Genomic DNA, 72,089 nt, shown 5'->3' on the forward strand with positions numbered 1-72,089 from the left:
TATGGATATTTTTGAGTGCAAAATTAACAATATTTGCAGATGAATGGGATGTGAGGTATAAAAGCAAGAGAGAAGTCAAGAATGTCTCAAAGGTGTTTGGCCTGAGTGATTGGAAGGCTGGAGACGTTATGTGCCACAGTCTGGCTGGGCACAAAATAACCGAGCCACCACAAAAGCCTTGTAGATTCAAACAGCAACTCTTTATTCCTGAACTCTCACCGGCACTCTACATGCATGTTCTGGGGAAAATCCACTACCTCCACCAGGCTCTGCGTACCAAAATACCCTCTGAATCCCGAGAGAGAACTCAAGGGAAACTCAAGGAGTGGGCGCCTGAGGCAGCAGGATATGCCCTATTCCCAGCAGGATCCACCTTAAACCTGGAACCACCCTAAACCCAGATCCGCCCTAAACCTGGATCCGCCCTAATCCCTGAGCAAGGTCACCTTTCATGCAATGTCACTGCGAATGACCTGGGTCCAAGGCAAGCCCATTTCCACAATGGAGAGTCCTCCCTCTAAGCAACATTGGGTAGGCTGACAAGGAAATTGCCATGCGTCATTCCTACTTGGCTAAGGCTCTCAGCAGCTATGTGCTGAAACACGAAACACACTGGGAAGAACAGGGAAGGAAGGGTAGAACTCATGCATTCAGTATTAGCTACATGGCATTCAGGATATTTATTAAACATCTAAATTGTGACACTGAATAAGCAGTTTGCTTTAAGATTCATCTGTGTCCTGAATGTATTCCTTTCAGCTGAGTGCTACTGTAGCACTGAGACACATGTGAATCACTGCTTGATCCAAACCATGCTTATGAAATTCTACATGAAGTTGAGGACCTTAACTACTTTCAGAAAAAAGAAAAGAAAATTAATAACTGTAAGAATATCACTTATGTGCTTAAATGTATAAAGAGTCCCAAATTAGAGCTAACTATCTACAGTAACTTTGTATTAGGTCACCAAAGGGCAGAACAGTGCATATATCACTGTATTAGCTTTTGTATAGGCAGTGGTCTTAGTGTCTGAACATTTTGGTTCTAAGTAGAAACTGATTTGATTTTCAAGTACAAGAGGAAAACAATGTTTCTTGTGCCAGATATGTATCTATGCACAAAACTAGTTGGAAAGGTCTCGGCATGAATACCCAAATCACAATTGACTTCTGTTCATTGTGACAGTAGTATCAAGAAATGGAATATAAGTGATAAAAAGGAAGAAGAGCAAGAATAAATTTAAAACCATAGAGTAGGTGACAAGGGCATTTCAGGAAATACAAAATTCATTGTAGGTTTTTACTAAAGTGCCTGGTGGAGAAAGGCAGGTACTGTTGATAGGTAAAGTTAGCCTAAGACACACACAATAACAGGAAGTGGTAAGGACTGCGGTGATCTGTAGGGCGCAAGGTTGAGGTGGGGGTTGAGGGGTGCAAGAAGGTGGAAGGGAGGGGAGGGTCCTTCACTGCCTTGCAAGACTGAAAGGGAGGACAGCACAGCTAGATTTTTGCCTTATTTCCAGAAAAGCCAAAATTGATATTTATATTAAGTCTCACTTTCAAAATATTGGCATTGAGTTCACATTTTCAAAAGCCTTTTATAAGGCAAAGAAAACTTATTTATAAGCTTGCTTTGGGTCTATAACTTCTAACTTTGCCATTTGCACACAATTTTAATTATTAACTAACTGAACCATTAAGTTCCTACATAATTATGACAATTACTTCTCCTACACAGGGGAAGCCATTCTTTTTGGTATATGATCTGAAATTTCTGTTTCAATATATAGAAGTCTTACTATTCAAAGACAAAAGTGCAAAAGCAAAATAATAATAGGAAAAAACAAGTCCTTTTTTCAGAATTTAAAAAAGACAGTTATCAATGGTTATTATTTTTTTGCATAAATCTTCTCAAATTTAAGTTGTCAGCATTAAATTGAATATGATGTGGAATAAAATAGAGTCATGTTCTGCTGCTTCCAAATAGGTTGATATTTTGTAAGACTCTCCTAGAATCTTTTTGGAAAAGACGTTTGACCTTGGAAATTACACAGACTAATGGAAAAAGACTGGCTCTGTCTGAAATAAACACATGGAAAAATTTTCAACATGACTCTATTTTTCATAGTTTTTCCTAGTAACTAATTTTCTCTATCACTCTATCTGGAAATTTTCATTGATAAGCAAGAGTTTGGGAAGTATTGGATCAATTTAGCAGAACAATGATACTCAACTCATGTTGATATGCTAAGCAGGCTGCTGGACCCTGGTTCAGGCACTGTGATGGGAGAAGGATCTAGGAAGAGACATATCTTCCAGAGAACTTTCTGAGAGTTTCTTGCTCTGTGTGATTTCATTTCCACATATACCCATAGATTTAAAGGAGGTGGGTCTCCATTTCCCTCTTCTAAAATAATTGAGAGTAAAGAAGAAACACAAATGGCCAAGAAATACATGGGAAAAAAAAGTTCAACATCATTAGCAATTAGGGAAATGCAAATCAGAACTAACACTGAAATTTCATCTCACACCACTCAGAATGGCAGTCATCAAGAATAATACTAAAAGCTGGAGAGGATGTAGGAAAAAAAGGAACACTTTTACTCTGTTGGTGGGGCTGTAAATCAGTCCAACCACTATGGAAATCATTATGGAGTTTCCTCAAAAGACTAGGCATGGAACCACCATATGACCCAGCTATTCTACTCCTCAGTATTCATCCTGAAGACTTAATCTTATTACAGTTATACATGGATACCCATGTCTATGGGACCACAATTCACAATAGCCAAACTATGGAACCAACCTAGGTATCCATAAACAGATGAATGAATAAAGAAAATATGGTATATATACACAATGAAATTTTATTCAGCCATAAAGAAAAATGAAATTTTGGCATTTATAGGAAAATGGATGAAAGTAGAGACCGCCATATTAAGTGAAATTAATCAAACTCAGAAGGTCAGGGGTTGTATGTTTTCTCTCATGTGTAGTTGCTAGAGAGGAAAAGGAAAAGAATGGTGGGGGTGAATCACCTAAAAATTGCTGGCTGTGATGCTCTATGGCTTGAAGCTGCTATGCCTTTTGGATTCTTGCATACTTTTGGAAACTTCTCAGTCTCTTTATGAAGTGCGAATTATCAAGGGACCTTTTACTAGTACCCTCCCACCTCTCCCGATTTATTAAAGCTAATAGACAATTGCCTGGGAATCCAGACTTCCAGGTTTACTAGAAAAGTATATAAAATAGTATTTACTTGTGTGTAGTATATACTTTCTATGTGCTAGGTTCTGTTCTGTGCATTTAAAGTACATCATCTTATTTAATTTTATAGGAACCCTAATGGAGATAGTACTTTATGGATTAGAAAACTGATACAGAGAGGTTGAGACATTTACCAGTGGTCACACAATGAGTACACAGCAGAGCTTCGATTGGTACTAGGCCATCTGACCCTTGTACCATGTTGTGGATTGTTTTTGAACAAAAGTTTTGAATAATTCTTCTATCAATTAAATGTCTGGATTATATGCTGCATGTGTTTTGCTACACCAGTTGTGTATATGTAGAATAAGACATTCCTTTCTTCTGCTGTGTTCTAGATTGTTGACATTACCACTTGAAAGTCATCATCATAATATTTTAAATGTAGGAAAACATTTCCATGTCATTTTCTCAAGATCAGTTTATATATGGTCCCTTAAGGCACAAACCAAAATTTCATCAGTTTCTTTAGGGAATTCTAAAAGTCTTCTATTGCTTGAGATGGAAATAAAAATCAACTTGGGGTTTAGAGAGATGAAGGACAATTTTAGTTCCCAGTTCCCCACTCCTGCTTCATAGATAATGCCAAATCTTATCAGGAAAATTTTTAATGATGGAAATGATCACTGGAATACTACGGAAGAGAAAGAGAGATAAGAAAAACTTGACTCAAAGGCAAGCTGATGAACAGGTACAGTTGTCAACCCTTCAATTCAGTAGGCATTACGTCAACTTTGAGGAGATTTATTGACATAGGGTAGGAAGTCATAAGCTGCTCTTGAAAATTTGATCTTGAGCTGTGGTGGGCCCTGCTGCAGAGCTGGCTAGCCATATATGCTTTCAGTGATTTCTTGGGCACTTTGTAAGACCTTGCAGGATTTCAGAAAATCAGTGTTTCATAACAATCCCTTTAGACACCCTTCAGTGCCAGTTACTCCATGGAAAAGTCCTTTTATGAATTAAAAAATGGAGTCCTTCTCTTTTCCATTTCTTTTTTGAGGACCATTGTATTATTTTCTTCTTGTGAAATAACTGGATTCTACCACGCGGCCTGTGCAGTGGTTTCATTAATGAGGTTCTAGGCATAAAGTTAGTTAGTAGAGATTGAAATAAAACACACAAACCAGTTACCTTATTTCTATTGCTAGGTCCGAGACGGCTCACCTCCCTGGTTCCCGCCTCCAGCCGCCCAGCAGGGCAGCGAGGATTACTCTGGGCTAGCAGGAGAGAGAGAGAGCGAACACGCCTGGGAGTAGCCTTTTATTTGGGGAACAAGAGATTCAGGGGAGAATTCCATCCAATGAAGGTTGAGGGGGGGCTGCACTCCAAGGTCAGGGTCAGTGATTGGGTCCCTGGGGTCAGTGGTCAGGCACACCCCCACACGGATGGGCTCTCTCATCAGGAAAGGGTCGGGAAAGCTCCGACACAGCCAGAGCGCCTCAGGCCCTTAACAGGAGTCACCCAATCACGTGTCAGAATGGCCCCCCACACTGGATTATAGCTGTTCAGTCATCTAATGGGATCTGTGTTCTCAACTTACAACAACTTTACATAAAGGCTGCTTTCATAAAAAAAAAAAAGTGTTGATTTTTCATTTCTCAAGGAAGAAAAACTCAAGCAAGACCATGGCATAAAGATTTTTTTGTTTGTTTCAAATATCTGAAATATGCAATAATGTCTTGGCCTTGGATCATCTTTCTCTACCAGGTTAGCTCATTCGTCCACGTGCCCATTTGCAAATATGATGGTGCTTGAGTGAGTCTCAGCAGGAATATGCAATTCTAGTCTAGCTCACATGCCTGACATAGTATTTCTTTGCATAAATTCTTTGAGTTTTCACGTTTTCCCAGCTGCTGTCTTGATAGCTGCATCATTAGAAGAAGCAATTCTGTTCAAGAGATAGGCACATAAGGAAAAGCAAAATAAGTACCAAGTTGGGAAACAGCACCACAGAAACAGGCCTTCACTAAAAGAGGAAGAGCCCCTGGTTTCTGCTTGGATCAGCCATGCTGATGCAGCTCTGTATTGAAGGGACTCCTTCTCTTTTCCACTTCTCAGCCTTGGGGGAAGTGCAAAAGTATCACCAGAGAAACTGTAAGTGCCCCTGCAAGGTCAGATGAAAATGTGTGGCCAGAGAGTAGAAGACAGTGACCTGACCAACCTCCATGCCCTATAGCATAATGCAATCTGTTCTGGCTAAGGAGCCCCTAGATAATGTAAGCGTCAGGTATAAAGATGTGCATTATAAGAAAATAGCTTGTCTGCAGCATTTCAGTGATATTTCTTTCTAAGTTTTGTTTTCACCTTTATCTCATGCATGGCCTTACCTCACATTTTACCATGTTCCTCTTATAAAAATTTTTAAAGATTCTCTCATTTTATTCTCTCTTATTCTTGTTCTCTCTCCACACCAATTTTCTTGCTCTTCATTCTGTCTAGCACACCATGATTTATTTATCCATTCCTATTCTATTAGAACATTATTCTCTCCAGTCCGCCAGTTACTTTATTTTTTGTTCCTTCCAGGTTATAATAAAATTGCTTTTTTCCCTTTTCTCTAAAAAGGAATGATCACTTAACAAATTCCCTCTTACTCTCTTCTTCATATCCGTTATTATCTGCCCATCAGTAGTTCATTATGTCCTGGCTAATTTTTATTATCTGTGCCAGTTGAAGAGGCTGATCAAGGGCCATTCATCTGCACACGTGCTAAGCACAAGTGTTTGCTCTAGAGTTTTTGTATTTCAGAACCTTTGTTGGAGAATACTGCTGTGTGAACAATGAATCGATCCAGTACCATCTTATGAGAGATACAAAAAGCACAAGGTATTGTCTATAATAATATTTAAAGAGGCTTTTCATCAAAGATATTTTCTAAAAATAGTCCAGGACTATTTAACAACAATTACCCAACCTAAATGAACCAATATATGGTCAATCTGGTCTTTAACTTGAATAAGAGTATAGATATGGCTAAACGTCTGATTTAAGTAAAAGCAATTCTCTCAGGTCCTAGGGAAATATGAATTACCCTAGGGGGTAGTCATGTTTAGAAGAACCCCCACTTCAACTGCCATGGACACTTCTTTTTGTTGTTGTTGTTCTTTTTCCATTCCCCTGAGGCAAAGGGGGCAGATTAGCTATAATAAAACAAAGAGAAAACAATAAAATTGTATTTAATTTTTTTTGTGAATCTGGCCAAGTTTATTCTTAAAGACCAGACTATAATCATTCCTGTGGCCACAAGAATTTTCTCCCCAAATCCCACAATATCAAAACTTGATCATCCTATGGTATATGTTTTTATAAGTACCTAAAGGAAATTTTGTAATAATCTAATTTGGGAGAGGAAAAAAAAAAAGAAAATTTTGTTGGTAGTCAACAAATATGAATTCTAAATCCACTCCTATCTATTGCAGGTCACTTAATTCTTCATCTCACAGTTCTTATTTACAAAGTAAGCTTGCCCTGGGTCATAGACTGCTGAGGTTGACTGCAGGAACATGAGGGGCTTTACCAAAGAGTTCATTTTGCGATGTGAAAAGTTATTGGTGGTGATAATGACATTGAGAGGATTATGGTACTGCTCTGCCTGGTCAAATCTCTACTTAGTGCCCCAAACAGCAACTGCACAGATTCTAAAGCTAGACCATTTGCATTGACATTTATTTGTGTTATGACTTTGGGTAAGTTGGTTAACCTGTCTGTGCTTCAATTTCCTTGTCTCTAAGATAGGACTAATAGTACCTACTGTACAAGATAGAGAATTATATGTGTTTACATGAGTAGAGTCTCTAGAACTTTACCTGACGCAATAAGCACCACACATAAATGTCAGTTATTACTTTGAGAGGTCTCAGGCAGGTAAAGGTGTTAGTGAAGACACTATTACTCTTTGGGAGGATTCCTTAGCCTTGATTCCTGCTATACCTGTTCCATCTAGCCCAAGTCTAGAAATCCCTCAGACCAGGCATAGTTTAGCAGAGCTACACTGATCTGGACTTTTCTGAACTTTCCTCGTAAAAGATCTATATCTTAACATAGAATAAAATTTATGTCCTGTTTTTGTCCCACAGAAGCCTAGAGCTGGAGGGCCTAAATATGTAAGGATGGCTCACAACCCCAAACTGTATGGAGTTAGGGTTAGACACCTAGCCAGCATAAAAAGCAGGGGGTGGGATACACAGCCAGGGAGATAAACAGCCCCCAATCATTGCCAAAGACTCCTTTGATCTCTTGCTGGTACCTTCCATTGGCCAAATCCAGAAAAGGCAGGTGGGTAAGAAAACCCCCTGCTTCTGTCTGTAAAGCCTCCTGTGGCACAGAGTGGGATGAAAGAGTAGAGAGTAGATCTGGGGGGCAAAAAGAAAGCACGCTGCACATGACCTTCACTGGGCTGTGGACATGTTCCCTGTACTATTGGGTTAGTATGTTTTCCCTCGCTGCGACGGAATACCCAAGACAAATAACTTAGGAGGAGAAAAGTTTTATTTAGGTTCATGGCTTCAGAGGTTTCAGACCATGGTTGGTTGGCCCATTGCTTTTGGGTCTGTGCTGAGGCAGCAGATCATGGTGGGGAGCAGCTGGTAGGGCAAAGCTGCTCATTTCGTGGCTGCCTGAAGGCAAACAGCAAAGGGCTGGAAGCCCAATATCTGCTCTAAGGACATACCCCAAATCATATAACTTCCTTTCACTAAGCCCCACCTCCTAAAATTTCTGCCACATTCCCCAGTGCTACAGGCTAGCAACCAAGTCCTTCGTGGGCCTCTGGGGGGCATTCAAGACCAAAATACAGCACCTACTTTCTAGTTTTCAACACTAATCCTGTCTTTGGAATGCAGCTGGAAAAAAACAAAACAAAACAAACAAACAAACAAACAAAAAACCAAAAGCAGATGAACTGGTCTCAAGAAATGATGGAATAATTCACTGACATTTCCAAATATTTAACTTACTATAGGAAACAAATGCACCCTCTTGCATTTCCAGATAAAACTTAAGTTAATTCCTAATCTGACTTTTGCACTTAGTTTGAAGGAAACTGGCTCTGTAAGTGTGCTGACCAAAATACAGCCAATCTGCCTGGACACTTTAGATCACCAACTTTATAGTACAGAAATCTTTTAGACTTACACATCAGGAGTGGCCATGGATCTACCCTCCAGAGGCAAGATGCCATTGGCCACTGGGTTCTGACATCTCTGCCTTCTACATCTGAGGGGTTTACATTAAGGGACCCTAGGCCACGAAATCTTCATGTTCTCTAAGGGGTGTGGAAGGTACCATTAATTAATAGTGTTCTCCTAAAAAGCATTAGACTCACATTACCCAGAGTCTGTGTTCCCCTAACACAGCCAGTTCCTTAGCAATTTACTTAGTTGCTATAAAAGTCCTTGTACTTTGTTTCTACATTTCCAGATAAAATTTAAGTTAATTCCTAATATGACTCTATTCAGACCTATGTAGACTCCTTATCATCACCTTGGCAGGTAGGATGTCAATATAGACCCTTCAGATAACTAACCTTCTAGCAGGACAGAAATCTCTTCTGGACTTCCATGCCAGCTGTGGCCATGAGGCAAGGGTAGATACCACTGGCCATTGGTTTTGAACTCTATGCCTCCTCTCTCTGAGGGGTTTCCATTAATAGACACTAGGCTATAAAGCTTGGGAGGGACACAAAACATTCAGACCATAGGACCCCACTATTAATAGTTAGATGCTTATATTTTTTATTGCTTAAATTAATAAAAGAAAAAGTTGTATTAGATTGCCAGACTGAAGCCTAGCCCACTACATCTGATGATTCATTATATCTCCTAGGCCTAGACATACTAAATTCTTTGTAAATGTTTTGGGGATAAGGGAATTAAATGAGTGAGTGTAGTTTGAAGCCAGTAATTTTCTTGTTCGTTTCCAATTTTCTCTGTGATCAGTACTTTCCTTAGTGAAAAATCAATGTCCTTTCACAAGTCTCAATTCTGAGTTTCCCTAAGTTTCTTTCTCTCTACTTCTGCTAATTCCTGCCTACCTACTTACTATTTGAATCTGGATTTCATAAACATTACAGAACAGATACAGGATTTACAACAGGCAAGAACCAAAGAGCAGACTTACTAACTGAATGGAGCTCTCAAGGGGGTTTCTATTTAAAGACAAATCATTTCTGGTTATTTAGCAATTATGAAGATTAAACATGGTAATATTTTTGAGAGCACTTTATAAAGAGATAGTGTACTATGCAATTATATTATACAGTATACTATGCAATCATAAGTGTAGATTATAATAATACAGTTTGAGGAAAATAACTCCCAGAATTTACCCAGTTCACTCTTCCCTAAATGCCCAAGAACATTTGTATATCTTTCTACTAGATATTAATTCAGGCTGAGGTCAAGAAATCCAAGCAATGGTTAATACTAGTTTAGAAGTCAGCAATAATTAATATAATTTTTAAAGGTATGCTATTATAATAAAAATACTTAAGAACTAGGAGGCTGAGGCAGGAGGATTGCAAGTTGAAGGCCAGCTTCAGAAACTTAGCAAGGTCCTGTATCAAAATAAAAAAATAAAAGGACTGAGGATGAAGTTCACTGATAAAGGGTCTGTGGGTTTCATCTTAAGTACTAAAAAAAAAAAAAGGTTAACAATTGGGTTAACTGCCAATTTTCATTATGTTCGGTAAGTAAATAAATAAAATTGAAATTATTCTTGTAATTTAATGAAACAACATACCAAGAAAAGTTTCCTAAACAACATGTCTCATGTCTCTTTTAACTTAGTGATTCTTCTTCTTTTTTTTTTTTTTTTTTTTTTTTTTTTTTTTTTAATACCAGGGATTGGACACAGGGGCACTTTACCACTAAGCCACATCTCCAGTCCTTTTGATTTTATTTTTTGAATTTTGAGACAGGGTCTTGCTAAGTTGCTGATGCTGGTCTTGAAGAGTGTACCACCATGCCAGACTTAATTAGTGATTCTTTATGTTTGCAAAAAATAAAACTTCATGTTTTTTTCTACACGTTTAATATACAAATTAATATTATTAATTTAAAAATCAAAGTAATCAAACACTACTAGTAATTAGTGTTTTTCTTATTCATGAAAAAGCAGTATACTCAGCTTCCATTGAGGTATTGTACAGATAACCTGCATACAAATGTCAGTTCATATTAAAATTTATTTATTTAATTTTTAAAATTTGAACATCAGTAATATGGAATACTCATTTTTAAAAAGAGGAAAACAGGGGCTCGGGCTATATGTAGATCAGGGGTAGAGCACCTGCCTCACATGTGTGAGGCATTGGGTTTGATCCTCAGTACCACATATAAATAAATAAAAAATATTGTGTCCATCTACAACTAAAAAATATTTTTTTAAAAAAAGGAAAACAGTATAAATATAATTATTTTTGAAAGGAGGAAGAAAGAACTTTCTTGAAATTGTAAGGTGGTATGATAGCAAGCATAGTGGATAGCAGACCAGAGGTGAGGAAACCAGTCCTAGTTTCATTCTGCTACTTAGTAAACATTTTCTTTCAGTTAATTCTGAACACTAAATATGTTTTCCCAAGTGCATTTAAATGTAATAGCCTTCAGTGATAAGCATAGGGAGATATTCCTCACCAGGACCAATTTAGGTCAGCTTCTACAGCTTGTAGTTAGACTGATTGTTCTGCTGTGGTCTTACTCTCTTAGCAGGAAGCCCCAAGAGAATTTTTTGGAAAGACGTATTAGGCAAAATTCTACTCTTTGCAACTGATTCCCTCTGCCAAGCCCCCTACTCTTAATTCTATTAGAGGAGCCCAGAGACACTGGGAGGATCACATTACCTTGAAATACTCAACTTTTGGCTTTGTATGAAGCTGAAGGTGATCTCTGTGGGAGGTTGCTATGACAATTTGCAAACAGTAGAGGCGATGGAACTCCGCAGGAGGTGGCTCCCTTCTCTTTGGAGTCTGCACTAGTTTGGGCCTGCAAGCTGGGTCCTGCAAGGGGCTTGAAGACGCACGCTGCTGGGTGGAGTGGAACGGACCCGTATCCCCAGGAGAACTTCAAAAAACTAGATACCTCTCAGAAAAGAAATCCACAGCATAACTTTCTGCCCTGTCATCTGAGATTTGCCCAGCTTTCCTCTCTCGTTCGTAACTGTTGAAATGGCAAAACCGGTGACCTTTGGACAAAGGCATACAATGTGCCACGCAGCACAAGGCGCAGGTGTGAGATGGGCAAGCAATTTTTTTGGTACTCATGGGAAAGAGAAGTAGTACATGGCCAATTAAAAGGGCAGAGAAATTTTTCACGTGTCTTGGAAGGGAAAGAATCATACCAGAGGACGAGAGAATTTAGAGGTGTCGCTCCCTCGCAGCAGAGAGCAGAGAGGAAGGTGTGTCTCTCCCAGTGGCCGCGTGGGGAAAAGGCTTCCAGTTGTAAGGAAATGGGAGGTGTCTCTGATGTTTATTTTTGCCTAGCAACCCACAGCCAACTGCTTCCCCAGATGCCATCCACAAGCCTCTCTCTGCCTCCTCTTGTCCTAGCGACTGGAGAGCGGTCATTTGGTGTCAGTAAAATCGGGGAGGGTGTGTGTGGCTGAGGTTGAGGTGGGAGGGCAGCCCATCGCCATCGCCCACGCTCAGGGTCACCAGGCTCAGCAACGGCTTCTCCTCGGGCTTGACTCTCCAGGGTGACCCTAGCACAACTAAGTTATATACATGACAAACTGGAGAGGAGGGTGGTTAAGTCTCTGGGACCGTGGAGTAGGGGACAGTATTGTTTGTGAGCAGCCATTAGAAACTGAAAATGCATTTGTGTTTAGGGGAGCGCTTGGATGGGGAGGGGTCTCTGCGGAGATTTCGGTAGGAGAGAAGCAATGGTAGGTGGAGTAGTAAGGCAAAAGAGGGGCGTTGCGGGGGGGTTAGAGAGGCCAAGGAGGGGAAAAGATCCTTGGTGGGGAAGCCTGCGGGAACAGGGCAGATGGCCGGAGGGGCAGGAGGAGGGCAGGCGGGGGCGGCAGAGTTTTGCAGGAGTAAAGGGGGTAGCTATGCAGAGGATCTGGTGTGCAACTGGGACTCCTGTGGGTGGCTGGGTGGGGGTGGGGTAAGTGAGTGTGTGTGGCTAGGGCCGGGGGGAGTCCGGGGAGGGGCCTACGGCGGGGGCGGGGCTGCCCTCCCGGGCCGCGGCGCGCGCGGGCGCTGGTGTGTGAGTGTGCGCGGGGGCGCGCGCGCGAGCCCGGGAGGAGGCTCCCGAGCTAGTGGGTCCTCGCTGCACAGCCCGCTCCCCGCGCCCCTATGTGAGGGAAACGGGGAGCCAGCGGTGCGCAGGGGAGGGCGAGGCATGTGCACGGGCCGGGGGGTGCTGCAGCCGCCCGAGGAAGAGGAGGACGGCGGCGGCGAAGAGGAGAGCGGGGGGCTCGCGGTGGCGGGCCCGGGCCGAGGGGATGCAGCGGACTGTGTGTGTCTGGCTGTAGCTGACGCGAGGCGGCGAGGAGGCGTCGGAGACCCGCGTAAGGGGCGGCCAGGAGGCGGCGGCGGCCGCGAGAAGTAGCAGTGGGACCGGCGGCGGAGACGGCAGCCCTGAAATGCATTTTCCTCTCCAGCGGCCATGTTAACCAGGAAACCTTCGGCCGCTGCTCCCGCCGCCTACCCGACCGGTAAGGAGGGCCGTCCCGCCGCGCCGCCCCAGCCGGCCCCCACCCGGCTCCCGGATCAGCCCTGGCGGGGCGGGCAGCCGCTGCCCGCGGGACCTCGAACAAAGTCGGTGGTGAGGTGCAGGAGAGCTCCGGGCAGACCGTGCGCCCTGGCCTCTGCACCGCTGCGCTCATTGTTGCACGCGGGCCCAGGGCGGCCTCGAAGGGAGCCCTCCTCCCCGGCCTGGGTTCGACCTGCTAGGGCTCTGGCGGGGCCGTCCGGGCCTCCTCCCCTCTGGTCCCAAGCTTGGAGAGGCCGTTGCGCCCTCCTCGGCCAGCCAACCCCCCCTCCTGGCCGCTGGCCGCCTGCAACGTGGGCCGCGAAGCTCAGGCCCGGCCCGGCTTCCCCGCGGGTCGCGAACTCGCGCGCCAGGGCCCGACTTAACTTTGCAGCTGCCTGAGCCCCGCCCGTGGGTGCGCGCTGGGGAACCGGTCCCGACGCCCCCTCACTCCCCTGATGCACGTTTTTGCTGTCCCATTCTCTCCCTCCGTCTTCTGGGAAAGAGGATTCGCTGCCCATTGGGGTGGGGGATCTGGATGACTCTCTCCCCCCTGACCCTCTTTTGTCTCCTCCCGCGTGTGGCTCCCAGGCCGAGGAGGGGACAGCGCTGTTCGCCAGCTTCAGGCTTCCCCGGGGCTCGGTGCGGGGGCCCCTCGGAGCGGAGTGGGGACCGGCCCGCCCTCCCCCATCGCCCTGCCTCCTCTCCGGGCCAGCAACGCTGCCGCCGCAGCCCACACGGTGAGACCCAGCCCATGGGTGGCCAAGGGGGTGGGCGGCGGGAGGGCTCCCGGCAGAGGCACCGGGCTTGTGGGGTTCTGACTCTGGGACAAGTGAGGGCGAAGTGCGGGCAGCTCCACGCCCCTGGCCTGTGGCCTGTCCTCGACGCCGCCCTCTGTAACTTGGGTGAGCCAAAGCTGCAGCCACAAAGGAATACTTGTGGCGTGGGCCCCTCACTTCCCCTCCGGAGCCCGCCCACCCCTGAAATCCTCTTCCTTGGAACTTCCTCCTCGCCGCTTTCCTTCTGTCTTCCCTCTTTTTTTCATCCTTGCTTCCCAGAGCTCCCTTCCCTGACCCGGTAAACAGCCCCCCCCCCCTCCCGTGGGTAGTGGGTATTTATAGAAACAGATATGTTAGGGGACAGCCAGGCCGCCTTGCCCGGAAAATCGATCCCCCAAAGAGCCTCTGAGGCCTGGCTCCAGCCAGCAGGGAGCACCACCAATTGTCCCCCGCGTGTGTAAGCATGTTTTATGAGTGCTACAGGTTTGAGCACAGCAGAAATTGTAATTAACATTAACAAAAATAAGAGCCACAGCAGTAGTCAAAACAAAACAAGCCACCCCTGTAGGATTCTCTAGTTGGACATTATTCAAAAGGAAAGGGCTAGCTTTGTTTTGTAGGTAGCAAGGGAAGGGTGCCTGACAGGTGCTGTGGCCCCTCTGAGGGCTAAGAGGGAGTGGGGAGCTCAGCTTGGGACTGGTGACTGCAGAGATCAGCAAGCTGGATTGGACTTCAACATGTACCTCTTCTCAGCGCCCAGCGATTGCCCTTGGATGGTGACTGGCAGCTTAGAGGAGATGTGCACTTGAAGGAGGTGGTGGTTTCATAGATCTTTTTACCAGTTGGATCTTTCAGAGGAGCCCCCTAAGGTGATTAGGTGTGAGGGATGCATGGTAGGGATATGGTTTTGTTTGCCAAGTGAAAGTTGAGTTCCTGTAGAAAAGGCCATTTGTAGCCTGTAGGGGATCATCATGTGTTCTGGGGGAACCTGTTTATTCGAGGAAAAATTGTGAGTGAATGTCTGGGCTGGAGTTATGCCTGTTAGAGAGAGAGAGAGAGAGAGAGAGAGAGAGAGAGAGAGAGAGAGAGAGGGAGAGAGAGGGAGAGGGAGAGGGAGAGGGAGAGGGAGAGGGAGAGGGAGAGGGAGGGAGGCGCATTTCAGAGGAAACATTTTCTTGTTATTCATATTCTCTCTCTCTCTCTTTCTCTTCATGACATGTCTAGTCCCAGGGCCTAGGACTTCACTACACAGATATTAACTAATCTGTATTGGACTGTTGATGGGAGGGAGAGAATCTGCAGGTAGGATGGATGATTCTGTGTATTGCCCTTGAATGTTATTGTCACAGATACTTCAGTTAAGGAACTACCATTGGTTTTAGGGATTTGGATTTTTTTTTGTTTAGTCTAGAATCATCTGACAGTTTGGAAAATATAACATCCAGTTTTTTTCCATGTGTTGATGTAATCACATGACATGATGTGAACTGAGAAAGAATACTTGGTTTGTATCTGGATTCCAGTTTTTTAAGGATGGGCTTTGCTTGATCAGAGCCTCTTTGCCATTGAAATATGTGATGAAATTAGAGAAAACAAAATCACCACTGGAGGAATAACCTGTGGTGTACCAGAAACGTGAATATGTGAGTGTATTTCCCAGTGCTTCGAATGATAAATATCTGTGTTTTGCTGTCTAAGTATGCGTAGTTTACTTGTTTTTAACTTAAGTGTAAACTTCAGTATGCTGTTAATTATTAGATGCTTCGTTTTGAAAATGTGAATTTGGGTTTGAATGTTGTTTAGTTTTGATACTATATGTATAACATCACAGATTTCATAGAATAAGAAAGTTTAAAGGACCACTGAATTTATGGGATTCTATTCCTTCATTTTTAGTTGAGGATGCAGACTCTACAAAGTAACTGGTTTGGTCAAAATTCCCTAGCCAACTCATATCAATACATGTTGTACAGCCCCAAACCCTCATGAGACTGGTTTTAATATACTGCCTGGCACTATTAAGTCTAGGAAATTGTATTAGCTGTATTATAAATGCAAGAACCTTTGCAGATTCATATTCCCATATGTCTGTCAGGTTTTTATAAGTTTTTTGATTTTAATTCCAGAGCAGTTACACCTAGGAAGAATTATTTTAGAATGAGTGGGGAGAAAAGGGCATTAAGGAAAGAAAAATGGCCTTGTCATAGGAGCTTGCCCATATTTTCCCTTATAAATGATATAGTAGACAGGTAAATAAGTGATTATAAAGATTATGATTCTTAGAATTTCCCATTGCCCCTTGTTTTCTGTCTCCTTTTATCTTTTTATACTTATTTAGTCTATTTATCATTTAAAGTATGCCCAATATCTATCTTGATTCCCAGTAGCTCTTTTTTAAAAAAATAAATATATATAGTCAGGGAGATATTAATATATTTCATTTATAAAATTCCAAAATACTAAAATCTATCACTTTTATGACTTAAGGCTTAAAGCACTCTCCAGTTACCTTTATGAAATAATTTGGAGTAAAGAATTAAAGTTCATATTTTAAAAATAATAGTATTTGGAAGAGGAACAAGTTGATATTGTGTAGACTCAGGGCTACATGGGCTGTCTTGTGCTAGGGAGGAGCTAACATCCTTTTTAGACTCAGATTTATTCCTATAACAGCACACACAGTAGTTTTAGGATGATTTTGGAGAAGTTTGTAAAACCCTGGAAGATATTAAGACAGTAAAAAAAAATTTGTCAAACTTGTTAAAAGACTATTGTTCTTACATAATTTTTAATACTGAAATATTTCATGGTCAAAGGGAGCTGTTGTAGGTCCTCCTATTTTAAATCCTCACTTGTGGATATTTTAACCACTGCATTCAGCCTATGTTTTTAAATGTGACACACACTGTGCTAGACATTAGCAAATCAAATAGGAATAAGCCAGGTTCTCAGCCTTCAGAGGCTCGAGTGGGAGTGAGAGTTTTTTAATAACCTTAAGTTTATGATGTAGTCCTGGCATATGTATTCTGGAAATGTTCTGGCTTTTCTAATTTTTCATACCCCCCTCCATCCCACCTTTATAGATCAGTTAATTGCGCTTTTGAGTTTGGTTGTGATTTCAGAGTCCTTCAGTGTTTGAGGCTCAAATTCTTCTTTGACTTGAGCTCTCACATGAATCCCTTCAATGTCTAGAAAGTTTAAGGTTCTATGTGTGGTTTTTAGGTGTTTAGGTGTCTGCTACAGGTGTTTTTTAACCAACTGTCCTCAGCCTACAAGTCTCTGCTGATGTACTGATAGCGTAACATCTTGAGACTTAAGTCACCAAGGGACATGTCCTAATGCCCTGGGTATTGACTTCATGTTTTCTTTTGAAGGTACAAAATATATTTCTCAAGAAAACCCCCAAGAAAGGTGAGAATTAATAGCAATTTATTGACATGTATTCTTCTATTCAGCAAATAAGTGCTTATTGTGTATCTGAGTTTATGTTAATAGGGACTTACAAAGATAAGAGGTGGACCTTGCCTTGGAATTACTTAAAACCAATTCTAGGTGGGTACATCTGATATTAAAACAATTACAGTAGAATGAAATAAGTGTTATTAATTACATGTCAGCGCATTATAAGTATAGAAGGAGCTGTTTAGTAGGTCAAAGGAGAATTGAACTAGGCATTGAAGGGTGAGTAGCATTTTATCACCTAGACAGTGGAAGAAGAAGATTCCAAGCAGCATCTGAAATGAACAGTCATAATAGTCCCGATGAGGTAGCTTTGTTACCGTCTCTCTGCAGACAACAACAGTAAGGTTCAGAGAGATTAATTGCCCAAGTTCACATGGTTGATAAATGGTAGAGGTGGGTTTATTTCATGTTTGTCTTACTGGAAATCCCTGGGCTTCTATAAAATGGGACCTCATTGAAAGCAAAGGAATGTAAAAGTGCTTGGTGTTTACATGGGTCTTGGGAAATTCAGTTTTCTTCCTTTTAGTCTAGTGGCAGTGGTAATTGAGACTAGAAGGGCTTAGATTATTGAGGCTCTACATTTTAGGGCCTTGTGTTCTCACTAGTAAGTTGCATTAGCTGTGGTAAGGGGACATAGTTGTGGGCCTTGAGCAAAAGCAAGAACACTCAGATTGACATGTGTAAATGTAACTCTAAAGACATTATGAAGAAGAGACTTGGAGAATTCCAGACTGAGAAACAAGGGTGCATATTATAAAGCTGCTTTAATTGTCCCAGTGAAAGGCAGTGGGTATGTAAGATGCTTATGGAAAAGGTATGCAAAGATAAACATGACTGGACCTCATGGTGGTTTGCGAAGATGGAGGGGGATGCCAAGAGGGTATTCCAGGTGTGCCATTTCCAGGGCAGGAAATGAGTGACTGTGGAGGTTAAGACTTTTGTTTGTCAAAAATTGAGAATTATGAAAGGATGAAACCTTTTTGGTAGAAAAATCACAAGTTGGGTTTGATGTGCCTTTGGATGAGAGAGCTAGCAGTTTGATGTGGGTCTTTAGCTCTGGAGACATGTATTCTGCAGGTCTGAACTAGGGCAGATAGGGCAGACATCAGCCCAGGAGTGATGCTGAAGCCTGACTGAGGTCAGGATGAACCAGGGAATTGTGGGAGTGAGCAACCAAGAGAACTGAGCCTTGAGCCCTGAAGAACCCTGGAACCAACTTAAGGACAGGCAAACTGGCAGTTGATACTGCCAAAGGAGACCAAGAGAAAGCAGTTGGAGAGGTACAAGATGGTCTGGTTCATAGGGAAACTGTCTAGTTGACTAAAATGTTTGTGATCAATTTTTGAAATATTCCAAACATAAAAATTGCTATAGCAAAAATTAAAGTGAATTTCTGATGTTCAAAAAAAAATGATGGCTATTATTTTAGAAATCCTTAAACCTTCAAGGTTGATGTAGCTTTAAGTTTAATGAAGCATTTCTTATAGCATGTATATAAGTAAGGTGTACTTTTATCCTGCCCTAAAGAGAACAGTTGTGTAGGAGGGATATGTTTTGAATTCCAGGTGTTTTACTGCTAGTGATTGACAGACCATAGTGGGGAGGAAGGGATGCAGAGAAACAGGTTTGGGAACAAAAGCAGTGAAGACTGTATTAATTTTATATATGCCTAAGGCTTTCCTAATGCATTTTTATGGACTATCCTGCTTTTGGTGTAGAATGAAGATAAACTAACCTGTCCAGCCACCCTAATATAATATAAGGTCACCTAGCATGGAGTATCAGTATCATATCTGAGTTTAATAAAAAAGATCAACTATAAATCTTAGGAAAATCTCTCTGAGAAATAAGATCCCTGAATCTATGAAGTCATAGACAGGTCCAAGTACTGCCTTCTACTTTGCTTTAGAAGCAAGCTGAGAGAAGCCTCAGTTTGCAGATAATCGTAACACATGGTATGTCTGTCAGCTTAAGAAAAAGGGAAGGGCTTGATCTTATAGTAGGAAGGAAGGATTTAAAATTTCATTTTATAATTCTGGTGTCCCAGACCATTTCTTGAATTCTTATGTTACAGCTACAGAGCACTTTTTTTCCCTCCTAGTGGTATAAAAAGCCCCAAAGGTAGACTTTAGCAGGGGATAATAGAAAAAAATACTGATGACAAAGGCCTTCAGCTAGTTTATTGTAAGCTCTTAAAGGGCATCCCACCCTCCCAGTTTTGTGGCTAGACCTCTGGCAGTACCAGGTGAATGAATGAGGTGAATTGTGAGTGATAAGTTGGTCTTTGAGATTTCATATAAAAATCACTAGCAGGCTGCTTTTAAGGAAATCAGGCATGTTCTCAGAATGCCTAGCCTCTTGGTTTCCCAGACCAATTTTGTTTAGACAAGACAGTTCAGGGATGCACCTGTGCCTGAAATAGCAGTTGCTTTTTTGTATTCCCTGTTAGAAAGTCAAGTGTCCCAGCAGCCTATAGAAATAAATGTCTTCTGAGGGTAGAGCCATTGACCAAAGCAAGGCCCCAGACATTGTGGTGGTTGCTTGGTTTGTTGAGCTGAATGGCCTTAAATGGTCATTACAGTCAGTAAAGCCCAGAAACTTTTAAAAATAGATCAGAGGCTTACAAGATAACTGTGGTACATATCTTTGTGAGGATCTTTCAAGCAGAGTTTTGCTTTGTCACTGAATCATATATATGTTCCTAGATTTCCAAGGAGAAGGGAACACTGATGATTAAGCAGTTTGGGACTAGATCTAGATATTGGAGAAAGAATATGTAACTCTTGTCCTCATGTTATAAAGAAACTGCTATGTAAGGTATGGAAGATGCTGTGATCCCAGGGTTGGGAGCCAGTGTAAATTCTGATGTGCTAATGCTTTTCCAGCGTCCACTGTCATTTTTATGTTAAGTATGAATTTAGTGGAACACCTTTGATAGGCCAGACCTGGTATTAAATGTTAGGGGATAATGGAAAAAGATGAACAAGAAAGATTGGTCTCTGCCTCACAGAAGAACTTACTATAAGGACTCTAGCTTTGCAGAGCAACCTGCTTACCTGTTAGATTTCACAGTTGTGAGGTCCCTCTTTCCTGTGTTTTCTAGCCTTACTCAGTCACTTGATCGCTTTTTCTTTTATTGTATCAGAGCTTGTTAGCATCATCTCTGTTCTCTGTCAGTGTGTTCATGGGGTCTCTCCATTTAGTAAAACTAATTCTGGCTATGGATTCAAACCAAAGTGGATTTTTGTAAAGTTGGGGGATGGTGACTGACTTATAAAATCTCACATTTGAACAGGCAGAGCTCTTGCATTCTATTTATGTTTCCTGTCTCAATTCCAGATTGGTGGCAGTAAGCACACAATGAATGATCACCTGCATGTTAGCAGCCACAGCCACGGACAGATTCAGGTTCAGCAGCTGTTTGAGGATAACAGTAACAAGCGGACAGTGCTCACAACACAACCAAATGGGCTTACAACAATGGGCAAAACCGGCTTGCCAGTGGTGCCTGAGCGGCAGCTGGAGAGCATTCACAGACGGCAGGGGAGCTCCACCTCTCTGAAGTCTATGGAAGGCATGGGGAAAGTAAAAGCCACTCCCATGACTCCTGAACAAGCAATGAAGCAATATATGCAAAAATTAACAGCCTTTGAACACCATGAGATTTTTAGCTACCCTGAAATATACTTCTTGGGTCCAAATGCAAAGAAACGCCAGGGTATGACAGGTGGACCCAACAATGGTGGCTATGATGATGACCAGGGATCATATGTGCAGGTGCCCCACGATCATGTGGCTTACAGGTACGAGGTCCTCAAGGTCATTGGAAAGGGGAGCTTTGGTCAAGTGGTCAAGGCCTATGATCACAAAGTCCACCAGCATGTGGCCCTGAAGATGGTGCGGAATGAGAAGCGCTTTCACCGACAGGCTGCAGAGGAGATCCGAATCCTGGAACACCTGCGGAAACAGGACAAGGATAATACCATGAACGTCATACACATGTTGGAGAATTTTACCTTCCGCAACCACATCTGCATGACATTTGAACTGCTGAGTATGAACCTCTATGAGCTCATCAAGAAGAATAAATTCCAGGGCTTTAGCCTGCCTTTGGTCCGCAAATTTGCCCACTCGATTCTGCAGTGCTTGGATGCTTTGCACAAAAACAGAATAATTCACTGTGACCTTAAGCCCGAGAATATTTTGTTAAAGCAGCAGGGCAGAAGCAGTATTAAAGTGATTGATTTTGGCTCCAGTTGTTATGAGCATCAGCGTGTCTACACATATATCCAGTCACGTTTTTACCGGGCTCCAGAAGTAATACTTGGGGCCAGGTACGGCATGCCCATTGATATGTGGAGCCTGGGCTGCATTTTAGCAGAGCTCCTGACAGGTTACCCCCTCCTGCCTGGGGAGGATGAAGGGGACCAGCTGGCCTGTATGATTGAACTGTTGGGCATGCCTTCCCAGAAACTGTTGGATGCATCCAAACGAGCCAAAAATTTTGTGAGCTCCAAGGGTTATCCCCGTTATTGCACTGTCACGACTCTTTCAGATGGTTCTGTGGTCCTCAATGGAGGCCGTTCCCGGAGAGGGAAACTGAGGGGCCCACCGGAGAGCCGAGAGTGGGGAAATGCACTGAAGGGATGTGATGATCCCCTTTTCCTTGACTTCTTAAAACAGTGTTTAGAATGGGATCCTGCAGTTCGCATGACCCCAGGCCAGGCTTTACGGCACCCCTGGCTAAGGAGGCGGTTGCCAAAGCCTCCCACTGGGGAGAAGACTTCAGTGAAAAGGATAAGCGAGAGCACTGGTGCTATCACGTCCATTTCCAAGTTACCTCCACCTTCCAGCTCAGCTTCTAAACTGAGGACTAATTTGGCACAAATGACAGATGCCAATGGGAATATTCAGCAGAGGACAGTGTTGCCAAAACTCGTTAGCTGAGCTCAAGTCCCCCGATGCTGGTAATCTGAAAGATACGACATAGCTGAGCCTTATTGGGTTGAAAAGGAGTAGCTCAGACCTGTTTTTATTTGCTCAATAACTCAACTCATTTGTATCTTTTCAGCACTTAATTTTAATGTAAGAAAGTTGTTTGTTTTGTTTTTATAAAATACATGGGGACAATGCTTTAAGTTTTTATACTTTCTGAAACTTTTTGTTTTCTACAAGTACGATGAGCCTTACTGTATTTAGTGTGGCGGAGTAATAACATCAGTGGCAGGCCATTGATTACTTCATGACTGCCACGCATTTACAGATTGGTCAAAGACATTCACTATGTTTTTATGGTTCATATTCTCCCCTTCTCTCTCCACACTCCAGGTTCATGCACAGGTGTAGCATGTCCTGCTTCTTTTTTCCATAAATAAATCTGGGTGGTACTGGTGGTGGGAGGACAATGGTCAGGATGAAAATGATATTCTAAGAAAAACTGCACCTTAGAGATTTTGTTCCTGAAGTAATGATCAAACAAATACAAAATAAGATCCCCAAGTTTTAAATTGCCCAGTTAGCATTCTGACATTTTAAAAGCTGGCAAGGCAGCATTTTGGTGGCTAAGTGGAAACGGAAACGTGTGTGTTCCTCCAAATTTTCTACTCTGATCGGCAAGCTGTTTTGTCAGGAAGCCTCCTATTTCAAGATTGGTTATGCACCTAATTTTAGAAATGTATTCCATGACTGTTCCTCACTTCTCTGCTCTTCTCTCTGTTCCTCTTTCACCACACATCTGTTATCTGCATTTAGTTTGTCTTCTTTCTTCAGCTGTACATCCCAGACTGTTAATTCAGAAAGAGACATCTCAGCTGTGTGATTGTGACCACCACTTCATATTCCAATTTTTAAAAGAACAGCAGTCCAGCTACTGAAGGTGGGGATTTCCATAGTTCCAAAGAAGATTTAGCAGGTTAGAGTGAGTTCACACGTTTCAGGTGCCACTGCAAGGTTCCCTTAGCCTGGGAAAGTATCAACTCTCTCTTTAAAGAAAGAAAGAAAAAAAGCAGGGTTGAAAACCCTCTTGGTGAACAGAAATCACTGTGGCCATTCAGTAAGGCCAGCTTTAACAACACATTTAAAGGAAGAGAAATTCAACCTCAAGTTAAATGGTTTGACTTATTCTTTGCATCTTTAGAAGAACCACAGAATTTGCATTCCTCTATTTTATTTTACTTTCTTTTGGGTTGCACTGATTGTTTTTGTGGGAATGACACTTTACCTGGGAAAGTAACCGAGAGTTAGGTAAAAGAATATTTTCTTCTCTGAATAATAATTATTTTCACAGTGAAAATTTCAGTATTTTATCACTAATGTATGAGCAGTGATATATATCAATTTCAAGGCACGTGGAAAAATTTTTTAGTATGTGCAATTTAATATAGAAAGATTTCTGCCTGTTTGGACAATAGGTTTGGGGTAGTATAAATTAGGATAAATAACCTTTTATATGCACAGATATTATTGTATTGCCTGTAAATTGATTTACAAGTACTTAAAGCATGGTCCCCAGTGAGGCCAAGAAAGTTTCCGGTTAAGTTCTTTTAATATGAATCCTACAGTTTCTTTTACTTTAAGATAAAAAAAAAATGTAGTTTTGAAAAAAAAAACATTTTACTTATCTTGAGGCTTTGCTGGTTGATGGTGGAAAAATATGCTCAGGAAATATTTCAGATATTTGCCAAAAAACAGTAATAAGATTAGCTTATTAATAAGATGGTGATATTGATATTTGCTTTACTATTTAAAGGTGTCACTGATAAATTAATTTGTACTTATGTATTTAGAAATTATAGCTTATTTCCCCTAGTCAAATTCTTTAGCATATTGTACACATTTATGTGTAATCTGTGAAAGTGCAATAATATATTAGTAACTTGCATTTTAAATAATGCTCATGTGACGAAACCCCCAATCAGTGGTTTATAGGACTTAAACATTTGAGTATTTATTGAGATTTTGGCTTAAAGGCTTAAGAAGTAAAAGACTTGGTTTGGTGACTTTGTAAAACCATGAGTCTCTTAATGATGGTTAGCTTCTTGAGGTCATTAAAATAAATAAAAACACATAAAGGTCATATTCCCCTTATAATTCTCCTCTTCCATTTCCACTCTCATTTTTACATTTTGCCTCAAATACATGAGACTGACCCTGCCGTTATTAATTTTCCTATAAAATGATTATACATATGAAAATTTACATTAAATAGTAAAAATAAAAGTTTGTCTTTTCCCCACCACACAAAACTGGTTCTTAAGATGCCAGCAATGCATTTGTGGCTATCTTTATTCACAAATGCAACCGGAAACTTTTAAGCCAAACTATAATGTGCAGTGCTATGGGGCTTTTTTTTTTTTCCTCCTACCCAAATACAGTGAAAGTTTCTATATACATGAGAGCCGCCACATTTAAGTGTTTAGTGACAGAGCTGCTTTTAAAAAATTCTAGTTGGATTATACTATCAGAAAAAAAAAAGTTGCATCTTTGTGATTTTTCAAAACCTAAAATATAAAGGGCTCTGTTAGCTACTAGGAATTGGCTTGGAAACAGTCCTTGGTCTCACAGGTTACCATTGTCTAGGGATGTCTGAGCTGTTGTCAGTTTTAGGAATAGCACAGTGTTGTCTTGTCTTTGGTTGCAGTCTCATTTGGCTCCGTTTCTTGCACCACCAGAGTGTTCATTGCCACTTAAGTGTATTGCTACAACGGTGGAACAACAGTGATGCAAGACCGTGTAGATTAACAGTAGAGGAGAAATTGTGCCCTTAGTGTTAACAATGTGCCTTTTGTTCTGAATGCCATGTTGTAGGGCATGCATTTTTTGGCCTCTTTAACTCTTTGAATGCTAGGCAGTAAGGATGGAACCCACCTCTGCAAAGATACATCTGTCTTAACTATCTAGTTACAGGCCTTAATAGAAACCATAAGGCATGAATCATCATTGGGTGTTGAACAAGATAACCATTGGCTAGTTACACAGGGAATCCCTGTGTTTAAGGGGTTAAAGATGTCCTTTGTTGTATCTTAACATCAGACTGATTTTTTAAAGGATATTTTTTTTGTTATGCTAACACTAGACAAAAATCAACTGTATTTGTAAAAATTTACCTCAAACCATTTAATTTTATAGTGTGATTAATCCCAGGGCATTTGGTATGAACCAAAGTGCATTCCTTTTATATGTGCCTGGCTCTAGTAAGGATGGCCAGGGATTTTTACAATATGGGTGCAAGGCACTTAAGCCACTTTTAAACTTAATGGGTGGTTTGGAGTCATGTTAAATGACTCCATCAGAATGTTAGAAAACACTTTAGGCATCAGTAGCATTGGGCCATATTGGAATCTTCAAATACAAGTGTGAATTATTTTAAAGAGAGCATTCATTTTTGTAATTTTTTTCATCAAAAATATTTCTGGTAAGAAGACTTTTTAAAAATCTGATTTGGTTGGTAAAGGTTTTAATATTGCCCAACATAATGCTGTGGTAGCATTTAAAAAACAAGTATTTGTGAACTCTTTCTTTCTTAGGGGCTTGTACATCTCTCTGCTATGGACATATATAAAATTAATTGTAATTATACTCAGCTCAACTGCTACAGTTATGTCTAGGCAGTGGCTTGGGTTTTTATCGAGCAACAACTTAGACACGTGACTGTAATATGCTGCAACTGTGTGTACTGAAAATATGTGAAAATGGTTGAATGTGGACTGTGTATATATGTATGTAAAAATTTCTGTGAGATGCTGCTGTCGCCACTTAACATGAAATATGTTCTAGTGGATTTTAATCCTAGTGGCCAGTTCTATGATACTGTATGTATTGTACAGCTGATGACAGGAGTAAGACTGTTTAGTGAATATTTGTTAAATTTTATTGTTGTGGCCAGAGATAATTTCAGAATAAAATTTTAATGTCCTACCTTACTTTTCTCCCCTTTTCTAACTATAATTTAACTCCTGATCTATTGCTGGTATCATTCTTGGTCTGCTAGTCTGGAGAGAGTTTAGAATGTTAAACAGATAGTTCTATATCAGTGACTTGAGAAGTTAAAATAGTCCATTCTACTGGTTTGTTCATTGGCAATAATTATTAGTTTAATTTAGATGTGCAGACTTCAAGTAAGAGAGATTAAATATTTAATAGGCAGTTCTTGGTATTCTCAGAATATTCTATTTTTTGACATTCAATGTTTTTATGTTACTCTTTTACATGGTATTAACCATATTCTACCATGCTAGAGCCTCAGATCTTTTTTTTTTAATGCTCCAGAGTGGCAGTTGAGCTATGGGGACAGAGTCTGTCCATTCTTCCCCACCAATCCTCATAATTTCCTACACACAATATCTGGTAAATTATTAGTATGTGCTCTCTCCTGCTCCACCCCATGCTTTTTAATGTGAATGTGTTTGCAGTTTTTGTACTTGGTGTTCTCTGTAGTTCACATTTTGGGGTTTTAGTGTCTCTTGTCATGACTGGGTCAGAACTAAAGCCTGTGAACTACAACTGGCTCATGGAGTGTCAAGTTCAGTTAACACCAAGCTAAGAGTTTACTCACAGATGACAGCAAGCAGATGCTCTGGTAATTTGTCAGACATTGCAGGGATATTATGTAGACAAATATTTCCCTCATGTGGAAAGAACTACCTCACATTTGTATTTACATCCCTCCTGCCACCAGCAGCCAAGGAATTACTTGGTGTGTTTTCCTGCATCAGTAAAGGGATTTGCTCAAACAAGGGAATAGTGTGAGAGCTCCTCAGCCCAGGTTTTGTCTTATTATAAACTATGCTATAAATTTCCTTTTTTTTTTTTTTTGCCTATTTTGCCTTTCAAAGTTCATGTCCAATGCAAAAAAACAAAAAATAAAAATAAACAAACCCAATTAACCAGACAACCTAAAGCAAAACAATACAATTAGAGATAAAAAATTTAAGAGATAAGCATTACATATAAAGTTGGAAGTTAGTACTAAAGCAGCAATTGTTTTCAAATATATTGTCCATATCTGACCCAGGGGAGATGATAGTTCCCACTTTTATTCAAATCTTTCAGAGCTTTTTCTGAAATTGATAAATGTTATATTCTTTTGAATCTCTATAATCACTTCCCTTTTGGAATCAATAGATATACAAATAAATATTTTTGGAAATTTAAAGTTGCCAGCACTAGAGCATGTTCCTAGCTGAGGTTGAGTCTTTTAAAAAGGGGAAGTCGGTTTGATTACTTTTTTTTTTTTTTTTGAAAGAAAATTAAGAGGAATCTGAAGAAAGGTTATTTGTAGCATTGTTTCAATGTTTTAAGTTTGAATTACATTGAATTTCCTTTGGGCCATTAGGCAAATAAACACTTAGGGATACTTAATGCAGTTCCAAATGGAAAGTGTGTCACACACGTGGGAGAACTGCATCTTCCTGCAAAGTCATTGCTTTGTGTTCTTGGTTTGACTCTCTTTGCTATGGTCACATTCTTAATATCTGTGGTGTATTTCATATATGGGAGAAAAACAGAATTGCCATTTCCTTGCATCTTAAGAAGGTTTAGTGAGGAAGCTAATGAGTAGATATTTACTTTTCTGAAGAAAGCTGACATTTTAGGAGTATTAACTCTACATCGATGATAAGAAGCAGCAAGGATGTGTTATAACCAGATCACGTGTTCCAGAGAGCACTGCTCCTTAGGAAAGAAAGTGCCACAGATCTCATGGTGTCCTGTGAACCTCAATTCATCCTCACATGTTCCTTTGAGCTATTATTATCTTCACTTGATATTTGAAGGAACTGAAGTCACTAGCTTCAAAGTGACTTTGTAAAAACTACAAAGTTGGGGTCCAGGTTTTAATCAGGTAATTTTGATCTTGGACATTAAAGGAAAATTCCAAACTACATGTTACACAGAAAAATTTAGAAGGTAAAAGGGAATTTGTGCTAGCAATGGGTAGAAACTACCAAAAGAAAAAAAAAAAAAAAAAAGAAAGAGGATTACAGCATCTTTTTTCTCTTCAGGTGCACCCAGTAATGTTAAATGCACTTGCACACACCCTTGGTATATTTGTAGAAGAGTAACGTACATTGCCATTTAAGGGGAGGTAATCATTGTAGATGATTCTTTATTTTCTGTGTTCTTAAAATGTTTTTTAAAAAATATTTGAGTGTATGAAAATATTTTTTGACACTACTAATTCTCAGGGATTAAAAGTTAAATTTTTACTGACTGTAGCAGTAGGTGAATCTTACATTCAGACTTACTCAGGTTTCCTATCATATGCCTCTATATTTAAGAAAATATAGAATGCCTTCCAGGGAAATATATAAAAATAAAAATTTCAGATACAATTTTAAAATACCAAATTGTAAATAAACCAGTTTTACAAACTAAAATATTGTGTCTTTCCTTGCGTTATATTCCAAATTATTTCACCTCCTGAGTTTGAGGACTTTTAAATATCAAGGCTGTTTCTTCATTTGCACAAATGAAGTGTGCTATTTGTTAACCCAAGCCCAGGAATAGGCCCAGATCACTTAAGTAAAATATTATTGAATTGTTTTTAGTTGTTTGGGGGGAAATGTAATAAGTTATAAGCAATTTATGTAGATGGTCAGTAAATTTAAGTGTATGAGTAAATTTGGGCTAATCTGTCATCCTTTACTTGAGAGGAATATAGTCCTTAATTTTCCCTTTCTCTAGAATTCAATTCATTGGAATTTTGGCTTTGGTAGGCTTAAATTGAAAAATAGAGAAATTCAAGTAATAGAACTGTATTAACATGTATTGCAGATGTCATTCATTTGCCAAATATTTATTTAATTCTTAGTATATGCCAAGTTCTGTTATAGGCACTAGGAATACATAATGGTGAACAAAACAGACATGTTTCTTGTCTTTAGGGAGTTTTTAGGTTGGTTGGGAAGGCAGGTATTACATAAATCATTATATGAACAAACACATAATTGCAGATATAATAAGTGCTGTGAAGGAAAAGCACATGGTGTTGAGTGTACACAGTGACAGAGGTGGTTGTGTGGTTCCTGGGTGGCTTCCCTGGGATATAGCTTTTGAGTGGAAGAAGGAAGAGCAGGCAGCTAGGGGAAGCTAGGTGAGCAACTGAAGTATGAAATGCAGCTGATAGGTAGTTGAGCACCGGCCATGAGAGGCCCTATTAAAGATTTTGGCCTTTGTCCTATGTGCAAGGCAGCAAACAAGGGATTTTAAGGAGAAAAAAAAAAAATTCTGTTAGTCACTTGGCTCTCCCTGGCTGTTTTTAGTAGATCATACCAAGAAGAGTGAATAGAAGAAAAAAGGATATTTAGAAGTGTTGGCAAGAAATGGCAGATTGGACCATAGAGGTAAAATAGATATTTAAAGAAGTTATATTTGAGGGCATTTTAGGAGGCAGAAATATAAGGTAATAACAGAGGTGTTTCTTTGTGTATGAAAAGTAGCTTTAGCTATTTCTCATTTGCTACATTGCATGGGAGGGAATTGCAGTATCCAATTCATTTGAGGAAGGAAAGAGTTGAAAATCAATGTCTTTGGCAACAGTGTAAAGTACTGGTAAACTATCTCCTGATAAATGGTTGAAGCCTTTGAATAAAATCTTATTATTCATTCAAAAATATATATTTTAAGAAAATCTTAAAAAGTGATTGGGAAAAAGTGAGGGAGGGAGGGAGGATCATAGAGGTCAGATAAGCCAAATTCTCCAAAGTAGCAGTCCCCTTTGCTAGGTTGCCTGCCTCTCCCTCTTTCCTCCTCCTTTCCTTCCATGGAAATTAAACGTCTCAGGCATGATATACTGTAGTCTAGTTCCCTCTCATCTGCAGGGAATGTATTCCAAAAATAGTGGATATTTGAAATCATGGATAGTACTGATATGTATATATGCGTGTGTATTTACACACACACACACACACACACACACACAAACATGTCATGTTTTTACATACCTATGGTAAAAGTTTATAAATTAGATACATTAAGAAATTAACAATGGCAAAAATAAAAAAAAAGAATGATTTAGTGTAATAAAATTGCCAGGATCACTGGTCTTATACTTTGTGGCCATTATTAAGTAAAATAAGTGTTACTTGAACACAGGCACTGTGATTCTGTGACAGTGAAAGATGAAATGGTTCCTAAGTGTCTAATGGATGGGTAGTATATACAGAATGTACACACTGCAAAAAGGGTTGCTTAATGTATCAGGTGGGACAGAGTGAGATTTCTTCACTCAGAATAGTGTGCAATTTAAAATTTATGAATTTTTCATTTCTGAAAATTTCCACTTAATATAATTTTCAGAAAATGGTTGACCGCAGGTAATTGAAGCCATTGGAAAGAGAAAACATCAGGTAAGGGGATACTACTGTATTTGGATTTGATGGGTTTGGTATACCAAAACAAAAACCAATAAGAAAAGGAAAAGAGGGGGAAAAAGAGAAGTAGGTTCCTCCCCTTGAGGACTTTATATTTAATTGGGAAGTCAAGATTAGACAAAATTAGAAAATATTAAACAATTGGAGAACAACAACGAAAAATGATAGCATTCAGAGTAGTAAAAGTCATTTGTGTTGCTACTGGGTGAGGATAGCTTCAAGGAGATGTATTTTCAGCCAGGTCTCAATTCAAATGCATAAAAGAGAAAAAGGATATTCAGGGAGAATTGTTTTCATTTGAGGTGTATGTGTATCATTCATCTGGTCACCAATATTTGACTTATGTGTATAATTTTGGCATAACGTGAGGCAGAGTGAAGGGGTGGAAAGTACTTCACTTGGAAAGGTAGGGCTTGTCATTGTGTGGTTTCCTCAAAAGTGCTTGATTGTCCCAGCCATTTCACACATGCCGTCGTCTCCTCTAGAAAGATTTCTCCGTGGCTGCCTCATCCTATGGAACTCAGCTCAGACCAGACGTGGATTCCCTCCACAGAGCCCTCCTTCGCTTAAGATTGGGCTAGGTGGCCGTTACCAAGAGCTAGCATTGGCCTCTGTTTCCCTGCACCTGGGAAGAATTTATGCTAACCATCTGCGAGGTGAGTAGTACTGAGTGGAGTAAAGCAGCAGGACCCTCTCCACTGCTTCCCTGTGGACACAAATTGGCAGACAAAAAACAAGTGTCTGGAGAGACCATTTTAGTCTGGAAGATGGATTCTGAACAGGTAAACATGAAAAATGTCAGCTATGAATTGTGAGATGTGCAGGGAAGAGGGAATGTTGTGAGAAAGGATAAAGAACTTGGAGGAGGGAGAAGCCCACTCTTCTGGTAGAGCGAGTGTTTTGAAGGATGTGATATTCTGAAGGGTGTGGATGCTCAGAGGCCTAGGGAAGAGCAATCCAGAGTCTGGGCTCTAGCACCTGACTGAGCCTGGTCATCTGGAGCTTGGTGAGCCAGGGATGGGCAGTGTAAAATGTGGAGGGGAGAAAAGCAAGCATGGACAGGCCAAACAGACCTGGTGAGGGACTGGTGATGGGTTCTGATTACACCAGAGGGCCACGGATGCATTTAAAGTAGATTTTTAAACAGATATCCTGTTTTTCTGTGGAGAAAAACTAGATAGGAGTCAAGTGGAAATGGTAACACTTCATGAAACAGAGGAGTCCCAACTGACTGGGCAAAGTAAGGGAGAGAGAATTTAATAAGAATATAGGTGGTACCAGACCAGGGATTCTTCTTAGGGAGTGAGGAGAAGTGGGTTAAGTTGGTGCAGGACATGTTCCTTCACTGTGACCATATACACGTGAAGATTTTTATTAAAGCCTTGAAGGTTTTTAACTGTTAAATTTGGGAAGACCATTTGCCTACTAAACCTCAAGGTTCACAGTTGCAGTTGAATTAATCTATTAAGGACATTTTTAAAAAGTAAGACACTTAGATAAAAAGTAGACAAAGGCATGTTCAAAAATTTACATCAGAAACAAACCAAAAAATAAATAAATAAAACGGAATCAGAGCAACATAAATTAAAGCAATATGTTTATTTTTAACCCATGAAGTATCAACAATTAATGGAACAGTGATGCTCGATGCTCACAAGCATGTGGTGGCACCAAAGGCTCATTTGCTGCTGCTGGGGTATAATTAGTGGAAGCTTTCCAGAGGGCACCTTGGCAGCCTGCACTGTCAGTTCTAGGAGGGTTCATTTGCTTTTATACTACTTCAAGAACACATACCAGAAATAATCTGTGGTATAAACAAAATCCGTGTACAAAATAATCATACAGCACAAATTTGAAGAAACACTTGTATCCATCGACAAAGGATTGCTTAAGTTTATGCACACATTGTAATATTAAGCAACAACAACAACACACCCAGAAAACAACAAAATCCCTGCAAACACACATACACACAGACACAAACACAAAGACCCAAAACTGAAGGTCTTCCCTGTCGTAACAGGAAGAAGCAAAGAGATGACATCAGAAAAACAATGAGGAGGAAATACTCCAATGTTTCAACAGGTAGTTGATTTTAATTTTCTTACATATTTTCATCGATTGTCACAATGAGTGTTCACATTTTAATAATATTTTTAAAAATCTAATATATCAAAAGTAAAAGGAAAGGTACGTGGAAGGAAAGGAATAAAACTAAAAGATTTTAATGCAGCAGGGGAGCAGAACATTTTAGTACAGGGAGGGAGCTCATTCTTGTCCTGCTGAACCATGCCGAAAGGATGCACCTCTTGTGCTCTGTCTCACCTCCAGTTTCTGCCACCTGGAATACTGTTTGTTTATAGGCCTGCATAACTCCAGCAGTCTTTAGATCTCCGGTAGCCAGTGCTTCCTCTGCTCTACCTGTTTCCCACCTCACAGCCTTTCTCAGACCTTATTGTTCCTGCTATGGTCTTTGATGATCATCCCAGCACCCACTTTCATAGACCATAAGCCTCTGGGTCAGGCTGGGTTAATTGTTAATCCAAGATTCCAAGAAGGCAAAATATTCTCTTTATGGCCTCATATGCTATACTTAGGACCTTAATAAAAATTTGCAAGTGTGTGAATGGAGCGCTTGGAGAGGGCCCAAGAGTTGTGTACAAAGGAAGCCATCATTGCTTTTATATCAGTATAGCTAACCCGTGTAGTCTTCAACATCTGTAGGTGTGTATGTATCTTCAGTGGGATAGGAGAAAGACCAAAAAGTATTTTCTTTCATCTTAATCTCCTTTCTTCTACACTTTGGGGTGACATCAGAATGGTAGTCAAGTCTGAGTAAAAATCCATTAACAGGCCCTTGGCTATCACTAAGAGTGGCCTAGCACTGACGGCAAGGTAGAAGGGATCTGCAGTTATTTTCATATTTCAGATACCCACTGTCTCCTTTCAGGCTTGGAATCTGCAGGTTTCCTACTGCAGGGCTAATTTCCTCTTGACAACAGTAAGACCTTTTACCAAGATGGCCACATTCTTGTGTGTCTTGATCCAGATGATGAACAATGGGCTGATTAACTCAGTGACCTTCAGGAATGATAAAAAGAGAATATAAAGATCAGAGATTTTTCCAGTTTGGGAGATCAGCTTTTCTCTGGACTTGCTTAAGACACACTCCTTTATAACAAATAATGCATTGCACTTTCTTACCTCTTTCATGTGTCACGCTATCTTGAAATGTGAATTTTAAAACCTGATATCACATGCTTGACCCATAAGCCCCTGACCACATTCTGCTCATCATACACCATTTAGTAGTGTTCAAATGAACCTTAGGCATCCAAGAGTCACTTCAGTGTTGCAGCTGTCATGGCCCCATGGCTTAGAAAACCTGGCATCTTGGCCACTTCCACCTTTTACTCTTGAGTAAATGCTCCTATTGATCTTCGCTGAACCAATGCCAGAGAAAAGGTTTGATTCTCTGTTTGGAAATGGTCTAAGCTTCTATTATCACCATTTTGGGAAAAATGAAGAAAAAAAAAAAAAAAAACGCCAGAGTGCAACTCTGAGCTCAGTCTCACCATTGTTCCCCCATTGGAACTCAGAAGTATATCACTACCATGAGTCTAAAATTCAAAGTACAGCATTGCAACAGACAGAGCAATTGCAATGCCTCTGTCCAAATGCCCATGTCCTAATCCCCAGAACCTGTAAATATGTTAGGTTACCTGATGCTATGGGCCACATTATGTCCTCCTCAATTCCGGGTATTGAAACCCTAAAGCCCAGAGTGACTAGTTTAGAGTTAATAGCCTTCATAGTAAAGGTGGTGCTCCAATCCTATAGCACTGGTATCCTTACAAGAAGAGGAAACATCAAAGCATGTGCACATATAGCACAAGCCATATGAGGACACAGCAAGAACGTAGGTGTTTACAACTAAGGAGACAGACCTCACCTGAAACAACCTCTGCTGGCATCTTGATTTTGAACTTTCGGCCTCCAGTACTATGAGAAAATAAATTTCTGTTGTTTAAGCTACCAGTCTGTAGCATTTTGTTATGGCAGCAAGAGCACATGGCAAAGGGGAAATAAAATTGCAGATGGAATTAGAGTTGCTAATCAACTGACTACAGAATGAGGAAATTGTCTTAGGCCACCTAGGTGGGCCAATGTAAGCATAAGAGTCCTTTAAAGTAGAAGGAGGCAAAAGGAATGCAATCCTAATGATACCTTAATTTTAATCTAGTGTATCAGTCAGGATTCTCTAGTGGACAGAACCAACAGAATGAATATATAATAATAAGAGAGGATTTATTAAATAAGCTTGTATGGTCAGAGTTTGGCTGGTCCCACAATGACTATCTGCAGGCTGGAGAATTGGGGAAACCAGCAGCTGCTTGGTCCAAGAAGCTGGAAACTTCAGAACAAGAAGGACCAGTGCAGTCCAAGAACCAGGCTGAAGGCTGTGAAGACTTTGGAGAGTCACTGATGCATATTCACATTCAAAAGCTAAAGAATTAGCAGTCTGATGTTCATGGGTGATGTCCATGAGTGATGGATGGCAACAGGGAAAAAAGTATCCACATAAGAAAGGAGCTTGCTCACGTGTGTGACCTTCCGCCTTCTCCACTTTTTGTTCTGCCTGGTCTCCAGTGCAAAGGTTGCATGGTGCTACAAAGATTAGGGTAAGTCTCCTCCATTGGATTCACTGGTCCACATGCCAGTCATCTCTGGAAACACCTTACAGACATACCCAGAGTGAGATTTATCAATTTTCTAAGCATCTCTCAATGCAGTTGACAACCAATTTTAACCATCACATCTAGTGAGACCAGTGCCAAACTTTTAACCCATAGAACTGTGAGATAATAAATTCATAGTTTTTAAGTCACTAAATTTGGAGTAATTTGTTACAAAATCAAGAGAAAATCAATTTTAATCTGTTAAGGTATTACATCTATTAATACTTTAAAAAATAATATTTTGGAGGGCTGGGGTTGTGGCTCAGTGGTAGAGCGCTTGCCTAACACGTGCTGGGCCCAGGGATTGATCCTCAGCACCACATATAAAGAAAATAAAGGAATCGTGTCCAACTACAACTGAAAAATAAATATTTAAAATAATAATATTTTGGATATGTATACATTTTGGGGATTCATTATTTCCTAAAAGAAAAATTGACATAGAGAACAATTAGGTGACAAAGTATGTTCTATCTATATCCATGAAAGTTGCTGCTAAGAGCACTGGGTAAAGTGAATCAAAAAAAAAAAAAAAAAACATATAACTTTCATTTTTACTCCATTTTATTTTCTTGGTCAAAATCAAAATTCACAATAAGCAAAACTATTACAAGACTCTGGATTTAAATTTAATTTATTATTTAAATAGAGTAAAATTTGAGATAACATTAATACTTGCGTACAAAGAAGTATGGAATAAAAGCTAAGTCTCACCATTATCTATCATTACTTTTGAAAGTGTAATGTGTAGTGTGTGTGTGTGTGTGTGTTATGTGTATGTGTATTCATAGTGTATTTGTGTGTGTGTGTGTGTGTGTGTGTGTGTGTGTGTGTGTGGCTTGTCCAGGGATCTTTAGGGGAACCTCTGTGTTTCAGGACTCCCAGCCACTGAAAGCAGCTTCCCCATTCTCCCTGACTCTTCTTTCTTGCATAGTCTGTTTTTATTAGTTGTTAAGAAAACTAGCCCCCACTTTCCTTCCCAGTGAAGACAATACTATCTATGCTGATATCTGGAAAGTCCTTTCTTATTACTGACCAACTTTCTAAGTACCCACAGTTCCTCATGTTTCCTTATCTCTTGAGAAAATAAAACAAGAGTGGTCATAGTCCTGGGCCCACATTCTGCTTTTCTCATAGGAAGGAGAATAATTTCACCCTTCAACTCTCTCTATTCTTTAACCCTCTGTGCTATTTGTAATATGTGTCAATTGCTTGCATTTATTCTTTAAAAATACCTTTCTAGGCCAGGCACAGTGGTGCATACCTGTAATCCCAGCAACTTGTGAAACTGAGGCAGGAGGATTCAAGTTCAAAGCTAGCCTCAGCAACTTAGCAAGGCCCTAAGCAACTTAACAAGACTCTGACTCGAAAAATAAAAATGGATTGGAGGTGTGTCCCAGTGGTTAAGTGCCTCTGAGTTCAATCCCTGGTACCAAAAAAAAAAAAAAAAAAAAAAAAATTAAATTAAAACTTTTCTATCTATAGAATCCCTGAGACTTAAGATGATTGATTATATTCTTGTAGGCATATGTAAATATTGCAGCTGTGCTTTTTTATTTTATTTTTCCAGTAATGTTAGATATTTTTAGCAGTGATTAGAACTGATCAGTGCTGTGAACAGGCTTAATGATGGTATCTTAAAATTTCTTAACTCTGTACTTACTGTATAAAAAGGGTAGCATGAAACAATGATCTGATTCAGAACATCCCCCCCTAATTTTTACAACACACATATTCAATTTTGAGAAAGAATTTGGCTGAAGTATTTAAGCTTTTATGGTTTTGAGTTGTTTAAATGTTGATACATATATATTTCCAAATATGACCTCACTGGAGAGTCAGAGTATTTGGATAATAATTAAACAAGGCTTATAGGATTTTTTTTAAAAAGAAGCAATCCATGCTATAGCCAAATTTAAAAAGGAGCATTTGTGTAGAGAGTTACTTGGCTTACTTTTACTGGTTTCTCTTCTCTGACAATTAGCCTACAATTTCATCATTTTTTTTTCTATTTGTGCTTTTGGGCAAATGAGCATGTGTTGAGGCTCAATCATATGAACATTTAAGATTTTGTTCTCTGACATCAGTCATTCATAAAAACCATCTGGGTATAAAAAAGTCTACATTGATGGTTTCATTCGATTATGATTTTGCATTATCCAACTACTAAATATTTGTTAAGTACCTTTGTTCATCCATTGCATCTCAGCCTGGAAAAGGAATAAGATTTTACACTAATAATTCCTAATAATTAGGAACATTAATTATGTGCTGGGCACAATTTCCTATAGCCCCATGATGGAGGTGCTACTGTTATTACATTTTACAGTTAGGGAAGCTAAACCACAGAGTGTCTTAGTCAGCTAGGGCTGCTATAACAAAATGCCAGACACAGGATGGCTTGGATAGCAGACATTGATTTTTCACCTTTCTGGAGGTGGGGCCTCCCAGAATCAAGATCCTAACAGATGTGGTTCCTGGTAAGAGCTTTCTTTCAGGCTTTCAAACAGCTACCTTCTCACTGTTTTCTCACATGGCAGGCAGGGTGGGGTGGGCAAATGGGGGGGGAAGAGAACAAGAATTCTGGCCTCTTCCTCTTATTTATAAGGGTTTCAATTCCATCATGGGGGTTCCACCATCATGACCTCATCTAAACCTAATTATCTCCCAAAGTTCCCACTTCCTCATCCATGCCGCTGGGAGTGAGGACTTCAGTATATGAACAATAAAGATATACAAACATTCAGTCCTTAATACGGAAGAAGTAACTCTCCCAAGACTAGTAAGCAGTAGTGCTGGAATTGGAACTCAGGCCGCCCACTCCAGATTCCATGCTTTTAAAAACTTCTGTGTCACGAAGTTGGTGATTCAATAGCTGAGCAAAGCACCAGTGATTCCCACAGTTCTCAGCATGGAATGAAAACGTGACAAAAAAAAAAAAAAAAAAAAAAACAAGAACTCAAGAACTAGATGGAAAATGCTTGGAAACTTCTGGCCTATTTAGGAGTATTCCATATTCTTTCTCCTGCCACTCAACAAACACACCCAGTGTCCCTCTGCTACACTGAGGTTGAAGGACCTTTGCACACACTCCTGGATATCAGGACAACTGAGCCCCTGAGTGCTACTGAGTTGCCATATAGGCAACTATGTTTGTAGACTTTTGAAAGTGTGGATGAAAGACTTGGAAAAAATGTGAATTCTTATAATTCAATAATTATTGTTTTTATAATATTATTGTCCTGTGGAAATATTTGCTGTCAATGTACTTTGTTGTTCCTGGCCTACCTCCTGAGTTTGTAAAGTAGGTGAGAAGCAGATGTGATTACTAAGAATATAACACTGACCTCTATGTAAAATTCATAGGTTGTAACACACAGGGCTGAGGCTTTTGATCAGGATCTTTGAAAATATTCTATGCACATGCTTCAAGTAAAAGATCATTCTCATTATTTTAGAGTCATACTATGCATGAAGGATCTTTGTAACAGAAAATCTTTAATAAGTTTTTATTTACAAGTTTTAATTTGAAACTTCTTACTGCTTTCTGAATGATTTTCACAGTAGCACAGTAGGGACCACAGTTGATCTAAGCATGAGATTTTAAGTTCATGCCATTCAAGGGTGTGAAAAAAGAGAAAGAGGATGGAAAACAGCATTTACTGAGTGCTGTCCTTGTGCCAAGCTCCCTATTCAGAGACTTTGCCTTCCCCATTATATTTAGTCCTAAAGCAGCCTTTCAAAGCAAGTATGTGTGTTTTATAGATGGGAAAAATGAAAGTTCAGAAAGTTTGCATAACAACACATTTGGCAAAGCTAGAACAGAGGTTCACTTCCTGGTCTGTCTTTTCTCACCTTTGTGGCTAAACTCCACTGAACTAACCACCCTGAGTCAGAGAAGTCTGGTTAGAGGAAGCAGTGTCTGAGCTGAGCCTTGAAATTTGAGTAGGAGGACTTCAGGTAAATGAGGAGACCAAGGATATTTCAGGCCAAGAAAAGGAACTGTGACAGAATATGGCACTTGGTGAACTAAAATAGCTGCTCAGGACAAGAGCACAGGATTTATGAGGCTTACAGGAGATTCAGTTGTGAAGGTAGGAGACCCCAAAGGGCCACTGGTTCTTGGCATATCACTTGGCACCACACAGCTGTAGACACTGGAGTGCTTTATCTCCAGATTCTCATTGATTGAAAGAAATAAGGATGAGATCATTAAATGATTTTTCCTGAGAGGGCTTATTCCAGCTAACTTTTCATCTCTGAATCCTTCTTGTTAACACTCCATAAATGTTACTGACATTGTCCATTTGGCCCAGAGAATGGAAAACATGTCAGGCTTTTTGATTCTAGAGGATGGCACACATTTGGTGTGCATCTAAATCTACCTTTCTGAATCAAAGTGTGGAAAAAAGTGCTTAAACAGATTGAAACTTTAACCCTTGTGAGAGCCGCAAGAATAGCAATAGCAAGTTTTTTCATTGTATCATTGAATCATTAGTTCTTGGCCTACAACAATTTCTTAATTCTTATAAGTAAATAAATACATACACACAGAATAAATAAATAAACAAACAGGATTTGAAGACTTCTATTGAATTACTATAAAATGTCTGGGCCTCTTTATATGTCTGAGAGAAAAATTTCCATATATATGAATATATTAAGAATGCTTTTTCTTTTACAATTCACAAATATGTGTTTGAAGGAACTGGGGACAGAGAGTATTCCAAGGAAGGCACGACAATCAGAAAAATCTTTATTAGTTGAGAACTGCACCATGTAAATTTGTCAGACAATGTTTTATTTAGTTTTTTTAAACATTGTTTCCTATAAATGGATATTACCATAGTTTAATACAACACTTGTTACCTGATTAATATAACACTTGTCTTTGTCCACTTTTTAGTAATTTTTAAACATTATAAATATGATAATTAGTAGTGATTTTACAACAATATAAAGCTCTTAGAAAGCATTCTATTTTGTTTGTGAGAAATGGAAATATGTTGGAGTTTTGAAATTGCATTTCAAGTGACTGAAAAAATAGTATATATAGTGAATTCAACTGCATTCTTCAATCGATTTAGGAATAACTTACCTGAGTTTTTTTTTCCTCAGCGCAAAGTATCATCCTTTACCAAATGACTAAAACTAAGAGTTTTAAATGAATTTTATTCGGATGATAGCATAATTATATACAAGTTAGAAGCTATGCTACAATTCAATTTCATGGCTTTTTAAATATGTCACCGTCATACAGCGTCTTCACAGCAGCTTCTGGTGATATACCACTAACTTTGTTTGCCTAGGGCAGGGAGGTAAGAGCAGCTGGCTGTTGTAAATGTGTGATATCCTAGGAGGATGAGGCTACTATGAACCAGCTCTCAGCACTGGTCCCCTACCCATTTGAATGCTTTTAGGAAGATGGAGGACTTTCAGAAGAAACTAATCAGAATGATACGACAGTTCAGTTAGCCATGGTTAGGGGAACTATAAATATTTAACTAGGAGAGGACAGGAGAATAGAAAACTCGTTTCAAATATTTGGAGAGCTGAAAAGTAGAAGAGAAATTAAGAAATTGTTAGTATGACCCTGTGGCCCTATGTGGAAGCCATAAAGAGACTTTTGTCCCCAAACAAGGAGGAACTCACAAATATGTACAAAGATGTGATGGGAATTCTTGTTCAGGATGCCAGATAGTCATGCATATAAATGCTTTCTGCTCCAAAATCCCATAGAAATAATGATAAATAAAAATGTAGAATAATAAGCAAAAGACCCTACTGGATATAGGAGAAGGAGTATCAGGGAACTGGAAGTATAGAGAGATTTCTTAAAAGTGGAAATACTTGGATTGTATTAACAGATTAAACCACATTCATAGGAGAAGGCTGCAGTAGGGGCCAGAGCTATTTTTCCTGGCAGCAGACCCAGAGAGACTCAAAACTTGGAGTATGAGAAGGGAGTTGGAGATGATTCAACTGTGGAATAACTGTGTGAGTCATAGTCCACATTCTCCTTCCCTGTGTCACATGCTCAAGCAAAATCCAAAGGACTAATCTTTAAAATGATTGAATAGTCTTCATGGGAAAGAGCCCTAGCAGGGGTGATATCCCATCTGGGTGACATTCTCCTCAGTTTTAGTGTAAAGTAGGAAAGGTGAGAGAGGAGCATCCTGCTATGTCCTCTTCCATCACAGAGCCAAGGCTTCCAGGGATGGCCACCCGTGGAGAGAAGGGGAGACCTGGGCAAGGCAGAGCTAGTCATCTTGAACAAGCTGGGCCTCCTCGATTGTGAGTATGAATCAAAATCCAAGGATCATAAAAACTGGAGGAAAAATAAGGATTAAAAATAAAAAATAAAAAACCCAGGTTGAACATAGGCTCTGGAGGAAATACATAATGCAGGAAACAGAACTATCTTTGAAGGGATTCTATTTAGCATTCTCATAAAGAAAAAAAAATATTCCATGAAAAGTGTTTGTAGAGTAAAAATAGATTGCCAAGAAAAAGAACAGTCAAAATCTAAAAGTTCTTAAAATGCAAAACTAATTGCCAAAGTCAGAAATTCAAAGGAAAGCCTAGGAGGAAAAAAAAATTGAAAATGCTAGAAACAAATCAGATCAGAGAACAGTTCAAAAATGCTAATATCTAAAAGATGTTCAGAAAGAGAAAACAGAACAGAAAGGAACAGGAGAGAATATTTCAGATGTGAGGAATGAGGACTTCAGATTAGAAGAGTCAAGAAAATGCAAGATAGGATAAGGAACAAAACTACCTCAAGACATTCTTATGATGTTTTAGATATTGAAAATAATGGGAAGATTCTAAAGGCTAAAAGAGCATGTCCCTAAAAAAGAAATGAGAATCTGATTGGCATCATATCCTCAGCAATTGTAGATGTTAAGGACAAGAACACAAGAAGCATGGCTTCAAAATGTTGAAGGAAATGTTTTGAGCCTGAAATTTTTTACCCAGCCAAACTATCAATTCAGAGTGAAGCATTTTCAAACATACAAGCATTCAGACAATTTGCCACCCACAAAATATTTCTGAAAGGACTACTTAAGTGAAACAAAAAAGAATCCAAGTAAGAGGAAGTCATAGGTTCTAAGGGAATGTGGATGTTAACCAGCTTTGTAATGAAATGTGATTCCAGGATGACAGCCCTAAGGCAGGCATAGAGAGAAATTGGTCCAAATTAGAACTGGAAGTTAGAGGCTCTGTGAGGAATCCCTTTCAGGAGATGGTAGGCCATTATGATATGATGCCATCCTAACCCTCTTGAAACTTTAATTTTCTACTTCCATTAGCAAAGGTTTATTGAAGAGAGTTTCATTGCCTCTAAACACTCAGTGGGATTTTCTGCTGTCATGACACTGAGCCTTTTCCTACAGATTCTACTGTATGTGATTACTACTTTCTGGTTTTCAGTTTGAAAAATATCAATATATGGACAATGCCTCAGAAATTATAGTTACAGACAAATGTAACAACAATAATATGCTGGGTATGTAAAAACGTGGATGTGTAAACCGATGTGATTCTGCAATCTGTATATGGGGTAAAAATGGGAGTTCATAACCCACTTGAATCAAATGTATGAAGTATGATATGTCAAGAGCTTTGTAATGTTTTGAACAACTAATAATAATAATAAAAATAATAATATTCTGGGATGGAGGTTTGGAGAGATTTGAAGAGTAGAAGAAAATGTAATGATATTGGATTTCTTCATCAAACTTAAAGGGAAAATTATAAGATGTTATATTCACATTTGAGGGTTTTAAGGACATTATTTAAATTGGTTAACTTGTGACATCATGCTGAGTCAGTAGAGCATTGTCATTCAGAGCATGAATCTTAGAACTAGAATGCCAGGATTTGAATGGAGCTCCATACTATGACTTGGGCAATTGCTTATTTATCCCTTGGTATTCTTGGGAAAAATGAGCACAAAAATAATTAATATTTCACAAAGTTATTCTGAAAATAATAGAACTTAATATAATTTTCAGAATAATGTCTGGCACATAAAAAGTGCTACATGTTTTCAATGATGATGATGTAGGAAAACAAACAGAACTAAATATTAAAATTTCAGTGAGCAGAGATTGAAAGTGGGAGGTAGTAGTTTAGAAAGTCTATTTTCTAAATTTTTTTAAAATGAGAGGTCAAAGATGCTGTTTAAAATTCACAAATCAAAAAATTGAGGTATAATTATATTTAATGTTATATAGTCAATTCTCAGAAGAAATTTTTAAATGAACTATATTAAAAATCAATTATTACTGGAGAGTGGAACTCTGGGCGGGGGAGGGAGAACTTTCTATTTTGTCCTATTTTGAGATTTTTTTTATTGGTGCAGTATAATTGTACATAGCAGTGGGCTTCATTTTTACATATTTATATATGCATATAACATAATTTGGTTATTTGTTTTGAGAATATTTATCCATACTTATGTATTGCTTTTATTTGGATTTTACCAACTTTACTAGGTGTAATTGGCATTCAATAAAGTACACATATTTTAATGTATCTAATTTCATAAGTTTTGGACATATGTGCATATTTCTGAAACTGTCAGTGTAACCAAGGAAGCAATAACATCTATACACAAAAGTTTCCTCATGCCCTTTGTAATCTTTTCTTCTTGCCTCTTTTTCTAGCAAAATGGTGTTGTGTTTACAAAATCATTACTCTAGTCAGCTGAAAGAGAACTGTGGGTACTCTCATGTCTGGCTTCTTTCTTCAGCATAATTATTTTAAGATTCATCCACATTATAAGGGCATCATTACATTTCTCATGTAGATAAGCTATAATTTAAAAATTTACTTGATAATGAATTTTTCCTCAGTACTTAACTATTAACCACAGAACTGCAGAGAACATTTAGGTACAAGACTTCATATGGGCATGGTATTTTCTTTCTCTTAAATAAATACTTGAAAGTGGGATGACTATTTCATATAAAAGGCATATGTTTAAATTGTTAAGAAACTGTCACATTGTTTTCCAAAGTGTTTTTACATTCCTACCAGCATTGTATGAGAATTCCAGTTTTTTTACATCATTGTCTTAGAATAGTCAGTATTTTTTCAGCCATTCTAATAGGTGTACAGTGGTATCTTATTTTGATTTTTATTTGTATTTTTCTGGTGAATATTTTTAATAGCAACTTCTCATATTTTTATTAGTTATCCTTCGTGGAAGAGCATCTGTTCAAATGCTTTGGCCATTTTTGAAAATTTGGTAGTTGTTTTCTTATTGAGATTTGAGTGTTCTTTATGTATTCTGGATACAATTCCTTGATCAAGTATATGATTTACAAATATTTTCTCTCAGTCTGTGGCTTATCTTAACAGTATCTTCTGAAGATAGGATATTTTTAATTTTTATCATGTCCAGTCTTTGGCTTTATATTTTCCTTATATGGGTTATGTTCTGTTGTATTTACAAAATCTTTGCTCTGATCAGAAAGGTCTTCTTCTAGGTTCTACAGTTGATTAGCTGTAATGAACAAATTCATTTTTTTCCATGTGTATTCCAGCACCATTTGTAGAAAGATTATTTTTTCTTCATAGAATCACCTTTGTGCTTCTGTCAAGTATCAAATAGGTAGGTCTATTTATGGACTGTATACTCCATTGACTTGTTTATCTTGGATCTAACACTGTAGTATTGATTTGTCTTATGAGAAGTATGGAAAACAGATACCATTGGTCCTCCAACTTAGTTCTTTTTCAAAGTTGTTTTGGTTATTATAAATTCTTGACCTTTCAATGTAAATTTTAGAATTAGCTTGCTAATTTCTACAAAAACCCCTACTGGAATTTGGGTTGAAACTGCATTAGCTCTGTAAATAATTCAGGAAGAACTGACATATTAACAATATGGAATTTTCTTACCCATGAACAAGATATATATCTTCCATTTATTTTGGTCCTGAATTTTTCACAACAGTATTGTTAGTCTCAATGAACAAGTCCTGCATATATATATATATATATATATATATATATATATATATATACACCTAAGTATTTCATATTTTTCATTCTACTATTGTTTTAATCAGCTTTTTGTATCTGTGACTGAGCTACCTAACAAGAACAACTTAGAGGGCTAAAGATTTATTTGAGGCCCATGGTTTCAGAGGTTCAGTCCATGGTTGGCCAACTCAATTGCTTTGGGGCTGAGATAAAACAGAACGTCATGGCAGAAGGGCATGACAGAGGACAGCTGCTTACCTGATGGTAGCCAGCAAGCACAAAAGAGCCAGGAGACAAGGTATAATCCCCAAAGGCATGCCCCTAAGCCCTGCTTCCTCTAGCCAAACCCCAGCCTACAGTTACCACCCAGTGAAGAAATCCTTTAAAATTTTTAACCCATCAAGTAGATGGATCCACTGATTAGGTTAGATCTCTCATAATCTAAACATTTCACCTCTAAATATTCCAGCATTGTCTATCCCATGAGTATACTGGGGGACACCTCATAGCCAGACCATAAAAATTATGTTTTTTTTTTAATTTCATTTTCTAATTCTTTGTTGTTATATAGTATATAAGAAACAAAATTGATTTTTGAATATAATTATGTATTCAGTAACTTTGCTAAACTTACCTCTTCCACTAACTTTATTTTGAACAGATTCCATTGGTTTTTCTACAAAAATGATCATGTTGTTATTATAGAAAGATAGTTTTACCTCTTACTATCCAGTCTGGGTATTATTAATATATAGTATTGATATTTATTAATTTATTATCTATTTATTTATTTTTATCTGATTACACTAGCAAGAGTCTTCAATGTAGTGTCGAACAGAAGTTTGAGAATGAATATCTTTTTTTGTTCTCAGAGGAAAAGCATTCAGTGTTTTATCATTAAATAGGGAATTAGCAGTACTTTTGGTGTATGTACTTTATTATGTTGAGGAAGTACCCATTTGTTCTTAGTTTGGTATGAGCTTTCATCAGAAATTGCTGTTAATTTTGTCATTATTTTTTCTAAATTTACTGGTATATTTCATATAGTTTTTAAAAAATTGTCAATATGGTAAATTACACTGACTTTTGAGTGTTAAATCAATTATACATTTTTAGGATAAGTCCCCTTTTATGTATTGTTGGATTTAATTTCTTAAATTATTGCTTTGAAATTTTATATGTGTGTTCTTGAGAGATATTGGCCTCTAGTTTTGTTTTGCATTAAAACAAATTTGTCTTAGGGCACCTAGTTGATGTCCTGACAATACCAGCCATATATAATGAGATGGAAAGTATTTCCTTCTCTTTGATTTTTGGAAGATGTTATATAGAGTTGGTATTATTTTTTCCTTAAATGTTTGATAGAGTTCTCCAATGAAACTGTAAATCTGAAGTTTTTATTTCTAGGGAGATTTTCATCTACAAATCCAATTCTTTTAAAAGTATGGTGTTATTCACATTAGCTCTTTCTTCTTAAATGAGCTTTGGTAGTTGGGTTTTTTAAAAAATATTCTATTTTATCCAAGTTTTCAAAATTTTGGCATAAAGTTGCTTATAAGATATACTTATCCTACTAATGACTATAGAATATGGAGTGATGTCGCCTTTTTCATCTCTTCTTCCTTTTTCATCTCTTTTTTCCTTCCTTCCTTCCTCCCTCCCTCCCTCCCTCCCTCCCTCCCTCCCTCCCTCCCTCCCTCCCTTCCTTCCTTCCTTCCTTCCTTCCTTCCTTCCTTCCTTCCTTCCTTCCTTCCTTCCTTCCTGTAGAAGTTTGTCATCTGTATTGGTCTTCCCTAGTAGTCACCTTTTGGCTTCAATGATTTTATCTACTGTTTCTCTAATTCATATTCCATTGAATCCCACTCTACTCTTTATTACTACTTCTTTGTGGTTTGACTTGTTTTTTGTTTGTTTGTTTGTTTGATTTGTCAGTTTCTTAGGGGAAACTTATGTCATTGATTTTAGAAACTTTTTTCTAATGAAGGCATTTAGTACTCCAATTTTTCCCTACAGTACTGTACTTCCTTAGTGGCATCCCATAAATTTTAATGTTCTTTTCACATTTTTAATTGGTTCAAAATACTTCCTAATATTCCTTTTGGTTTCTTCTTTTATCCTCTGGTACTTAGAAATGTGTTATTTTGTTTGCACAGGTTTGAGAATTTTCCAGAAAACTTTTTGTTATTGATTCTAACTTAATTCCAATAATGGTGTAAATAGTTATTTCATTCATTTTGAATGTATTAATGTTCCATGTGCACTTGGAAGAATGTGTATGTAGCTGTTGTTTGGTGAGGTATTCTGTAAGTGTCAGTTAGATCATGTTGGTGGACTGGTTTGCTTTTCTTTATTATTTTTTTCTCTATTGTAGATTGCAGGGAAGTATTGATATCTTCATCTATGCTTATATATTAGTCTACTTCTTTTGCAGATATATGATCTTTTCTCTTCAAGTATTTTGAATTCCTGTTATTAGCTTTATAAGCATTTAGTATTGTCATGAGTTGACCCCTTTTTCATTATAAAATGACCTTTTTTTTTGTCCCTGGTGATATTATTTATTCTGATATCTACTATGTCTGACATTAATACATTCACTTAATCTTGTTTTTGATTAGTCATAGCATGTGAATTAATGGGTTTGGGCTACTATAACAAAATAGCACAAAATAGCACAGGCTCAGGGTCTTAAACAATAGAAATTTATTTTTGTATATTTCTGAAGGCTGGAAGTCTAAGATCAAAGTGCTAGCCAAATTGGCATTTGCTGAGGCCTCTCTTCTTGGCTTGCAGATGGCTGACTTCTTCCTCTGTCCTCACATGGCCATAACTCTGCGGGGGAGGATGCGGGGGAGAGAAAGTGTGTGAGAGAAAGAGAGCTAGCTCTCAGGTGTCTCTTTCTCTGTTTATAAGGATACCAGTCCTACTGGACTAGGGTACCCACATTTATGACACCATTTGACCTTAATGACGTTAAAGGCCCTCTCTCTAAATATGATCACACCCTGGTTAGGGCTTTAATATATGAATTTTGAAGAACATAATTCCGACCATACATGGATAGTTCTGTTTATGATATGACTTTTCCATTAGTTCGAGCTTGACTTACTCATTTGTTTGTATGCAAAGTGTATTTCTTGTAGGAAGAATATAGTTGAATTTTGATTTTTAACCCACCCAATCCTGACAATCTAAATTGAAGTGTCTAAATAGTAACATTTAATGTGATTATTGACATGCTAAGGCTAAAATTCCTCATCTTGCTATCTGCCTTCTATTTATGTATTTTCTGTTCCCTTCCCCTCTTTTTCTGCCTTATTTTGGATAGAGTTATTTTTATGACTCCATTTTGTCTCCTCTGTTGGCTTGTTAGCTTTAGGTCTTTGTTGGTTTAAAAATATTATCCACACACACACATATGATTGACTTAGGCTTAAGGTATACATCTTTAATTTATGACAATCTATCTTCAAGAGATAGTATTCCCTTTCCTATAAGATATTTTATGTATTTCATTTTGGATGGTTCTATTGTTATGTCTTCAGGTTCACTAATCTTGTCTTCTATGGCTTTTAACATGCTGATAATCCCATTTGATGTAATTTTGTAAATCTCAAGCATTTTTTTTATTTCTAGAATTTTGATTTGTATATTTTTAATATCTTCCACATCTCTACTTAAACTTTAAAAATGTATCAGATTCAGCTATAATAGCTATTTTGATATTCCTGTGTGTTAATTCTAACATCTGCCTTAGGTTTGGGTGAATTCAATTGATTTTTTTCTTCTCACCAGTCTCATATTTTTCTGCTTCTTTGCCTTCTGCTAATTTCTTTATTGTATGACAGACACTGTATATTTTTCCTTTTTGGGGTTGTTGGATACATTTTATTCCTATAAATATTTTTGAGCTTTTATGGGAATGCAGTTAAGTTACTTGGAAACAGTTTTATCCTTTCAGGTCATCTTTGGAGATTGTTATGTAGGAACAGAGCAGTATTCAGTCAAGTACTAATTTTGCCCCATTACTGAGGCAAGACCCCTCTGAGTATTCTAACCAGTGACCTATGAAATATGAGATTTTTCTAGTCTGGCTGTTGGGAATGATTGCTATATGGGAGAACGTTATATATTATCTCCCTAATACTTTTGGATGACTCTTTCCCTGGTTTGGGGTTATTTCCTCATATGTATGCACCAATCAGTAGTCTGATGAATACTTGAGAGAGATCCTTTACAGATCTTGCCAGTATATCTTTGTAGGTACTTGAAGAGAATGTGAGAATGTCTCGCCTTAGTTGATGAAAAGCTTTATTCTTGACTGGGACTTGGCAGTCCTGTTTACCACATTTCCTGTGTTTGGGCCATAACTGCCAACTTTCAGGGTAGGATGAAGATGGGTTGGCAGTTTCTGCAAAATTGTTGAATGACTAATTAGAAATGCCAATTGCCTTTTCTCTCTGAAGAACACCATTGTTTAGGGTAGGGATCTTTTTTCCCCCCTCATATTTCATTTGATTATCTTTCAACTAATTTTCCTAGACCAAATATATTTTACTTATGTATTAAGAATATATTTTTTTAAATAATCTGAACAAAATAACACCCACCAAACATTACCATCTGCATCACTCAGTCCATGTTCTGGCTGTCTGCCTATGGGCTGTGGGATGGCATGGCCAGGACTTGCAAAGGCCTAGACCTGAGTGGGCAGGAAGGCCCTGGGAATGAACCCACCACTTTCCTCTGTAGCATGACCATGTGCCTCTTCTCTTAAGCTGTCATGTACCATGTGTCTGTCTTCCTCTCCAGATCAGCAGGAAGAGCCAATCCCAGTCCCTTCAGGATGAGACGTTCTGGTGATCGGTCTTGTTTCTTTTGCCTCAACTCCTATCCAGATTTTCCTCTCAGAATCCCACAGACTGAGTCTCCAGTGTTTTTTTTTTTTCCTTTTGTCTTGTTATTCGTACTCCCTGTACCTACTTTCTTTTGTTTTACCCATATTTGTGCCACTTAAATCAGCCCTGTAGAACTTTGAGCTCATCTTGTTTTTTTCTTTCAGTAGTGACTGCCAGTCACCTCTTCCACTCATCTCTACTACTCCCCACCCACCCCTATCTTCTTTTGTGGCTGGAATCTATTATGATCAAAAGTATTACCTATTCTCTTTTCATTTTGTTTTCTCTTTTTCTTTGGAGTTATATTGGGGGATGTTCCCACTCCTTATAGTCCATGCTAACTGACGTCGGGAAGAGTTATAATCTATGTTTCCCTTTCTTCACCTTTATCTTAGAGCTATAGAATAGAGCTCGATGTGTGGTGCATATTTAATAAGCATCTGATGAGAGAAAGAAGAAAGAAAGAAAGAAAGAAAGAAAGAAAGAAAGAAAGAAAGAAAGAAAAAGAAATTTAGATCATTACCACCTCAGTTGTTGATTCTCTACTTTTAGTTCCTAGAAGCTGATCCAACTGGTTCATCATTGTTTACTGGGAATATTTTTATGTGGTTTGCCTTACCTCATTTCCCATAGAGACCACACACTTCTCACTCTCTACAGGAAGTACTGTTGCAGCCAGACTTCTGTATTTATGATTTTTCATGCCATGTGTGATGATGTGTTTTTCAGTATTTTTGAAGTGGGGAGTTTTGTGCATAGAAATAAACTATTTATAGGTGTTTAAGTATTGGTTTGTCAAAATACACGCTACTGTCATGTACATCTAAAAGTAACAAATAAAAACATAAAATCTGAAAAAAAATAAAGTGGTGTTTCATTAAGTTGAAGTTTCAATACTGTAATTTTCCTAGAGATTTAAGTTCACTTTGTAATTCTGATTTTACTTATAAAACAGGGAATTTTTATGTAATTTTAAAGACCATTTTTCTACTTATTTGATTAATTCAATTGTAGCAGATCAAAATCTTTCCTCTTTCAAAATCTTTCCAGTATATAAATAAGCCATCAATTAAATTTCTCTGAAATTTTAAAAACATTTACAATTGATCAATCAACTCATGCCTAACAAGCCTGATTTAAACTTTTACAAGCAAAATCAAAGAGCTTATAAATTTAAAAATTCATTTTAAAGCCATAATGAATCAAAACATTCCAAAACTTTCTATAAACATTCAATTATCCAAATTTTTTAAGTTAAGATAAAAAGAATAAAACCAATTACAGATTTGAAGTTGAAATCACGCATTAAAATTTGTCAGATTCTCTAATATTAGTTTTATTTAAACATTAATAACACTTTAAACACAAATTTTAACTTCTGTTTCTAAACTTATTTAACAGTATAAATATTATGGCTCTAACTTACTTATGATCTTTATGTTTAATTGTAAGCTTTTCTATACTTGTAAAATCATTTCCCAGTGGAGGGGAGCAGTTTTACTGCCTCAGGTGGGCTGTGGTTACAGCTGAAAAACTGCAGTACAGTTACTTATACTATCAGACCTTCAAGACCAAGATGTGGGTCAGACGGCTGTGAACTTTTACCCAAATCTGTTGTAACATCTTAAGACATGTATTTATTTATTTACTTTTGGGTAGACAGAATAACGTATCCCATGTAGGTTGCCACAAATGGCCCTTATCATTTTGGGGTCGTAATTTTTTTCATATTTTTCCTAATTCATACTTTGGATTATAAATGAAGAATTCAATTCATAATAATAGTAACAAAGATAGAAAATAATAATCTATCTGCTTGAATGAAAAGTCCTGAGAAGTGGCATGTTCGGGGATATCTGAATCAAAGAATTAAAACAGTCATATGGTATCAATAGGAATCTCTCTCTCTCTCTCTCTCTCTCTTCCTTCCTTCCTTCCTTCATCCCTCCCTCTTTTTCCCTCTCTTGCTCTCTTTCTATTCCTCTTCTATCTATGACTCTTTTTTGATTTTTCTTGCTTAAGTTTTCACTGAATTGTTAATTTTGTCCCACAGAGGACCAACAAATTTCCAGGCAACTCTAGGGTTGTATGGTACTTGACAGCTAGGATGCTTGGGTTATTTGTCTTTCTCTGGCCCAGGAAATGAGGTATTCCAATTGGACCCTCTTGGGGTTCAAACCTACTATTGTGGGGAAGGTAGGACTCATTGAATAATAGAATCATGAGAATCACACAGAGTTGGGAAGGGGCTGTTCTCTGCAGTAAGGGATGCCAGACAAATAAAAATGTAGTAGATGCCCTCTGCAGTACAGAATAAATTCAGATAATTTTATGAGACTCTTGTACATCAAATCTTGTGCCGCTCCTGCTGCCAGCTCTAAACCCTGTCTATCCCAAATGGAAAAGCACTTGGCAGCTGATTAACTTCATCCCTTCTTCCTTGGCACAGCTTGGTTTCATTTTTGTATTGCTTAGTTCCAAATCTGTCTTCTACTTTTCCTGGAACTGCTAATACATTACGGTCTTTATCCAAGTCACACAAGGTCTCCTGTATTTGTTTTCTTTTTAAATTTTTTTTCAGTTGTAGATGGATATAATACCTTTATTTTATTTATTTATACGTGGTGCTGAGGATCGAACCCAGTGCCTCACATGTACCAGGCGAGCGCTCCACCACGGAGCCACAACCCCAGCCTCTGTATTTGTTTTTAATGTAGAATTATCACCCAGTTTTTATGGAATTATGTCCTCTTTTCTGTAGATATGTGTTTTCCAGGACAGCTCATGTTTCCTAGCTGAGCCAAATTTTTAGGGATTTGAATTACTGAAAAGATGTTCTGAGGGGCTCAACCTGATTCAAGCAATAAATGGAGTCCTAGTGCATAATTTACCGTCAGCTGCTTTTAAAATGAATCCTTATTAGGTTTCCCTTCAAGAGGTCTTTCATGCTTTTTATTTATTTATTTATTTATTTATTTATTTATTTATTTATTTAGTTAGTTATTTTTTTATTTATTTGTCAAAAGATGCAGAAAGGCCTCTGTTTCCTGATCTTCTTGGATGATGATGGTAATGACTAGTATGGTAACTAATAATCACTCAGCAGTTGGTGCTGTGATTGTGTTAGGGATCTAGGTGCAGTGTCTCTTTTAATCCTAACAGTGTGCTGAGAGGCAAATGTCAGATCCTACTTTTAAACGGAGGGAAATGGGCTCAAATGTGACTTACCCAAGGTAAACGGAATATATATATAATTTGAAACCAAGTCAGCCCAGCCCCCAGTGCCATGCTCTTTGTCCTGTGATTAGAAACATAGAAACCCTTTTTTCTCTTTCCTTATTCCTCCTCCCTCATCTATTAACTTTGCTTTTCTTTCTAGCCTGCTCTAGCCCTTCAATCTTCCCTGCTTGTCTCTTCTACAAGTTCCATTTGCCTTCTCCATAAATGGCACACAGTAAGTGGTTGTTGATAAAATAGTTGTACCCACTTATTGGACAGTTTAAGCTCATGTTTTTACAGTGATGGTTATTTAACCCCTACAAAATTCCCCATAAGGAATGGTGTTGTTGTCATTTTGCATATAAGAAAATTAACATGGAAAATGAACAAATAAGCAGACATGTGGGATCATCTCTCTTTTGGAGAAAGAATGGTCAACACCATTGAACAGGTCATGCCAAATTGACTTTTGGAAACTCAAGAAGGCAAATAACTGGTATGTCTCAGAGTGAGTGACAAGTCCTTCTGGTGGTCAGAGCTCTCTCTTTTTGTCCTCTTCACACTCTGTGGACTCAGAGCCTCAGGCTGCTCCTCTGTGTGTCTCTGCCTAGAAAATTCTTCACCCAGGAACTGGGCAGATCCTCTCCCTACCTCCTTCAGGTCTTTGCTCAAATGTCTCCTTATGAGACCTTCCTTTGCTACTGTAGTGAAACTCAATCCCTGCATCCTCCAGGATTCCCCTTTCCCCATTCTCATTTTAATTTTCTCTATAGAACTTACCACTTGTTAAATTAATACCATTATGTTTATTTTTCAGACTTTCTCCACTGGAATTTTATGCCACACTAGGACAGGATTTTGCCCATTATGTTTACTAGTGTATAGTCAGCACTCAATAAGTAGTCATGGAATGGATTAATTAATAAATAAAGACCTTTATTCATTCATTTATTCAATAGACATTGAGTATACATTGAATGAGCAGCCCCCATACTATGTATGAACACTTGGAGGAGGAAGGGCAATAAAACCCAATGTAAATATGAAAATAAATATCGAAGTCAGGAGTGCAATATAGAATAGTATAAATTAGATGTCCTAATTTCTATGGCCCTGAAGAAGTCCCTATAGAGACAAGAAGAGATCTGTAAGCCAGCATCAGCCAGGAAAACACAGGTAAGTAATTCCAGAGACAAAATCCTTCAGGGCAGCAGCCTAGGACATGGGTTAGGACCAAGCAATACACTAGTTCTTGATTCCTATGCAACTTTTTTGCATATTTTGGAGTAAATTCTATTAATATTTCAATTTGGTCATATAATAGTTTAAACTACCTAGATCATTTAAACTGCCCGGTGTTTTATGCCTAATGCTGGCAGCTCAGTTCAGGAGGTCAGTTAGGTAAACAAAAGGAATAACACTGCTCATCATTAGTGCTTAACTGTGTGGCAGCTGACATGGGGTGCTTTCAATTCATTTGTTTGAAATTTAAACAAAATCCTGATTAGGAAATGTTTATTAAAATCTTAGGGAAACACCTAAATAAAGGAAAGGATTATCACCATCAGCATCAGTTGGAAATGAAGTCATTTTTCAATGACTTGAAAACATCATACTGAGTCTCCATAAGTCATACACTTTGCCTTCAAAATTACAGTCAGTACAATGCACATTAATGCCACCAAGATTAAAGCAGGAGCTAATCCTGAAAAGAAGTGGCACTGACTTTGTGTGCTGGAGTTCCTATAAGGGGGACTGGGTGTGGCAAAACCGTAAGCTGAAGGTCAACAATGCTCAAGATTCAGCTGTGCACTTTACTTTGTTCCATGCATAGGCATTGAGAACATACATATTTTTACCCACTGATCTGTTTCATATTAATTTTATTGAGACTTAGAAAAATAACCAACCCTTCAACAAAGTTGTAAAGTATCTACCCTTATAAATATTTTCTCATGAGAACATTCATTTTAATTTTAACTTTACAAAAAATACCACAACTTTTCAGATAAATTAGCAAACAGATAGTTCAGGCTGAATGTCTAGGAGGAACCTTTATATTGCAGTTGCAAATATATCCATCATCCAGATCAGAGGTCCACAAACTGTAGCTCCATCTCACAAATTTGACTGCCATCTACTTTTATAAAGGTTTTATAGAAACACTGCCATAGCTATTCATTGGTGTGTTGTCTATTGTCTAAGCTGCTTTCACTGCAATAGCAGGGTTGAATGGTCGAGACAGGGCAGTGTAGCCTACAAAACTTAAGATACTTGCTATCTAGCTCTTTGAAAAAAAAAAAAAAAAAAGTTTGCCAGCTCCCGAGCTAGTAGAAGGAATTCCTGTTACAATGTCTGTAATTTTGTATACTCTTTAGCTGGTCCATTCCTCCAGGATAGCCTGAGCGATAGCATCCATAATACATTACTCAAAAATGTCAATGTGGTTTTGTGATTGTTACCATTTCCCCCGTTATGCTAACTTCTGCTAAATGAAGATGTTACTCTGTAAAATAGAATTATGAAACAATTTAGACAGCAAGTGTGACAGCCTATGGCAAGACCTTGAAATCCAGTGAAAGTAAAGCGGCTAATAAAATGAGGGTGGGGTTAAACTGACTGCATCTCCTTAAGTCCGTATATTCCACAGCTGTGGTGCTAAGAGACAGATTGCCTGCATTGCCACAGGGAGGCCAAGCCAAGCACAAATGAGAGCATGAGGAAATTTTTCTAGTGAAAAAATATTTTTCCTTACAAATTTGAAATATTTTCCTTTTTATGTTATATTCTCCTTCCCCCTTCTCTTTTTTCCTTTCAAAATAGCATGGCTTCATTCTCTGCCAAAAGTATTTGCTCCTTTTTGGTTTCCACCCAAATGAAAAAGAAATTCCTTCACCTGGTTCACATGGACTGTTTCTCCAGCTCAGCGTGCACGGTGAATGAAAGAAGTAGCAATGTTTGAGTTCTTTCCAGTGGATGAAAATGGAAAAATTGCCAAACTGAAATTAATTTTTAAACTTTTTTTTCCCCATAATTAAAGGCAGAAGCATCAATAAACCCAGAAATTTTACAGCAATAGAGAGGTTGTCAGCCTGTGGACCTTTATATACTTCATGAGATCCATGCTTGGCCATTTGGTAGTTCTGTAAGCTGGGACAGGTCACTCTACTTTTTTGGGAGGTAAGGGAGGTTGTTAGCAGGAATCTCTGACTGGAGTAGTAATTGTAGTTGGCAGGGCTCTTCTGAGGACTGAAAGGGAATGAACTGAATTGCAAATCCCCTCTAAGTGGAAGATGTTGCTGTTGTCATCAAGACCTCCTGAGAATCTGCATCAGAGCCCTGAGACGGCGACAGAAATGAAAAGTAAATTCAAGAATTTCTGTTACTCTTTAAAAGCCCCCATAGGCACAAGTCTTGCAGGGTAAAGAGTTAAAATTAAATGAGGCTTCTGGTGTTTTGTGGGCTTCAGTGTCAAATCAGTCCAAGAGCTATAATCATTTTGTCCCTCTCTGTTAGCAGTGGTTACACTCAGGTTGGCATGAGATAAAATCTTGCTGTGCACACTGAACTCAATTGCTCATTTGTCAGGGTTACTCCAAAGTTCAAGTGCCTTGGGCCACTTTCATTTAAAAAAAAAAATTCTTGGTATGTTCAAAAGTGAAGAAATGAAAAATAGGGTTACAAATGTCATGTTACATTTTTAATGTTTATATTTAAGAAATTAGTACTTTTAGCACATGGATTCAAATAAGTATGATGTATAAACATGACATACACAAGCAATATGGATAGGGTACACTGTAGGCAGTGGGACCCAAGCTAAAGCTTGTGTGAGGATGACTCCTTCCGGTCCTATGAGTGAATGTTGCTACATATATAATCTCATTCAGGAATGATGCCAAAAATCTGTATCTGCAACCCTGTCTGAAAACTCCTGCCTTTCCTCTTTCAGTTCCTCATTCCATCCTCACTGTGACAGACTCTTGGTCTGCAGTTATGACTCTGGGGAAGCTGGGAGGAACGAGACAAAGAATGGTAGAGAGGTACATTGTATAATACTTTCTCAGATATTTTTCAAAAGCTTACTATATGTATAGATAAGAAAATCACTGCTTATAAGATTTAAAAGGACTTATACAGTACATATAAAGTTATCAGAACAGTGCCTCCTTGCACAGTGAACAAACAATATGAAAGTTCTTGTCCTCAGGAAACTTAAACTCCAGCTCCCTCCCATTTTGCTTTCCATCCCCCGCCCCCTGCAAACTCATCTACCTGAAACAATTGCCTGGCAATATCTAAAGATATTGGGTAAAACATGGGGGAATGCTACTCCACTGGAAGAAAAAGATGATCTGTACTAAGGAAACACTCTTAGGAATTCATTAATCAACTATTCAACAAGCAACAGTATGTGTTAGACTCTAAGAGCCGCTTATATTGTAATGAACAAGCTAATGTGGTTCCATACTCACAGATAGGAAAGATATTACATATATAAATTATTTTGCATAATGTGAAATTTTCTGCCGAAGTATGAAATGCATGCATAAAAGGCATAAATAATTAAGTGTTCATCTCCACTCATTTTCTCACAGTGAACACACATATGATTAGTACCCGGATCAGTAATCAGAACCTCACTAGCACCCCAGATGCCTCCTTGTTTCTCCTTCCTCTCCTGGTAATCCCCGTGGGTAAGTGCTATTCTGATTTCACAGATTACTTTTGTCTGTTTTTAAACTTTATAAGAAGGAGATCATGACATGTTCTTTTTTGACTGACTTTTTTTACTCCACATTATTGTGAAATTCATTCTTATTTTATGTATAGCTGTGGTTTGTTTATGCTCATTCCTTTATATTATTCCTTTATATATCCTAGGAATATACCATGATTTTTTAAATCCATTTCACTGTTAATGGATAGTTGGATTTTTTTCCAGCTTGGGAATATAATAAATAATGCTGTAGTTAGCATTCATGTAAATGCCATTTGTTAGAGAGATTCATACATTTCTGTTGAGTGTATACTTAAGAGTGGAATTACTTTCAATTATGGGTATGCCCAATTTTATTGGGCATGAAATAGTCAAACAGTATCCCAAAGCAGTTGTAATAATTTTCACTCTGGTCAACAAAGTATGAGAATTCTGGTTGCCCTACATTGTCTGTTTCTCTATTTCAGCCATTTTGGATGGTATGTTGTATTTTTTGCATTAGGATTTTAACGTGCATTTCCCCACTGGCTAATGAAGACAGGTGCCTAAACATATAATTATATATAAACATATAATTATTTTCTGTTCGGGGATATTCTCTTGTGGAGTATCTATTATGATACTCACCCTTTTTTTCTATTGAGTTCTCTTCCTTTTTCTTATTGATTCAAAGGAGTGTTTCCTATGCTCCTTGTAAGAGCCCTGTGTCAGAATATGTATTGAAACTCCCTTCTCTCAGTCTATGGTTTACCTTTTTACTCTCTTAATGGGTTTTTGAAGAACTGAAGTTCTTAACTTTGATTTCATTCCACTGATCGATACCTCTCCCCTTGATGGTTATTGCTCTTTGTGTCTTAGGAAGTCATTTCTGGAGGAGGATCTTGTGGAAGTGGCCAGATCAAGGCTGAGGGATTATTATACATCATGTTACCTACAGCAGCAGACAGCTCAGTTTGTATGCTAAAGTGACCCAAGAAACAGCAAGGCAAGAGGTCTGCTTGTGCCTTCTCTATGAAGATATATGGAAGTAGCAATACAAAAAAAAACCATCCAGAAGCCCCTGAAAAAGGCATTTTCCAATATTGCTATGAAAGGTGGAGTATAATGTGTAAGAAAGAAAAATACAAATTTGATGAAATGGAAAGTAGTCTATGAACAGGGTATGAAGGGCTGTAGGCCAGCTAAGGGAAGCAAGGAGCATGATCATAATACCCCAGATATCCTTATACCTCATCTGTCTTCTTTCCTCTTCTACTTTGACCTCTGCCCATGATCAAATCCACAAATCAAGATATTTCCACCTAAGATGTAGCCAAAAGACTATACTTTCAGGGATCATTTCTATAGTATGTTACTAAGATGTAGCCAAAAAACTGGTGGCAGTGTGATCAACTCCTAGAGTGCTCCCATAAAGATGTTTCACCTGTGAATACAGCCTTGTGATTGTGTCATATCTGATGGCAAAGTTGGCCTGAAGATAGGAGAAGCTAACCTGAGTGGGTCTGATTTAATCACAGGAGACCTTTCAGAGGGCTCTTCCAGCTGGAGACCGAAGTCAGAGAGATATGAAGAGTAAAGGGGATTTGACTTGAAGATGCAGGAGGCCACACAAGAAAGAATTCAAACAACCTTAAAGAGAAAAGCATCCTGGCCAACAACCATCAAGGAAGCCAGGCTGTTAGTCCTATGACCACAAGAGACTGGATTCTGCCCATGACCTCAGTGAGCCTGGAAGTGATGTCCATTCAGAGTCTGCAGATGAAGGCTCACCTTGGCTCACAGCTTGAGTCTCTCTTTGTGATCCCTGGAACAGAGAACGGAGTGACACTGAGCAGGACTTTCAGCCTACAGGACTGTGAATTAATAAACAGATGTTGTTAGAAGCTTCTAAGTGTATGGTAATTTGTTGCACAGTGAAATACACATAAAATGACAAGTAATTTGAGTGATAGTGAAGAGCCGATCTTATGAGCCAGCAAATGTGAAGAATGTCTGAGAAGGATGTTGCCAACTGTGGTCTAAAGGAAAGTGAAGTGATAAAGGGATCATCTAACATTTTCTGGAGGGAAGAGGGGGAGAAGTGGAGGAGTAAGAAGACGAATATAAGAAAGAAATCAGGAGCAGGGAAATAGGAGTAGAATGAATGAAACCACGTGTCTGTCTGCATGTGAATGTATGTAGGACAAGTGCAGGAAGAGTTGGCTGCCCTTACCTAGTTGAGTTCCATAATTAGGAGATGATCACATTGTAATCTTTGAAGTGCTCGGAAAATGCAAGTGGTTTCCATGTTGCCTTCAAGGGTGTTACAAGCAAGCAGAAAAATCTTATCAGAATCGTCTATGTTTCTAAATTGTCCATTTTCATTTTTAAAGTGAAAAGACACTCTTGTTTTTCTCACTTCGTGAACATAGAAATCCATGTGAGAGGACGAGTAACATGTTTCTGGAATTTTAAGCAATTTATTTGACAGGTAATGTTATTGATTAGAAATTCTGAATTCTCGATTGTACAGGTTTATAGTTTATTAAAAATAAAAAGACAGATTGTGCTCCGTGGTGTGATACAGTGGGAAGTAGCTCATTTTTGAATTGTAATTGTGTAAAGTTATGAGGAAAAAGAAAGCTATTTCAAGAAGGGATATTAGGGATCTCCAGTGCCTTGTCTTCTGTGAAAATGTTTATATTTGTCATTGGTGCACCTGAGCCTTGAGTGCAAAGGCAGGATGTAGCAAGAGAAGCCAGCCACTCAGCGTTTGACCCTGCTTTCCCCACCAGTCCTTCCTGTGTAACAAGTAACTTCTCTAGGTCTTACTTTCCCTGACTCTGGCATTTATTCTTCAGCTCAAAAGAATGATCTTCTCAAGTGCTTTAAAACTTTGGAACAAAAGGCAGCCTCTGGCTGACTTGGCTCATGTAAAAAGAGGTCGTATATAAATTCCCTTAATACCTTTAAAATAGTGTGTGTTTCTTTGAAAACCCAAGACAGTATTCCCATAGGGCCACATAGTCCCTAAAGCTACCAAGTCATAATCTCTAAAGAAAGGATATGACATTTGTCACTCTGTTTTCACACAATTTTTTCCACGATTGCTTCCCGCAGTTTACATATGAACCCAGATTTATATAAGCAGTCATTTGCATAAAAATGAAATCAAAAGTCCTAGGTTAATACTATCGTAGGATTAACTTGATAATACTTAGTGTCCTAAGAAGGAGTAGAGTTCAATGTTACTTTTTTTCTGTCTCCTGCTTGAATTTGCAACTGATAATGCCATGTGATCAAAGAAGGAATTTTCATTCAGGTGAAGTGGTATAAGCCTGTAATCCCAGTGACTCAGGAGACTGAGGCAGGAGGATCACAAGTTCAAAGCCAGCCTCAGCAATGGCAAGGTGCTAAGCAACTCAGTGAGACCCTGTCTCTAAATAAAATACAAATAGGGCTGGGGATATGGCTCAGTGTTCAAGTTCCCCTGGGTTCAATCTCTGGTACCCGCCCCTCACCAAAAAAGGAGTTTTCAAAAACAGCTCAGGGATGGATGAACATGGAGGCAGGCTGGCCATCTTTATCCTTAGATTAAAGAGAGGGCTGAATTGTGTCTCCTGCCAGCTGTCTTCCAGCTGATGAAATTGTGTAATTGTGTAGGACAGCAGGGACTTTAGAAAATCTGAGTGATCACCCCTTTGGGAGAATAAAATGCATAAATAATTAACTGAAATTCCCTTTTAAAGTAGGGTCAAAAGAAAATGAATGCTGTCTGGATGGGAGTCAACATCCAGAGATAACCTCCACTAATAGAGGATATGATGGCTCAGAAGATAAACAAGAGAGAGTGTAGGAGAACTACAAGAAAAACAAATGAAGCGAAATAGGGAGGGTACCAGACAGGATGAGTTGGGAGGAAACAACTACTTGGGGACTAGCCAGGGAAAATTTGGCAAGGAGGGGAAGAACATAGAGAAACACACACACACACACACACACACACACACACACACACACACACACACTCAAACCCATAACCTTGTGTGAGGGCCAGGTTTGGGTGTGGGGGGATTAGCACTCATGAGAAAAGTACAAAAGCATCTTATGCAAGGGATGGAACTTTGACTTCCACATTTAAGGCAAGGGAACACCATGTGAGGGGTCTGGTCAAAGAAAGGAGCAGAAACCACCATGCAGAACAAAATGGCCCCAAACAGAAGTGCCAGTGCTCCTGCAGGAGGTCTGTCAACTGAGTCCCCACTTTCTCTCCATCCTTTGAGTTCTCATCCTTATCCTTTCATATCCTTTTTTTTCAGATTTTTGTCCTGATTTTCCATTTTTTACTGGTACTTTGTCATTTTTTTTCACTTTTGATATTTCTTACTCTATCCAATTGCCCTGAGGAGTAGACATTAGAAATAGAATAAAATAAAAAACAAAGGTGAAGATATTACATATTATAAACAGCTTATTATTTGCTATGTAATACATAAACGTTCTGTATTCTACATTTTACATGTTCATGTGTAATATTAGCTTAGCAGATGGAGATGATGTATGCCATTCTTGAGGGTCTCTTATGTTTATCATGAGATATGAATGGACTCTGGATTTGAATTTTATCTGGGCACTTGTGTCTCACAGTTATTTCATTTTTATTTTTTTGGCACCCATTCTCACTAACTTGCCCAGGCTGGCCTAGAACTCCTGGGCTCAAGTGATTTTCCCTGTCAGCTTCTTGCATAGCTGGAACTACAGGCGTACACCTCAAACCAGCTACCATGTGTGTGTGGGTGTGTGTGTGTGTGAGGCCTCATGCATGCTAGACAAACCCTAAACTATAAACCCAGCACCAATTCCAACCATTTTAAAGACCAACTTAGTAAGAACCTCAGCAACATAGCAAGACCCTATCACAAAATAAAAAATGAAAAGGGCTGGAGAAGTAACTCAGTGGTAAAGTGCCCCTGGATTCAATCTCCAGTACTTTTTTTTTTTTTTTAACTTGAGAGAGGATCTTGCTAAATGGCCCAGGCTGGACTTCACCTTGCCATCCTTCTGCCTCAGCTTCCCGAGTAGCTGGGATTATAGGCATGTGCCACCACACCCATCTCTGGCTACTATACTTTTAAAGGTATCTAACTCTTGCTGGATTTCAGAATATCCATTCCCAAATCTGTATAATTATTATTATTTTGTTATTATTTTGAAAAATTAATTTCCTATAGTATAGCATGATGAAACTGTCAAGAAGGTTGTAATCATAAATATAATGATACTTGGTACTTTTAAAGTGACTTGCACTACTAGAGCCTGGATTTCTCAAAGATTCTTGCAAGCTAGGCAAACACTAGGAACTAGTGATTTGTAGCCCCCCAAAATAAATAAATAAAATATAGAGAATTTAGGAACTTGGGCCAGTGCCTTACAGCAAGTCAGAAATAAAGCTGGAATTTAAGGGAAATATGTTGTACTTGACATTGGATTTCCTGTGCTGGGAAACATTATGAAATAAAGGGGAAAATTATTAATTAGAGTTAGGAGGTATTTAAATCAAGTTTATATATTTACCCAATTAAAAGCTAATATTTCATAAGTAATGCCATTTTGAATAGTACTATTAAAAAGAAATGTGGTTTTTGTTTTAATAATTTTCTTTTTGATCTTTCATAATTAAAATTTGTCCATAAAATTATAAATTTTCATTGTTTTAAGTGTAAGAGTGGAGAAAATGAAATGAGCTTAAGGATGACTATTAAACTTGTTTTGTTCAAGTGCAGATTTATTCTGGCAAATTCCATACTAGCTGTCATCTATCTTTTTGGAAAGAAGACAGATTCGTTAAGATGACATGTACAATTTTCAAGAGGGTTTTAAGTTGCTATTAAAGATAGAGCTGTGTGCTTTATATTTCAAAAGGTGGTTGTGCAACAATCAGGTGTAAGAAATTCAGATTCCTGGGTCTTCTAAGAAGGCAAGCTTGAGGGGAGATTCCTAGGTTGATGGAATTTTATTGACCAGTCTAGAAACTGATTGAGAAATGAGATATCAAGCTGTTACGAAGGATGAGGAGGCAAAGGAGATAGTGAGTAGGGATTAGGGATCTGGAACTTAGTCTGGTATTTGCTCTAAAGTTATGTCAGAGCCAGAGGCATAAAAACAACCAATTAAAATAGACTTTTGATATCCCACCTGTCACTTTCCGCCTACACTCATGAATTCTAGACTGCATATGTAAAGTTCTGTGTCTCTTTGCAACCCACAAGTCTTAACAGCAGGGTGTACTGATGTTGGTTTGAATTTTTCATCCTGTACTGTCTGAGTGGCTCTCAGTGAGGCACTTCACCTCTGTGGGCCCAAGTTTGCCTTCTATACAAGGGGGAATCACCTTAACACCCCATACAATTGTCACTTCAATTAAGTGAGATACTGGATCTGGCAGAGGTGCTTTGTAAACTATAAACTACAGTGGAAATGTAGTTCCTCTTCAGTAAACAGATGGTTCTCAGTGTCCTTCCATCACAGGTACCCTGATGCCTCCTCGCCTGGCCTCCCTGCCTGGCCTCCCTTTTGCTTCTAGCAGCAAACTCCAGAGAGAGCTCTTCTTGAAGCTACAAAACACATCTGTCACCAGGGCCAGCTTAATGGGAAGCTGTCATAGACTCTTTACTCAGTGACTGTAGGCTGAATTTAATGTCTGCTCTCATCTTCATATTCTTAGGAATTTTTGAACAAGGAGCCTGCATTTTTATTTTGCACTGGGCTATACAAATTGGATAACTAATGTTGCCCATTATTTCTTTCTAATTTATAACAAAATATCTAACTTTAAATTCCTTGGAATTTGCTTTATTTTCATCATCACTTTGATTATCTTTATATAGTCAATAATATAAATTAAAATTTCTGATTAAAATTCTATATGTAGGCTGGGTACGGCTCATCCCTGTAATCCCAGTGGCTCATGAGGTTAAGACAGGAGGATTGTGTGTTCAAAGCCAGTCTCACCAATGGTGTGGTGCTAAACAGCTCAGTGGAACCCTGTCTTTAAATAAAATACAAAATAGGGTTGGGAATGTGGCTCAGTGGCCAAGTGCCCCTGAATTCAATCCCTGGTACCAAAAAAAAAAAAAAAAAAAAGAAAAAAGAATTATGTGTGTTTATAGAGAGACTACATTCTACATAAAGCAGAAAATAAAATACTACTTCAGTGGTTAGAATTTGCTTTTCTTCTAGACCATCAATATTCTGAATTTATGGGGAAAATATGTTTTATATTCCTAACACGTTACTGGCATGAGGCAGATTGTCAAGAGAGAATAGTGGAATGAGTGAACTATATCACATACAGTGTATCATCTATTGTGAGAGAAATTCTCTGGATGATAAAAACATCTTTATAGGGTGATTTATGGTTTTATTTCATTCAGTGTGCTTTATAGTACCTAAGAGTATTTGACTTTCAAAAAAGTTGCAGCTCTTCAAATTCTTTTGGTGTATCCCATTAAAACAGATCCTCTGGAGAAAAAAATCAAATATATTTTATATTGGGTTCCTAATTATAATACTATAGGCTCAAACCTACATTATTAAGAAAAGTTAGATTGTTTGACTTTGTTGGGTGTGTCATTTGATAATAAAAAATGTAGAAATGTAGACTTTTGTGTATATGTGTGTATGATGCCAAGGAATGAACCTAGGATCTGCGATAAGTGTGCTACCACTGAGCTATATCCCAATGCTCAAGAAATTTATAATTTGTTCTCAATTACAAGCAAAGTTAGTTTACCTAAGATGGATTTCAGCTATACATTTAGATGTGGTGGGAATCTCTGCAGGGGTAGATAGGTAGTGGCAGACAGGAATGGAGAATGTGTATGAATTAATCTATTTCTGCATAAAAGTTGGCCATAAAATGTGCCCGTCTAGGAGAACATTTGTCTTTCACACAGGAATCTGGCAGCAGTTTAACCAAGTCATTCTGTCTTTGAGTCTCTCACAAGGTTGTAGTCAGGCTGTTGGATGGGCCATTGGGCCACCCAAGGGTCCACAGATATGGGTACTTGCCTTCATTAGAGTGAGTGACCAAGAGAAAGCAAGACAGAGGTTGTGAAAACCTTTATAATTATAATCTGGCCTCCAGAATGACATACTCTCATTCCTGTGTTCTGTTGGATACAACTACCAACCCTGATCCAGTGTAGGAGGGAACCATGCAAACATGATGATGTTTGGAGGGAGGAATATCAGTGGAGCTATTTTGGAGGCTGGTTGTCACAGAATTAGGTGTCCATGGGCTTATTCCTGAATTCTACCTGAGTCCCCAGTGTTTGGCTTCTTGGAACAGAGAGTAAATCAAAGGCATGAACATTTTTCAGACATCTACCCTGGTTATTTTGATTCAAACCCCAAATGACCGGAAGAGGTGTCATATTCTCTCTACAGAAGTAGATTTTGAACCCAAGGTTGTTTTTATCCAAGGCACACAGTATTTTCATAAGACACTCCACCACCAGCACTGTCATTGTTACAGTGATTCAGGTGAACCCTGTGAAAAACAGGCAGGACTCTCTGGTGACTCAGATGGGAGGAGGAAAGCACACTGTGTAACTAGCTTGGAGCCACTGGATAAACTTCCTCCTTTCTATTCATAGGCCTAGAAGGAGACTTTGACCCTCATAAAGGCACAGCTGTCCAGAAGCTCCACCCGACCCTTCATCTCAAGATCCACCCATGGGATTCAGGCCCTGGCATGAGATGTCTCAGGAGTACCCTGCAGGAAAGGGGAGGAAGGGCTCATCTCTGCCCTTTTCAGATCGTGTCAGTATTGGCTCTCACCTACCTTAAGTGAAAGAGTGATTTCTCTTATGGTGATGAGAGTGGCAGGTAATAGAAGAGATGACAGTTACACAGACAAGGTTAAAGGGGGGACCATATCATCAGTGGAAAATGAAAACAAAGAGGTATTTGGTGCTTAGACAGTGTGGTATAGAAGAATCTGGACAGCCAGGTTTGAATTCTGTTCTACTCCTCGATTTGTGACTTAGAGCAGTACAGGTAAGCTCAAGGTCTTACCTATCAATGTGGTGATGATGCCCATCTCACTAGAATACTGTATGAATGGAGGGACCATTAATTACCACTATGGGTAGCATATGTAGGTGCTACATAGACTGTAGTATATTAATCAGGGTTCTGATAGGAATAGAACATAAATCTAATTATAGGAGGGAATTTTTAGATTGGTTTACATGATCATAAGGTAGACAATCTCACAATGGCTGCCTGTGTGCAGGAGAGCCAGGAAACCAGAAGCTGCTCAGTCTAAGAAGCTGGGAGCTTCACAACAAGAGGGATCAGTGATGCAGCCTCAGTTCAAGATTGAAGACCTGCAAGTCCTCTGGAAAGTTTCTGGTGCAAGTCATGTTCAAAAGGTGAAGAATATGGAATCTGATATCTGGGGGTGACAATAGCAGCAAAAAAATCACACCTGGTCAAGAAGATTTGATCGTACATGAGCTTTGCCTTTTCTCCCCTTCCCCTTCCACCCACATTCAGCACAAGTCTTCCCCACTCAGTTCACCCACCTACCTTCCAATAGTTTGGAAACATCCTCTCAAACACACCCAGAGGGATGCTTTACCTGTTTTCTGGGTGTTTCTCAATGCAGTCAAGATGACAACCAATATTAACCATCTCAAGGTTAACCATCAATGTAGTGACATTTATTAAAACAGGTTATTTCTCCAACAAAAGATTTCTAGGGATTGCAACTATGTAAATACCACTTTTCATTCTTAGGTAGACACCCCTTAATGGTGAGGTATTTATTTATGTAAGCATGCAGACCACATCCTTAGTTACATCATGGGAGAGCAGCTGTGAACTAGGCAACTGCAGTAAATGTTTCCTAGAGTTGGAAAAATGAGAGGGGGGGGAGGGAGGGAGGGAGAGAGAGAGGAGGAGGAGGAAACAAGAGCAAGTTGAAATACTATTATTTTCTGCTATAGTGATAACAAGCTGGAAGAAACTGGGAATAATGGCAGTGTGTGGGGGAGCAGGGGTATGTATATATGGTACAAACTAAAGCTGAGACAGATGCTCCAATGTACTGATACATTTGAAGGCACTTTGTGAGCATATGCTGTGCACATTATCATCAGGGGCTCACCTTGAGTTATCAGTGTGTGAGGGGCAGAAAAGGGAGAGTGGAACACAGAGTTCTGACTCCCATCCCTGGGCTTTCCCCACTCCACTTCCCTGTGGGGAATATGCATGCCACGTCTCTCTCTGACATTTCGTGGTTATTTCGACATTAGCTCCAGCACAGCCTGCACAGGTCTAGTGCCTTGTGGGAGAAAGTCAGTTAATTAAAGTCCCCTCATGCCATTTTTCATCACTTCTCTATGATTTTCATAATAAGGTGAAGTCATCAAAGAGAAGCCAAGATTGCTCCGTGGAGAGATGGTGGGGGAGGAGAGATTCAGCCCCTAAGAGAAAAGCTCAGGAGGGTGGAGATTTGAGCCAACAAGAGCTGGGCCTGAGAGCATTGCAAAGCTGCCTCTGGAGAGGGACAAGGAATATCTGTGGGGTATGTGCTTGGGGTGGAGGATGGGGTATGTGTTCAGCAGACCAAAAGGAATCCTCTTCAGTTTCATTTTCACTCTGAATGTGGAGTAGAACAGCATTGTTTAAAAAGATTGATAGATTAATTATAAATAGATCTATCTACTTATCTAATTACCTACATACATAATATAATAATAAAGAAAACTACAAACTTCCCAGGGAAGAGGGTTGAAAATTTGTCACAACTGCTTTCTGGCTATGCCTGAATATTTTAGAGATTTTGGTTTAAACTAAAGGTAACAAAAATGCATACAGTTTATGCTATAATATTGGTTTAGTTTTCATCAACTGAAATTTGTATTCTACATTACAGAAGATAGGTTCAAATATGAACTATTTATTAATGAGACTTATGAACACATGACACCAAAGAATATTTCCAGTATGAACAAGGTAGAGTACCTGCATCAACCACTTTTATGTTTATGACATCATTCTAGTTTGATTATGGAGGCCAGGTGAAGACAATTTTTTATAAAATTTCCTCAATTTAGAGCTATTCTTTATACTGCCAATTTTGGGGGCATGCCAGAGGAAAACATAGCAAGAGAAGGCCCAGTGTTAACCTAGTGTAGAAGTATGCATTCCATTCTCTAGTCTACATCATCTGTAGGTTATGTTTTCTGGGACTGTAATCTGTGTTTAAGTAAAAAATATAAGAATTGGAGATTAGGTCATTATCCTCTTTGTTTGCTCACTGTAAACAAACCATAAAATAATTCAAACTACAATATCTTTGTCTCTCTGAAGGTTCATCTGTCTGAGCACATGAATCATCCTCTCACCCTTCACCTTACCTTGCTAGAGCAATATGAATGAATTTAATGGTGTCCAGATGTCTTGGACAGATTTGCTTCCATCACTGTACCTTACACTAACAGTAAAGATAAGGCCTTGATAGTTCTTTTTATTTCTTAAACTCAAAGTTGATTAATCCATAAGGGCAAAGTGTTTCCAAAACATATATTAAGAAAATAGATGGATGTTACATTTCAATCAAATGGGCAATCCCAGGAGAATTTTAGGAAGGTTTTGGAGATTGGGGAACTGAGAAAATAATAATATATATTTATTAATAGAACTTTTGTAGCTTACCTACAAGACATTTCAAATATTTACCCTCAAAACAAGAATGATTGCCTAGCACATCTTGTTCTGATTTATAAATGTGAGTTTTGGGAGGTGGAGACTCACATGAGATAGGACTCTACCTAGGGTTCCCCAGATGGCAAGGTGCTATCACCTGCAGTAAATTCTAATTCCATAGCAATGGTCATCTCTCCCTAGGGTTTATCCTCCTGGGGTGCACAAAGCTTTCCTCTGGTCTGCCTGAAGGGCTTCTCTAAAGAGAAGATGGAGTGGTCCCCAAAGAGTGAGGCCCTGTCAGGGAGATTCTGCATCCCAAACATGACAGAGATGGTTTACAAGAGTCTCCTAGAAGACATTTTCTTTGTCTTTCAGGAAGATTAAGCTTCATCCTCCCTGTGGCTAAGCATGATCTGGTGCCTAAGTGCTGGACAGTGGATGTAAACAGAAATGGTGGTCAGCTTCTGAGCACCTTTCCTGAGGGACAGCCATCGATTTCTTTGAGTCCTCTCCTCCTTTGTTTCTTCCTCACTTTATAGACTAGAAGTTGGACTACACTAGAGATGGTGGAGACAGACACTCAGGCTGGATCCTCAGGGACTTTCTGAAACTGCCATCACAGCTCGGAGTTTGCTATAAACCTTGATTTCTTTTAGGTAAGAGAGAAATATATTTTTCATCTTTGGAAGCAGTTTCTTGATCCATGTCAGTAGGTGACCGAGTTCTCCCAGGTATCCTTCAGGACCAGCTACTCTTCGTAGCTGTTAATTCATAATGATGAATAACATGTGAGAAACTTCTTAAGATTCTTTTTTCTCCTTATTTCTAAGAAGAGTTAAGTGAACTTCATAGAATTCAAAATGGGTTCTGTCCTTTGAAATAGTATAAAGGGAGAGTTAAGCATGATACAAATAATCCAAGTGGATATGCTTAAAAGAAGTCAGAAGAAGCAGGAAAGAGTCCAAGATTCTCTAATTATCCAAAATTTATTATATAAAATTTATAAAGAGAGCAGATGGGAAAGGTAGAGACCCTATTCAGAAAAGATAAGCTCATCAAAGATTGTTGGCATAATGGCAAAACCCCAGTTCACTGCAAGTTTTGCTATTTCTTACACTCAAGGACTTTTGTACTAATTAGCGCAGAAATGGTTCTGTCTCAGGTTTTCTGAGATGTTGACTTGTCATTGAACTCTCAGCCTCAGTTGACACCTCATCCTTGACTGGGAACCTCTCTTATACTTCATTTAGCACAGAGGGTGGGAAGCCACAGCTCATAGGCCCAATCATGGTCTGAGGGATAAGAATGCTATTTATATTCTTAAATGGTTCAAAAAATTAAGAGGAAAATAACATTTTGTGACAAGAAAATTACATGAGACTAACATTTCAATGTTTATAAATAAAGTTATATTTGCACATAGTCATGGCTGTTCATTGTGCATTGTGTATGGCTGTTTTCACACTATGATGGCAAAGTTACATAGCTCAACATAGCCTGCGTGGCTCACAGAGACTCAGGTAGTCATTATCTGTCCCTTTACAGAGACAGTTTACCAACCTCAGATCTAGCACTATACGCCAATTTGGTTTTGGAATTCAGAAATAAAATCCTAAAATTTGAGAGTAGAAAGAAGATTTAGAAAGTCCCTGTTGACATCTCTGATTCATATCTAGCTAAGGCCAGCAGACTTTTTTTTGTGTGTGCAATTATTTCCTTCTTAGATATTTACTTAATATCTAAATATTGTAGTAGATATTTACTTAATTATTTACTTTAAATGTTTAGTTAAGAGGAAATGGTCTGATGTTCACTGGTCTTAATTCTATTGAGCATGACCAAGGATTGCCACATAATAAGTGCTTTAAGATATTTAATAATTTAACACTTACTTAGCATTTACTATATGACAGGATTGTTCTAAATACTTGACAAGTGACTCATAGAATACTGAAAGGTCAGAGAACACTTTACAGAGATAGATACTGAGGTACATAGAGGTTAGTCAAATTTACCAAGTACACATAGCTTGTCGGAGGCAGAGTTGGGATTACAACCCAGTTTGACTTTGGAATCCAGGATCTCTGTTGCTCCATTTATTTAAGAGTGCATGAATAAATTTAATAGCTGCAGTCTTTCAAGTATGTGAAGATAACTACCAAATTCCTAGAAAATAAATACATTTATAGAAATTCCAAAAGTTAATACTTACAGAGTATTATACTCTATATAATACTTACATAGAAACACAAGA

At 38.6% G+C, this 72,089-nt stretch overlaps 1 protein-coding gene and 1 long non-coding RNA gene across 4 annotated transcripts; both read left to right on the forward strand.

The window, feature by feature from the left end:
* The first annotated feature begins 12,780 nt into the window (after nt 1-12,780).
* On the forward strand, nt 12,781-28,571 carry DYRK2 (dual specificity tyrosine phosphorylation regulated kinase 2). Of its 3 annotated transcripts, none has more exons than XM_081309288.1 (3): nt 12,782-12,920; nt 13,547-13,695; nt 20,536-28,571. In XM_081309288.1, the coding sequence occupies exons 1-3, from the start codon at nt 12,872-12,874 to the stop codon at nt 22,141-22,143; spliced, it is 1,806 nt and encodes a 601-aa protein (XP_081165414.1). In that variant the 5' UTR covers nt 12,782-12,871; the 3' UTR covers nt 22,144-28,571. The 3 variants fall into 3 exon arrangements, with proteins under 3 accessions (XP_081165415.1, XP_081165414.1, XP_081165416.1); XM_081309290.1 differs by lacking the exon at nt 12,782-12,920 and adding an exon at nt 17,109-17,145 and having other exon boundaries at nt 13,566-13,695; XM_081309289.1 differs by lacking the exon at nt 13,547-13,695 and having other exon boundaries at nt 12,781-12,920.
* A 1,943-nt stretch (nt 28,572-30,514) lies between these two features.
* On the forward strand, nt 30,515-32,651 carry LOC308657530. The gene is made up of 3 exons (XR_014023957.1): nt 30,515-30,542; nt 31,052-31,348; nt 32,590-32,651. It is a non-coding gene; the product is annotated as an uncharacterized lncRNA (long non-coding RNA).
* Nucleotides 32,652-72,089: the final 39,438 nt, after the last annotated feature.

Source organism: Spermophilus citellus (genome assembly GCF_964194105.1).
Source record: "Spermophilus citellus genome assembly, chromosome: 10".
Taxonomy (NCBI): Eukaryota; Metazoa; Chordata; class Mammalia; order Rodentia; family Sciuridae; genus Spermophilus; species Spermophilus citellus.

Excerpts from the sequence above, each read along its gene's own strand:
- DYRK2 (XM_081309288.1), top strand. The coding sequence starts at position 12,872 with ATGTTAACCAGGAAACCTTCGGCCGCTGCTCCCGCCGCCTACCCGACC. Across the intron at positions 12,921-13,546 it reads TCCCGCCGCCTACCCGACCG|GCCGAGGAGGGGACAGCGCT; the intron begins GTAAGGAGGGCC and ends TGTGGCTCCCAG. Across the intron at positions 13,696-20,535 it reads CTGCCGCCGCAGCCCACACG|ATTGGTGGCAGTAAGCACAC; the intron begins GTGAGACCCAGC and ends TCTCAATTCCAG.